Below are 72,089 nucleotides of genomic sequence, written 5' to 3' on the forward strand. Positions count from 1 at the left end.
AATTAACTTATTTCAAAGCTTCATTCCCACATCAGTATCATTCATTGTTTTTCTTCAAAGGCTTTCAATCAAATCTTAAGAAAACATCATATTGTGATTGTGGTAGGTTGCTGCCATGTTTTAAAACCATGAGCATTTGTGATTTTCTTTATTTTTAAGAAAATAGATAAAACAGAGTAAAACTTAAAAAAAAGAAAAGGGAAAAGTTTTGAAAGCATGCAAAGGTGATAAATAAATAATGCAGCAAAAGACATGAACAAATGTAAATTTTTCAGTTCTGTCTCTCAGATGAACACTAACTTTTAAATGACATCCAAAAACAAGGATATGCAGTTGTTAACAAAGGCAAAAATTCTTCACACTTACCAAAGCATTGCCAAAAGCTACAACCTTTGTAGCACCTTTGTTGATAACTGTTTTGATATTCATATGACCATGTTAGATCCGGGGTTCATAACAGTGGATGAACCTAGCATTTCAGCAGTATTTAAAGTTAGGTCAACAAAGGGTACATCTAATTTGTTTCCTACCTTGTTGCAACTTTATTATAGGTTCATTGGTTCATTGTTTGGTACTAGGCTAACGGCCCTAGGGCCTATACAAGCCTAGCCATAACAATTCCCTGGCTATTTCTTCCCACAGTATTTACTTCCCTGGACCCCTGTCTAGCAGGGCACTGATGTGATCTCTGGGGTAAATTTTCTATCTTCCATCCAGTCATCAAGGCTCCTTTTGAAGACGGCCAAGGAGGCGCTCTGCTTGACATGTATGGGCAGTCTATTCCAGAGTACGGGGAATCTCTGGGTCAGGAACCTAGCCCTCCAGCATGTTTTGTTCATTGTGATGACAAGGTTTAGGTCCCTGGAGTGTGTGGCTCTGATGGATTGGGATTTATTTAAGTGTAGCATGTCCAACAGCTCTGGGTTTGACATGCCTTGTATGTTAAGCAGAGATTGCCTCTGAGTAGACGACAGAATATAGTTGGAGTTTTGTTAGTCGGTCAGCATAGGGCATCTGCTTTAGGCTTGTGATTTTTTAGTGAGGTGTTTCTGCGGCCTTTCCAGTTGCTCCAGATGTCTTGTGAGGTACATACCAAGTGGGGAGCTGTACTCTATGATGGATCTAATGAGGGATGAATACAGTGGGACGACCTCCTTTTTTCTGGATGAAAAGTCCTTAGTGATGAGGTGTGCCACACAGAAGGATTTCCTGACTATTGTGGTGATGTGGTTATCGAAGGTGAGACCACTGTCCACCTGTGTCCCTAAGTCTCTTATCAATACAGTAAAGTATGCTTTCCCACCATTTTCTCTGATTTTCTTTTAAAAGAACTGACATGACTGCATAATATTGGAATGAGCTGGAAATAACTGGAAGAAACTGGAATAAGACGGCAATGAATGTCTTTATCTGTTAATTACCCAAACTTGTGCTGAACAGGTGCCAATCTCTCCCTTATTGGCTAAATCTTCTTGTACCTTTTATAATAAAGTCTACACACACACTGTAGTTCAGTTAAGAATGCTTTATTAGGCACAGATGTCAATGATATCTGAATCAAGTCTTAATGTCCATAGCTTCTGCACTCATTATACTGTCCATAAATTCTGTACTCACAATGTAACAGTGCTGATAATTATGTCCATAGTCTCTGCACTCAGATTCTGATAGTTATATCCATAGCTTCAGAACTATCCTGCTGAATAATATCATTAATATTCTAGAATGCTGGATATTTGACTTGACTTCTGCACTTATACCAGAGTGTCTGTATAAAACTTCTGAGAACTGCTGCAAAATGACATTCTGCATATCAGTCCAAACAAACTAAGTTAACTAACTGGGTCTGAAGTATTTTCTAATAATCTACATGCCTCTTTAACCCTCGTACCCAAGCCTTATACCATCCAAAGAAGATAGGTTCATAGGTTGGTACTAGACTATTGGCCCTAGGGCCTATACAAGCTTAGCCATAACATTTCCCCGGCTGATCTGTTTGTTCTCAATGAGTACATTCTGTTCTTATCATTTTTCTTGACTGAAGGTTATTTTCACTAATTGAAAGTGCATTCACTGAAACTGTATGCAAACTGTTAAGACCTGCTTTAATATGGCTGTATTTCTAGATTTATGCAAAGAGAAGTCTGTATTTTTATCTGACAAATACATTTAAATGAAACCTGACCTTAAAGCTCCTCCTGAACACACACAGGTTTCTCATTCTGTAGTTACTTTAAAATATAAACTATAAAATGAAGACACAGGTCTAACCTTACATTTTTATGCCTATGCAAGGTCTGTTTTACTAACTATATTTACTTAGGATTTGTTCCATAACAATTGTCTCTGGAATTACTGAAATGGGATTTACTTCTCTGATAACTTTATAAATTTATTAATATAGTCTGCGAAGGATACTATAAACTTGTGGTTTTAATTTTGACCACTAGGTGCTATGTGAGTATTTATGTACTGTTTGGACTGAAATCTCTTAACTTTATGATTTAATTATAACTGGACAATTCTTTAATGTGCTATAACTGGTAAACTCTCACTTTTACACCTATAATATACTTATTTGAAGCAAAATTATCATATACTGTATTAACTTGTGCCTGTAAATCTTTAGCTAAAATTGTTACTAATATTCCTGTTTATTTTCCTTTTTAATTTCTATGTGCTATAATAGATGTCTGCCTTTTAAATGTGTCCTAAATATTCTGTAAATATCTATGTGCTGTTATTTTACTAAAACTTATGTTTTCTGTATTTTGGATCTATACCTTTGCATACCATGCCAGTGTCTTTTTAGCTTTCTGTCTAATGTACAATAATTATTATGTAAGATGCACTGTGTTCTGTAAATTAATTAACAAATTAAGCCTGACCTGTTGTGTCTTGACTATATTAAATAACTATTACTACTTATTCTTTAGATAACTTATTTTAATAAGCCTATTACAAATAATTCTGTTACTGTACCCAAAATTAACGACTAAGTGAAGTGTGATGTAATTACACATTGTAAACTGTCTAGTAATGCTGTTAAAATGTATTACTGAGTATGAATGTTATATTCTGAAATCTATGTACTATACTGAACCCATAACTGAGTATAAATGTCATATTCTGAAACTTGACTGAAATGTACACTAAAGTAATACATATTTATACTAAACATTTAAAAATAACTGTGTATAAATGTTATATTCTGGAAACTAGCTAAACTAATACTAAAGCAATACATTTTCTGTCATTGTTAGCTGAACACAGATAAAAGCATAAACTAAAATCTGATAAATATTATATTCAGAATGCTAAACTATTAGTAAAGGAATACTTTTTTTCTGCAGTATTATCTGAACACAGATAAAAACAAAAACTGAAACCTGGTAAATGTTCTATTCTGGAAGCTAAACTATTGCTAGAAGAATACTTTTTTCTGTCAGTATCATTTAAATACAGATAAAAGCATAAACTGAAAACTAGTACTGTTATACAATTGTCTGAAAACATAAAAAAATGTGCATACTTGCTTTAACTCTAATTTGCATGAACGCACAGCTGTTGTATATACATTTTAACTTTAAAGATTTTAGACAACTGAAACACATTTAAATTGAAAACTAGTCCTGTTATACAATTGTCTGAAAACATAAAACATTTGCAGATTTGTTTAACTCTAATCTGCATAAATGCACATCAGTTGTATATACATTTAACTTTAAATAATTTAGATAACTGAAACACATTTAAACAAACATTGAAAGAAAAAAAACAATAATACTTACTTTTGGCTTTTTTTGTCTTGTCTTTCTGTACCTATTTGAGATGTGCACCTCAGCTCCTGACAAGTTTAGCCTTTACTCTACATTGTCCCAGTCACTGATGAAGTATTGGAAGGGCTGCCTTAAAGCCTTAAAGTCCCAAGTTTTTTTTTTCTTTTACACTTAGGCTGTCCAACCCCCCCCCCCCCCATCTCCTGTGCAAGGCTGGTTAGCTGATATAATATTTTTTCTTGATTGCATTTAAATATGCATTCTGGAAAATTAAACTGGAAATTATTTAAATATCCAAAACTGATAGTGTGTCTTTTTGTAGCAATATCAGCAAAGCACAAAAAGCAGTATCGGATCCTTAAAATAACATTTGCAGCTTTAACAATTATAAACTACAAAAACAAATGAAAGGCAAACCAGTAAAAATAAACTGCAGCAGGACAGAAGATCCACTTTCCAAGTGGGGCCCATGCTTGTTTCCTGTGGACACTGTTGTGTCAGTCAGAAGATATTTTGATGAAGTTTTGTATTATACCAAACGAAAGTGCTCAATAAACATCTTTTGTGGATCTTCTGTCCTGCTGCGGTTTATTTTAACAATTATAAACTGATAGCATTGCTTTTTGCCCTGACTTTATTTACATTTTTCTGCATGAAATACACATATGCTGCTAATAAACTCTTCTAAGTCTATAAGCAACTGAAAATGTACTATAGTGAAATAGACCTATGCTAGTAATAAATATATTCTTGCAAGTCTGTAACTGAACTGATAATTTACTTCAGTGAAATAGAAAGACTGCAACTTTATTATTAAATAAAATAGAAATCTCAGTGATATTGTTTTCCCTGTCATAACCTCAAATGAAGCTAAAGTGGTAATCTGACACTGTATTAATATTTCAACATGTTTTGCATTTCTGCACCTTTATAAAATTATCTTACTGTTACATTTTCAATGTTTACTCTGTGACTCTCAGGTCATAGTTTACAAAAGAATTTCTTCAGTGTGTAGGTCTCTGCCACTGCTTTACATGTAGCCATTTTTTTTAGCTGACATCATTTAACTATTTCAGTACTACTGAATACTGTAAGGATTTATCATTGCTGTCTAAAATTTTCTTGGATAACTAGAAAGAACTGTTACTGCATAAAACCGTCACTAAGTATATTAAACTGATCTTTACATTCTTTTATAGCACACACTACTGTCTTTAATTCAGCTCACTGAGCTGACCTGCAATCTGATAACTCAGTTACGTAAGTCTGTGCCTCTGATGTGTTTGGTAAACTGCATTTTTTGCATGAAATATATACAATCTTGAACTATTTACATATACACATTTATTACTAGAGGTGAACTGATCTGATTCTGTAACTTTACTTGTCTGTCATTTATACAAGTATGAGAAGTTTCTTCATATTGTAAAATTACATTGCATTATTTTTCTAAATATGAGATTTAAATCTGTGGAGTTAGTGACAATATTTATGCTGCACTCTTTTCTTGCATGGAAATCTGAACTTTTGACTGTACTTTCACTTTTAAAACGTAGTACTGACTTTAAATTATACATTCTTCATAAACTAGCAAACATCATTTAATATATGTAAATGCTTTTCTGTCTGTATCAATATTGTTTATACATTGCAACACTTTACTAACATAATTCAAAGGTTGTAACAATGTCTCCTAATCAAAACAATAACACAAAAAATTAATTTGCCAGATCTGTAACTGTAAACTCTTTATTCGGTGAATTAACATGACTGTCATGTCTAATATACGATACACTACATGTGCTTACAGAATGGCAAATGCATGCTAGCCTGAAACTGTTACCTTTTTTTTTTATTCCTGGCCATTCCCAATCTGGTCTTAGCTTTTCTGAGAAGAAGATATTGTTTCTGAAAATTTGGTAACTTGACTGCCACACTTCAGCTGTGGGAGCTAAAATGGAATGTATGTTATCTTTAACCATAAATCTGAGTGTTCTTGTAATCAGTTCTACAAATTCTGTACATTTGCAATCTACTGCACACAAATTCTTACTCTTACAAGTGTCATCTGTGTCCACTACTGTGCATTCTGTAGCATTTTTATTTTTCCATAAGATCTTGTCACTGAGGTCTAACACAACATGCAGCTGTGATGACATGTCCATACCTAGCATGGAACTGTTAAGAACTGCTCACTGTTGTAACCTTTGACCCTTTAAATCCTGACATAACTGAATGTCTGTCCTCTAGTAGAGGTCTATTTGTAACTTAAATTGATGTGTCTGTATTAATCAGTACATTATTCCATAATTTCCTTTCTGTAAACAATGAAATATTGTCATTTTTATCAACCTAAAACAATGACAGATAATCTGGTTTGGTGCTGGACTGCCACATCCTTTATAAATAGCTGAAAATCCTTTTTTATATTACTAGCAACAACACTGACTTGAGCTAAGGTATGCATTTATTCTTTATTTTGCCCAGAAGTCTGTATCTCATGTATGTTTGTGTTTATTTGATCAAACTGATCAAAATTCTGCATTCTGATCCCGCTTATCCTCCCTCGGTGCAATATTTGTACTGGCCTCTAAAAACAATAAGCTAGAATTTATTACATTTTGTACATCTGTATTTGAAATAACATGAACTTGAGACATTACAAATGTTTGCGTGTTTTCCCTGGAAATCTACATGTTATGTACAATGACTGTTTACATCTGTATCTGTAATACTGCAACTTATCTAAACTTTTCTGAGGTTTACTGTCTGATTTAGCTAGAAAATGCATTGTAATAAAAATGAATGCTCGCATAAGGAAAGTTGAAGTTGCTTTAAGGAGGTGACCTGGTGTCTGCCAGGTTTTCAAACTCTGTCTTATAAGGATTTTCTTGGATCTGTGACATCACACTGGAAACTTGAAAGGCTGTCATCCGCTTTAGAAATGGTGAAGTTTTCTGTTACGTTGCTGTTAATTGGATAATGTCCTTTACACTGGTATCTTGGACAGTCTGAAGTTGTTTGAGACTTTACTGTAGATTTTCTGAAGTAATGTTCTGAAGGAACACTGCTACATTGTTGACGTTTTTTGAGACTTTACTATAGATTTTCTGAAGTAAAGTTCTGAATTGCCAACAGATATATGGACAACTACAAATGCTCTGCAGTTAAAAAAAAAAGACTCAAATCCCATTTATTGAATACAAAGCTATGTTTATGCACCAACCCTGAATAACTTATGAGTGCCTTCTTGCAATCCTCCCCTGCTATCCAACTCCTCTAACCTTCTTCCTTATTCTTCTTATCTTCTCCACACCATCCATTCCTTCACAATAATTAGTCTGACTTAGTCTCTGCCCCCAAAACTTCCACCAACTTTTCTCAATTGTAATTGGTCTATTTTCTCTTTATTATTATCTCTCTCTGACAATATAGTATTATTTGCCTGTGCTATCCCTCCATAGTTATGCACATAAATAAAGTATTTGGTAGATAGACATATTGGTATTCTCCATTATTAGAAATGTGTATAAACCTTAGTATATATATATATATATATATATATATATATATATATATATATATATATATATATATATAATTGATGTATTAAGAGCTCTGTATGTATTACACTGTATCTATGTGTCACTTCTCTGCTGTAATGTTTTGATATTTTCTACAACTATTCTGTTATAAATGTGGAGCTTTTCTCCCCGGACCTCCACTGAAAAAGGAACTTATCTAGTTGGACTGTCCCAGAAAACAAATGTAAAATAAATAAATAAATGCATTAATTAACACTGCAGCTCTGGCACATGCACATAGTCTAACTGCTGATAAGGTTGCTATGGGGTTTTGGGACTTACTTTAACTGTAAATATTGTCCCCCATTGATGGTGGCTCACCATTGTAAGAATTGATATGACTGTATAATATGGGAATTAGCTGGAAATAACTGGAAGAAAGTGAAATTAGACTGGAATGAATATCTTTACCTGTTAATTACCCAAACTTGTGCTGAACAGGTACCAGTCTCTCCCTTATTGGCTAAATCTTCTTGTACCTTTTATAATAAAGTCTACACACACACTGTAGTTCAGTTAAGAATGCTTTATTATGCACAGATGTAAATGATATCTGAATCAAGTCTTAATGTCCATATCTTCTGCACTCATTATACTGTCCATAAATTCTGTACTCACAATGTAACAGTGCTGATAATTATGCCTGTAGTTTCTGCACTCATATTCTGATATTATATCAGTAGCTTCAGCACTATTCTGCTGAATAATATCATTAATATTCTGGAATGTTGGATATTTGACCTGACTTCTGCACTTATATCCAACTGTCTGTATAAAACTTCTGAGGACTGCACCACAATGACTGTCTGCATATCAGTCCATACAAACTAACTTAACTGTTAGGATCCTAGGCCCTAAACACTTGTCTTATATGGACAGACTCAAAAAACTCCAACTATTCTCTGTCTCATATCGCCTACTTAGAGGCAATCTCTGCTTGACTTACAAAGCCATGTCTGATCCAGCTCTGTTAGAAATGCTACATCTAAAGAAATCCCAATCCCTCTGCACCACACACTCCAGTGACCTCAACCTTATTACCACAATCAACAGAATGTGCTAGAGGGACAGGTTCATAACTCAGAGACTGCCCTTGCTATGGAATAGACTTCCCATACATGTCAAACAGAGCACCTCACTGGCCCTCTTCAAGAGAAACCTTGATGAGTGGATGGGAAATAGAAAATTAACCCCGGGGATCACTCCAGTGGCTCTACTCGACAGAGGCACTGAGAACTAAGGTTGGGTGGCACGATGTCAGGGTAATCCTATGGGCTAGGTTTGTAAAGGCTCCAGGGCCACTAGCCTAGTACACACCTATGAACCTATGAAGTATTTTCTAATAATTTACATGCTTCTTTAACATCAGTTCCCCAAGCCTTATACCAGCCAAACCTGATGATTTGTTTATTCTCAATGTACTGCACATTCTGTTCTTATCAGTATTCTTGACTGAAGCTTATTTTCATTAACTGAAAGTGCATTCACTGAAACTGTATGCAAACTGTGAAGATGTACTTTAATATGGCTGTATTTTTAGACATACAAATGTAATACTGTATTTGTGTCTAACAAAATGCATTTAAATGAAACCTGACCTTACACAAGACAATGCCAGTCGATCTTAATTGTCATCTCTTGATAACCATGTTATTCTCTATTAGTTATCAGTCTTCCACTAGGCAGATTAACTTTTCACAAGTTCTTAAACAAAGCAAGGTGTTACATTTCAGTCTTTACTCAGATTATGTCAGCCTTGAGGACAGAATTGTGATGCCTAACATCAATTCCTTTTTTGTCCAAGACTTTAACATCTTAAAGGAAGCCAGAACACATAATACAAGAAAATCTGACCTACAGAAGTTCTGAAAAGTTATTTAAATTTCTTCACAATGTCTACAGCCTTTTAGACTATTCAAACCACTTATCTGATTCAAAGCCCGCTTATTTATCTATCACAGTTCATGAACACAGTCTCTGCTAGAGAGTCTGACTTTCCCCAAATTAAAAAATCCTCCTTTAATGCCTTTCTAAAATGACTTCTTACCATCAAAAAGATGTACCATTTCTCCTTGGGATTTCAATTTTATGTTGGAGAAGCTGACTTCTTTCTGAGTCAGTAAATAAACTGAATTTAAAATACCTCTTATGCAAAATCCTATGTGTGGTTGCTGTTACACCAGGCAGAAGGATTTCAGAATTACAATGTCACAAATCTAATCACCACTTACTAGATACAGACGGACTGCTGTTGAATACAAATTCATCATTTATGACAGAGTTACATCAGCACTCTTGCTGTGCCAGTTTATATACCTGACTTTTAGCCAAACTGCAGAATGAAGAAGAATATCACATGCCTAGTTTGCATATGTGGAGACTGATCAGATATTACATTATGATAATGAATGAATTTAGAAATGTTTATCAGATGTTTGTCTCATTCAAAGAAGGAAAAGGAGGCCTACCAGTCAATATGAAAAGTGCCTAAATGGCTGGTTAGGGGTACTGTCTTTCAGTACATCAAGTGTAATAAACCTTTACAAGACAAAATAAAAATACATTCTACTGGGGCTTCAGCTATATCACCAGCATTTCAAAAAATTTAGGGGCAGACACTTGGTCTATTGTTTCTACCTTCAAAAACACAATACAATGGAAAAATAGTCCTGGCATGGGACAGATTTTGACATGGCTGTGCTACAGGGGATCCTCCTTCTGTGGTTATTGAAATACTACCTTAGAGTCTAAAATGATACAGTTAACTAACAGGGAGCCTACAAAGAAGATATTACTGTAATGTACTTATCATAGCAGTAGATTTAAAAGGAGAAGTGACTGCAAATTACTGTCCCTTTATCTCTATAAACTATGTGCTCAACTGAATTATAACAGTTTAATTTGCACATTAAACAGTTACTTATATGAATAGTTATGACAATCTTTTAGTCCAAACAATAATGACTTACTGCAAACACATCTCCATAGGTGAGCCACAATGGGTTTGGAGAAAAGAAGAAAGTTTCAAGGAATGTTGGCAATATTGGAGTGCCTGGTACACTAACCAAGGTTCATTGAAATGTTAGCACAACACCAGTGTTCAATTTCAGGGATTTGGACACAGCTATGTAAATTCAGGCCAGGAAAAGAAGAGCACACATAAACTGGATAAACCCAAATGTTGTAATTTATTCTGCCATTGATCTGTCCATGGAAATATACTGTTCAGTATCTTATATGATTGTACACTCCAATGAAAATTTACCCAATTTTATTCCATATGAAATATACTAGGTATTTCTAAAAGTCAGTTTAGCAGGACATTTGAAATAGCCCAAAATCAATGCCTTGCTTTGCAGATGACAGAATTGTATAATAAACGTTCCTTTAGCTTGACATATCTGTCAGCATTTTTGGACAACCCATGAATTATGAAGGTCAATATATCAAAGACTTAAAGTTGTTTAAGCATCAGCTCATTGCTCCCCTCTCCAGGTTAGTTAAAAAATATTTGAACAGTGAAAGGAAGTTACAGTAAAGCCCTTATTATAAAAAAAATAAAATAACACAGAAATGCAGTAAAGGATTGCACATCCATCATCATTTGTCTACCATGTGTCCTTCATTAGTAAATAATGTAAAATCTGTACCAAACACCATGTAGTAATAATACAACATACTTATAATTCTGGTAGAGCCATACTTATGGGAAACCAGCTGTTCTATAACAACACTGTGCAAATCACAAATAAGGCTTTCAAGACAATGCTTTTTATTAATTTATCAAATTTATTTGGTACTGTGGTTCATAAGCTCCTACTTTAAAAAAAGTAAAAACTTTTTGATAATCATGTTAGCTGAACTGGGAACTGGTTGTCAGGCAGAGAGTATTGTTTCACAATGAAGGAATTCATCAAGAGATTATGCCATGTTTTTCAAGATGTACCACAGGCTCAGTCTTAGGACAATATCATTTTAATATCTATATATCAGACATATCAATTGAAGGTCAGTGTTTTATGTAATCTACATAGACATCCTAAAATGTGTAAAATAATCCTCAGCCTAAGTGACTGTCAGTTATTACATGATGAACTTAATACAGTTAACATCTGAACTGACTCCAGGCCATAGAGTCAAGTAGCTTTGATTGTGATCAATGTGAACTCAGCTTGATTGTTGGATCTATCCCCGAGGAGCCAGCTGGAGGGATAGTGACTGAATGGTACCTTTGCTGGTTTACTTATCCCTAAGAGAAGGGTGAGGTTTACTGCTCAGTGTTACAAGTTATTGGTAGAGATGGGAAACTCTAGCCTTGCTTGACTTTTGCACATTAGTACAAGGGAGTATTGGGTTGGGGCAGCGGGTAGAGAATAACAAAATATTCCCTACAGCCATCAGGATTGTGCCATAACAGGCGTGATGCCCCAACAGTGGCCCAGTAATCAAGGAGCATCAATCCTCACCACTGGCAACAGTGGGGAAAGTACACACTGGGAGGATGACAGGTACACACACAGCAAAGTGCAATTTCTCTTAAGAGCACACAGAGACCACAGTCAGTCTGGGTCTGTTTTCTCCCTCTTTCTCCACATGCAAATAAGACTCCCCACTGGCACAGCTATAGAGCTGAGTCCTTAGCCAGGGTTCCAAGCCAAGTCCTCCAACACTCTCTCTTTCCAACCAGTGATTCATCTCCCTGCACAAATAGCTGACACACACAGTCTTGGTGATTTGTTTTACGCACACACACGTACACACACACACACACACACACACACACACACACACACACACACACACACACACACACACACACACACACACACACACACACACACACACACACACACACACCAGCCACAAGGATAGGTTTAAATATATTTAATAATAAATAGTAAAAGAACAAGAAAATACTCAATAAATCATCACAGTAACTTGAGTTCAAAATTACAGGAAATACTTAAAACAACATTGCTAGTGGACCAGAGTTCCACTGTGGCGACCCCTAACCGGGAAAAGCTGAAAGACAAACAACAAAAACTTAAAAACAACATTGCAGGACAGTCTCAAATAAATAAAGAAAAGCATCTAAAATAATCTTTAATATATTCCTAACTATATCTAAAATAATTACTAAATAATAAATAAACTTACTATTACAGCAAGGCAAGTGTGGTGAATGGATCTTCTGTCTGATGTTGTCAGGTAAAGACAAATATAGAAATGCCCTGTCTCTCTCTCTCTCTCAGAGTGTTCTCAAGTGACCCTTGAGAAATGTTGCTTGAGAGGGTAAGCCTATCTGGGAATACACTACCCAATACTGTGTCGTGAGCTGCCTTGGCATTGCTACTCCAGTACAGTGATGCACTGTCCTATCAAATGCCTGCAACCCTAGGCTCCACCATAGTAATTTGGGATTTGGCTGGCTGGCTTCCTGCAGCAATAGATCCCCCTCAGACTTCTCCTGCTTTCTACTGCAAATACTTAGCACCAGGGCCTCCCTATCATGGCAAGGTTTCATCATGTTAACATGATACAGTTTGTGCCCCTGCCTCCTGCCTAGCAGTTCTACCATGTAGTTAACATCACTGACCTTCCTTACCACTTTGAAGGGTTCCTCCCAAGCTGTCTGCAGCTTGTTGTGTCTGACAGGAATGAGAACCATAACCTGCTGTCCTACAGCATACTCTCTAGCATTCCTGTCATACCAAATAATTTTCTGCTGTTGGGCTTCTGCCAGGTTCTCCTGGGCAAAGCCCATGAGCTCCCTGAGCCATGTCCTGAGGTTTAGGGCATATGCCACAATAGACTCCTTGTGGGATTCACACTCACCCTCTCACTCATCTCAAATCAAATCTAGAGGACCCTTCACCCTATGTCCATACAGCAACTCAAATGGTGAAAAACCTGTGGATTCCTGGGGCACCTCTCTGTAAGCAAACAACAGATGGGGCAAATATTTGTCCCACTCCCTCTTAAACTGGTCTTTAAATGCCTGTAGCATGGTTTTGAGTGTAGAGTTTAACCTCTCAACAAGACCATTAGTCTGGGGATGGTGGGGGCTTTAGGTGCTTCACCCCACAGTGCTTCCACAGACAAGGCAGCAGGTCTAACATAAAATTGGCACCTCTGTCAGTCAGTATTTCTTTTGGGAAAGCTACCCTGCTGAAAATCTCTAAGAAAGCATTTGCCACCTTTTCTGCCTCAATGGAGTACATAGCCACTGTCTCAGGGTATCTGATAGCATAATTTACTACCACTAGGATATACTTATTCCCTGTGAAACGTGGGGTACTCAGAGACCCACAGTATCCTTAGCTACACTCTGAAATGGCTCCTCATTAACAGGCAAATGCATCAAAGGAGCTTTCACCTTGTCTCCTGCCTTGCTTACCTTTTGGCACTTCTCACAGGTCCTGCAGTACCCTGTTACATTTCTGGAAACCTCAGGCCAATAAAAGTTCTGCATAATACGTCTCTTTGTATGATTTATGCCCATATGACCTGCAAAGGGAATTTCATGGGCTATGGCTAGAAGTGCCAGTTGGTAGGCTCTGGGCACTACCAACTGCTGTATTCTCTCACCCTCTAGCTCTCCCTCAGGGTCCACTCTCTATACAGTAACCCTTTGTCCCAGTATACAGATTCCCCTTTTCCTTGACAATCAGGTGCCTCACTGGCTACCTCCCTCAGGCCTTGTAATGTAGGGTCTGAGAGCTGAGCCTGTCTCAACTCTCTGTTTGTAACCCTTCATAGCTCCCCTTCCACAGGAAGTCTGGTATTCTCTGACAGTGGTGCCTCACTGTCAGCCTGGGTACTACTACTCACCTCTGCCCTTGCAGTCACTATGTCCAAAGGAACATCAGTACCCACAAGCAGCTGTGGCTCACCTTCAGTCTCACTGCTACAGGGCAGCTCCCTCTCTGAAGTAACCACCACACCAGTCCTGGCTTCAAGTCTATGGTCTGTCGGGGTCTCCACCAGGCTACCAGACCCACATGCTTGTCTCCAAGCCTGACTGTGTTACTGCATGCACACAAGGTACTGCACTATCAAAATCATTCCCTGTCAAGACATTGCAGGGATATCTTCAAACACACCTACTTGCTGGCTTCCTTTTCTACCCTCCCAGTCAAGGTGAACCCTAGACAAAGGTATTTGAAATGGGGTCCCTCCTAAAGCTCTGACTGGAGTAGACAGCCCTAGCAGTAGTGCTCCCCTTTAACCATTGCAGGCTTCACAATGGTTAGGTCAGAGGCTGTGTCTCTCTTAGCAGTGGCCTCTTTCCCATTTACTAAAATAGAATATAACCTCTGGTGGTAGTTTGGTACCCTTGTTGTCTCAAGACAACTTATTGCTGTCATTCTGTCATTCCCATTTACTGGCTCTCCCTACTTTTGTTCCCCACCTTGCCTCCATGGACATCTATATGCTATATTGTCCCACTGGTTACATTTGAAACATTTAACCTTTGGTCCTGGATGTTTACCCAGACTAGTGGCTTCCCTTGCTACTGGCAGACTCTGTTGGGGTGGTTTAGGCTGCCCACCATGGGTTCCTTAGACCCATGAGCAGCACTGGGTATCCCTTTCCTGTGCAGTGATGCCCTACTTAATAGGTATATGTCTCCCTTTTTCCCCAACTCATCTACAGTATTGCATTGCCTATCTGCTAACCAGATTCTCTTGTTCTCAGGCAAAGTGCTAAGGGCTTGTTCCCTCACCAAAAGTCTGCCAGATCTTCAAAAGTAGTGACCTGACACCCACTCACCCATCTGTGAAAATAAATGCTTAGTTCAGCAATATATTCACACACACTTTCATCTGCCTTGCATCTATGCTCATGAAACTTTTTCCTATATGCTTCAGGTGTTAACTTAAAACACTCTAAAAGACAATTTTTAACAGTATTATAATTTAAGCAATCGGTATCAGACAATTGAGAAATAGCAGTTACAGCTTTACCATGGAGTAATGGGGTCAAGAACTGTACCCAGAGCCCTTGGTCAACATTATCCTGTTTGCATACCCTTTCAAACATATGAATGAAACTATCAAAATTATCCCCATCTGTAAACTGTGGAAGAAATGTACTGACCTTTGTTGCTTCTTTGGTTCGGTTACTCCCTTCCCCATTACCTCCATGACTCTGGCAAAGAGTCAGCATTTCCTTCTCATGTTGCCTCTGCTTCTCATTCTTCTCAGCTTCCAAACATCACAGTTTCTCATTTTCCTCAGCCTCTAGACATCTAAGTTTCTTGTTTTCCTCAGCATCCAGATGTCTGAGTCTCTCTGCTGCTTCTGCTTCCAAATGTTTAGCCTCCAGTTCAAGTCTCTTTAACTCCAGATTTTAAATCCTCTGTGGAAGGGTTGAACTGTCTGTTTTTGAGAGTTGTACATCTCCAAGGTCAGTCTGATTGTCCTCCTGGTTGGTGGTCTGTGATGCAGCTGTGACTAGGGCTGCAATCATCACTGCATTAGTTAGGTTAGCATGCACCAGTCCTTTAGTTTGGCATATCTCAGCCAACTGGCTCCTTGTCAGCTTGCCATACTCTTCTCCTGACACCCTTGCCTGTTCTCCCTGACAAACTAAGCTAACAAAAACAAAACAAAAAAAAAACAATTGTGATATGAAACTCTGAATGTTCACTGTGTGGCTGATTGAGAGTACAAACACCTTCCTTAGTGACCACTGTTTACATGCTACAGGAATTCAATATCCACACCACTGAATCCTAATGTGAAGATATCCCACCAATTAATATCTAATGTGGATATCCCACCACTGCCACCAATTAATATGTGATGCCCCAACACTGGCCAAGTAATCAATGAGCCTCAATGCTCACCACTGGCAACAGTGGGGAATGTACACAGTGGGGGGTTGACAAGTACACACACAGTAAAGTACAATTTTTCTTAAGAGCACACAGAGACCACAGTCAGTCTGGGGCTGGTTTCTCCCTCTTTCTCCACATCCCCAATAAGACTCCCCACTGGCACAGCTATAGAGCTGAGTCCTTAGCCAGGGTTCCAAGCCAAGTTCTCTAACACTTTCTCTGTCCAACCAGTGCTTCATGGCCCTGCCCAAGTAGCTGACACACACACTTTTGGAGATTTGTTTTACACATACACATACCTGGGAAATGCTGGCACAGGTTTACCAGCTATGCCCCCTTCTGCCCAGACTATAAGTAGTTATCACTGCCACTGAACCCCTTATCAGCTACGTTAAGTCCTTTAACAAAGGGTGTCCAATCTTACTGTGTAATGTTACTATTAATCCAAATGGTAGTTTGACCAAGAGCAAGGCTATTAGGAGTGGCCTACACAATGTCATCAAATAAATATACAAGTGCTCTAAGAGATTAAATATGTCTCAGAAATATCAGCCACAAAGATAGGTTTAAATATATTTAACAATAAATAATAAAAAAACAAGAACATATGCAATAAATCATCACAGTAACTTCAGAGTTCAAAATCACAGGAAATACTTAAAACAACATTGCAGGATGGTCTCAGATAATAAATAAAGAAAAAACATCTAAAATAATCTTTACTATATTCCTAACTATATCTAAAATAATTACAATACCTTAGAAACGTTGTATTACAGCAAGGCAAGTGTGGTGAATGGATCTTCTAGCTGATGTTGTTGTTAGGTCCAAGACAAATACAGAAATGCCCTCTCTCTCTCTCTCTCTCTCTCTCTCTCTCAGAGATTTCTTAAATTAATTTCTCAGATATTGCTGCTGGGATACTTGCAACATGACATCACTTTTTGTCACCTGACTTTAGTTCCCAAGCTAAACCCCCATTGTCAGAAACTGCCAGCATTTAGCATCTCCCTGTGAAAAATACATAGCTCTCAGATCTTTGCAACTGCTAGAAGACATAAAACAATAAAACAGTTACAAAACAACGCAGAAGGCTCCCTTGTTTTAGATATCCTGTCTCCTTGCTGCACTGAAACTGAAATGCAACATCTCTTTAATGGCACAGTTATAAAACAATTTCATTTCAACAATTTTACTGAAGTTTTGCAAGTTAAGTTTATGTGCCAGTTCCCACTGTTAAAACATATACATTTACACAATTACAGTAGTTTATATACATTTCTGTTCTTTTCCAGTAGGGTACACTGTGGATACATCTTTAAGCTCAGTGCTGTACAAACCATTTTCACAAACACTTCTGTACCAGCAGTTTGATATATGCATATCATACCGTTCTAATACATTTGTAACACCAGCATATGAATCATGTTGATATTTACAACTGACATATAATTATTTACAAAATTCCAGATAGGTGGGCTGGCAGTATCTCCTTCTGTCACACTTCTATAGAAATCATATTAATATTCATAAATGCCATACAATTATTTACAAAAGTCCAGTAAGCTGGGCTGGCAATATTTCCTTTAGTGACAACAGGTATCCCTGATATTATCTCTGTCCACTTTCTCCCCACTCCCTAGAATCACACAAAGGATTTTAACGCCAGTCTGTGAGGGGTAAGCTAGACAGGTGGGAATGTCAGAGTAGAATTTCAAGGAGGGGATTTAAATCATGGCTGATAACAGACAACTCAACAGGGAACTAAATAATAATAGATGGGCATGAATCATCTGTATATGAATCTTAGCAAAACAAAGGGAATGTCCTTTGGTTGTAAGAATATACAAAAGTCTTACACTGTTGTAAAACATGAAATAGTAAAAACCTGTAAAATATGGGATATATTGTCATACCCACAATGTGTGCAGGGATTGTTATAATATCATAGGGTACCCATGGGTGGTATTATACATTAAATAAGGCCAAAGGTGAAGTTTGGCAATCTGATGTAGGTTGCCATCACAAGAAAAAAGAAACTAATGACTGAAAGACTGCAAAGACTGATGTGGAGGAAAGTAAAGGGTGTGGCTGGGTTCATTTAGTAAAATGGGTTTGCTAAATTGGCCTCTTCCAACTGAACTACAGAAAAATAAGGTGGAATCCCAAAATATTTATGATGCCTCTCCAAATAATCCCTCTGTTCATAACACACACACACACACACACACACACACACACACACACACACACACACACACACACACACACACATGCATCCACTATTTGCCATGAATTTTCAATGCTTTAGCTAGGCATCACTTACATCACTTGATCAAATGTGATCTTAGAAATGATGGGTAACAGACAGATGCATGGCCATGTTGCTGAAATATATTTCTGAAATACTTAAAGGAACATTATCCTATTTCTAAAATCAGTTGCTAGCTAGAGTAGTTTATACATTTTAGTGCTAAGTCGCATCTTCAGACAGAGGCAGGGTTTTCAGAGAAGCTTGTTAGCATACTGCAGGTCAGATTTCACAAACTTCAGTGGGAGAGGGTCATTACAGGAAGTGCTAAGAGTTTACAGTTTGTCCTTTTGTATTTTTCTTCCCCCACCCATAGGCTATTAGATTAGTTGAATGACTGGTTTAGCCTCGGCCAGAATGCTATCTACTCACACTCAGATCTGTAGCCTTTGCAGCAGTGAAATTGCATTGTCTTTAGTATGTGCTTGTTTTTTGTAAAACTTAATGGAATGAATATCCTAGCCTAGGCAATTGTATTTTCTTTTGTTTGCTTTTGCTTCATGCCTGTTGCTGCATGCTTTTTCCCTTCACTGGTAATTATTTTCATATGGTCAGCATCAGTGTTGCTTATTAGTGCATGTACTTATGCAGGCATACCTTTATAATTAGACAGTTTCCCACATATCACAGGACAGCATTGCTTTGGACAGTTGCATACTGGAAACAAACCCACTGAGTTGCAAATGTCCTAATATTCTAGAAGAATAAAATCTTATAATGTTTCAATAGTGTTGCCAGGCAGCTCTGAAACTGAATTGTGTTACTGTACTAAAAGTATTTTCCCATTAGCTGACACCCTTCAGGAATCACACAGTAACTGTTTGTATAACACTGATTCTACCCAACTAAATTTTTCTTTTTTCTTCCCTACATTGTGGTAAAATGTTTGGAGTCTTCACTCCTTTCATGAATATTTGACTGCGGTAGAGTTACACTGGCTACCATTTGAAACTTAAAGCAAATATAGTGTCTACATTTCCCCATATTTTCTTATGCATGTTCATAAGTATGCATGCAATATGTAATCTAAGTTTATATTCATGGGGTTGTAAAAAAAAGCCTTACTACATCTTATTGACAGGGTTGCAATTCAAGGCATTCTTGAATGTCTGTCAAATTTGTATATGCTGGAGATGTGATAATACATATATTTTATTAAAACTATGTATGCAGTGCACATAACTGTTTTAGTGGTATACTTCACTGTTAATATTGAAATTCTCATAATCTTTCTCAGATTTACCTCTTTTGTGACTGAGATGGCTGTGTTGACTAGACCACTTATCCCCTTATCTAGATGGACATATATAATACTTTAAATAAATAAGTGCATGTGTCATTATGTGTTTATCATATATATTGCTTTGGTTGTCTAAAATGTATTTGCTGTATAACCTTTATGTTTTTATAGATCCACACATATTTGTATGTCTATACACACACACACACACACACACACACACACACACACACACACACGCACACAAACGTGTGTGTGTGTGTGTGTGTGTGTATAAATATATATATATATATATATATATATATATATATATATATATATATATATATATATATATATATATATATGGGTCTACTTTGGATAACCGAAACGCCAGTTCGCCGACACGCAAAACACCGAGACCAGTCTTGCTTTTTTTAAAGCTGTCTCACTATGTTAAACCCATTTAAAATAGCGAGACAGTTTTGAAAAAAGCAACGGAGAAAGCAAGATCTCCGTTGCTTTTTACAAACTGTTTTGCTATGTTAAATGGGTTTAACATAGCAAGACAGCGTTAAAAGAAGCAACAGAGAATCTCCGTTGCTTTTTTTAAAGCTGCCTCGCTATGTTAAACCCGTTTAACATAGCGAGACAGTGTTGCTGTAAGAGTTATAGTAATGGAAAAAGTCTGGGCGACAGGACCTTTTTCTATTACTATAACTCGGATTTACAACGTGCACGCTGACCAGTCAGCGTGCACGTTTTTGAATATTAATGGGGGGTCGTTGTATAATACAGGTTATGTCACAGCATGATGAAACAATTAGTCCCCAAAGTAAGGAGAAACAGGAAGATTGGGAGACATCTGAAGAAGAAATATGAACATGGAAAAAAAAGAAATTGAATATGGTGCAATATCTATGCAAAGAAGAAAGCAAAACAAATCAATACAAAAAGCAGCACCAAAGATATTTGCAGAGAAATACAGTTAAAGGCATCTGGGTACAGAAAATTTCACAATACAGAAAATAAGAAAACAAAGGGGGAAAGTAGAAAAGAGGATTAGCAATGGGTTAGTTAAAGAAACAGAAACTGAAGTTATGGCTTACCTGCAAAGTAAAGGATTTAGTGCAGAAGATCCCACAGTGATAATGTCACAGCATGATGGAATAATGAGTCCAACAAATTAAGGAGAAACAGGTGGAGCAAGAAGCATCTGATCCCTTGCCACATGAAGATTCTCTGGAGCCTTCAGTAGGAAATGAGTGCAAAGTTCAGCAGGAGTTGCACAGCAAGGGAAGGAGCAAGAAACATTGTCAACTCTGTTGTGTAATCATAGACAAGTAAATTCCCATATGAAAGAACAACAGATAACTCAAGATGCAGCTGAAGAGAATATGTCATGGGAAAATGTTCAGGAACTTTCTGTAGAATTTCATCCAGAAAACAGATAATAAAGAATGTGCTCTCAGTTTTGAATAAAATGATCTATGGCAAGAGTTGCTTGATTTAATTTGAGATGGATAGATATATTAAGATCAATGAAAAAAAGATTACAAAAAGTCAATAAGACCCAAAATGTTAGAAGTCTGATTAAACTAATGAACACAGAAAATACATCTTTCAACAGAAATGTGTGTAATATAGCAGAAGTAAATAGGCTATATTAATGTGCAGCTAAATTAATAACATCTAAAGTCTTACCACAAAAATACAGGGCGATAAGGGAAAGGAACAGAAGAAAGCAAATGCCATCATGAAAGCACTGAATAAACTATAAGGCAGTTAAGAAGTGTCACTGTTAGAAGAGTACAGAAGAGAGTACAGATCAACAAAAATACTTATAAAGGTAGATGTGATAAAAGCAGTGTGCAGAATCAGAACAGATCAGGATCTATCCTACAGTATTGCAAATAATAAACATCAGCAGTAGAAGAAAACTTAGAAGATATGCTGATAAATATAAAGGAAAGTATAAAATTAGCAATTCACTGATGGCCCAGATAGTTTTACAGAGAACTGGGAAACAAGCCAAAAGGAATAGTGACACCATCAAAAAAATAAAGAAGAAATAAACACATATTGGAAAAATATCTATGAAGACCCTGTGGAACGTAGCAAAGATGCTGAATGGACAGAAGAAGTAAAATAAATAGTAATAAGTTAAAATGTACAGGATATGAAATGGAACGAAGTAATGGTCAAAGAAACTGAAACAAAATTATGACTACAAGAATACAAGGTGTAAAAAACCTGCCTTATGCGCAGTGTCTTAAAGCTCTTTCCCTCTACTCAGTCTCCTATAGATTGCTGAGGGGTGATTTATGCCTGGCTTATGAGGCATCCACAAACCCCACACTTATGAATCTCCTACATATTCGTAAGTCAAAGAGTACCAGAAATACAAGATTTAGGGACCTGAATATTGTCTTTGACATAAACAGAACATGCTGGAGAAACAGATATGTGTCCAAGAGATTGCCTCTCCTATGGAACAGGCTTCCCTTCAGTGTGAAGCTGAGTTCATATATTACCCAGTCTAAGCACAACCTAGACAAGTGGATGGGGAATAAGAAATTTACACCGGGCCTGGAACCCATGTCCCTTATGGACAGAGGTATCTTATAAATGCCTGACCATTAATGGTCTATTTAGATGCAGGATATCATTGTTCTTTCAGGGAAAACTTGGCTAGGCTTAAAAAGGCCCCTTGGCCTAGTAAAAGTCTATGAATCTATAAGAAGAGTTCCTAACTGGAAAATTCCAGGCACAGATGCAGTACCTAACTTCTGGATAAAAGTATTAACATCTTTAAACAAATATTTATCCCTGAGTAAGAACTATTTATATGCTTATCCTGAACAGACACCAACCTGGTTAACAGGAAAAATGATACTCCTCCTTCAGAGTTAACTGGAAGTTATCCTAAAAACTATAGACCAATAACTTGCCTTCCGACAATGTACAAATTATGTGCTAGAATTGATGCCAACAGTGTTTAAAGTCATAAAGAAAAAAATTTGATCATGGCACTAGAACAAAAAGGTAATACAAGAAAGTCATAAAGGACAAATGATCATTTGTTTTCAAATAAAGTCGTAATGGAGAACTGTAAAAAGGGAAAGAACCTAAACATGGCATGGATATATTACAAAAAAGCATCTGACAGCATCCCACAGTCTTGGATAAAGTAGTGCTTACAGATGTATAAGATACACTACATTGATCAGTTACATTACAGTGGCTATGAAACAGTGGCAAACCACTTTGCAGCTAAGTCGTGATAAAGGACAAATTATTACTCCAAGGATAAAAATTCAAAGGGGGATATTCAATGGCGACTCTTTGTCATTGCTGCTGTTTTGTCTTGCCCTTAACCCATTAAGCTATCTACTTAACAGATTAGGTCATGGTTACAATTTGGCCCAGAAGACAACAGTGTAAAGACTTCTCATCTTTTTGTAGATGATTTAAAATTGTATAGTTCATCAGATGAGGAACAGAAAGCACAACTGCAAGTTGCCAAAACTTTCTCAGATAATATAAGAATGTCATTTGGTCTTCATAAATGTGGAAAAGCAACATTTAAAGTAGGAAAGCTGTAGCAGCAAGAAAATATAGGAATGTGATATACAGGAACTTGAGCAGCAGGGCCTGCATAAATATTCGGGAGTTGATGAAGGATTGACAATAAAACATGAACAAATGCAAACAAAACTCAGTAAAGAATGTTTTAAAAGACTAAAATTAATATTGAAATCAGCCCTGACATCTAGGAACAAAGTTCAAGCTATTAACCAATTTGTCCTTACTGTTATTACAGTTTTAGGTGGTTGACTGGTCCCAAAAGTTATTGAAGTAGTTAGACAGAAAAATAAGAAAAATGTGTCACACTTATCAAATGATATATAAGAATCAGTGTATACCAAGAATACATATTCCTCATTCTAAAGGAGGTATGGGTCTCCACAAAATTGATTACATGTATTACTCTGTAATCCTAGGACTCCACACATATCTGCTAACCTCACAAGATCCAAGCATAGTGAATGTTTTAAAACATGAGGAGAACAAATCTAAGATGACTTCCCTGCTTAGTTTATCAGAAGCATATCAGTGTCAAGCAGGAATGTAAATCAAACCAGAAGTAGACAAAATCCAGGCGTAAATTGAATGCGCCATAAAACAAAAGAAAGAATATAAGGAGAAGGATCAGATGAAAAGGCAAGAAATGTAGAAAATACACACACACACATATATATATATATATATATATATATATATATATATATATATATATATATATATAGTTACAAGTACAGAAAACTCCTGGAGCAACCTGTTGATCAGGATCTGATGCAGGAATGGTTAAGGAAAGGTGAGTTTAAACCAAAAGATGAAAAGTTAATATTGGCGGCCCAGGACAGCGGACTACATACACATTGGTTTACAACATCTATGGAAAAAATGGGCAAATACCAATTTCGTAAAACATAACTGAAAACAGTCACACATCTTGTTGCTGGGTGTGTTACACTAACAGCAGAGGGCCTGTATACTGAAAGACATAATCATGTGGCAAGACTGTTGCACTGCGGATTGTGCAAACATTACAATACTGAAGTAGCTGAGAAGCATTGGAAAAGTCAGCTAAGCCACAAAGTATTACAGAAAATTATGACGTTTATATATACACATGGGATCAACCCATTACCAACAGTTCAAAAATAAATGTGAGAAAAACAGCTGTAGTAGTCCAGGAAAAGAAGATACAGGTAGCATTGATCACTGACATTGCTACACCCAGTGATTACAGTGTCTTATGTACAGAGAGACACAAAGTCATAAAATACCAGGATTTGCAGTAAGAAATAAGGGCAATGTGAAATAAGGATACCCTGATAATTCCAATAGTAGTAGGAGCAATGGGTTTCATAAAAAAAAAAAAAGAATTTACAGTTGTATTCAGATATGCTACTAATATATGTAACTGATGTAACTGTGTATGAATTGTAGAAAGAGTCAATTCTGGGCACATTATGGATGCTGTGAAGTGCCCTTTTGGCTAACATCAAAAAATTGAAACAATCCTAATTTCATAAATTTACTTTGACTTATAACTGGGGTCCATTCCCGTCATGGTACTAGAAACCCAAAAGACATGAAGAAATTAAACCAGCAGACTAGTTGGGCTAAGCCATGTTTGTGTGAACAAATTCTAGTCAGCTGTATGGCATGTGCATCCACAGTAAATTTATGCAATGTCATGTAATTTAATTTTGAAGTCAAGGGCATTTTCCTTATGTGATTTTGCCAGTCTAAGTATCGATCCTGTATAATGCTGTTGCATAATTCTTTTAACTAGATTTCAACTACATTGCCCCTCAAAACTCAGCAATGGTGTGAGCTTTAGGCAGTCTTGGAGCACAAGAACCTATATGACAAGCTTGTGGATACAAAATTAAAAGTGACAATAACTGGGAGTAGATTAAGCTGATCGAATGCAACTGCAACAAGGCAAAATTAAATTGTTTTCTGTGGCAAGATTGCTAGACATTGTGCATCCTGCATAGGGGTAATAATCATGGATTAGCCATTACAATCATATATATACCCATCTATGAATATAACATCATTAGAATTTAAATTCAGAAGTATACTTTTGGTATATTGCCGGTCAATCAAGGACTCCTATTAGCTGAAATGGGAAATGGATACTCTATAAGTAGGAAAGGAAGCTTGGAGGTAAAACTCATCCCTGCAGTCTTATAGGAATTAGTAGTGCACTAAATTCCAAGTCAGATCACATAAATTACCTACAAGGACAATCAGCTTTAGATTTGAAACCCCAGCAGGTAAAGACACTACTACACTAGGCTTTGAGAACAACCACCATTATATCACATCCTCATGAAGAAATAGTTAAGCACGATGAAAAACAGTAGTTCCATGAAAACCCAAATAACATCATAGGATGGTTCACTAGTGCTGTACAATATTCTCTTCTACTTCAGGGTTTGTACATAAACTATGGCAAAGATCTAAAGTGGTTCCTATCTACAATGGAGAATCTGCTGCTTCCTTGGGACAAATAGAACCATTATTGTCACCAGTAAAATCTGCTTGGCAAAAGAGGATTATTGTACTTGTTCAGGCAGACATGGGTGGCCTTCTGTATCCAGATAATAATCATACTGTCATTATGAGATAATATGTTATTGGGTAGGATGGTTCATTGGAATATCAATAAAGACACATAAAGGGCAATAAAAAAGTCCATAAACTCAGATGATAAAAAAGTGATGAGATTTCGACTTATCAATATGGTGCAGCTTTGCTCCCCATTGACTGTAACTTCCTCTACTGTCAAATCAGACCACAAATCATAACTCTCAAATTTTAACATAAGAAATCTGGACAAAGCCTAAAAATAATTGGGGGACAAGTACACAAAAATAGGGGATAAATGTTAAACATTGCTCTTATAAATTTAGAAAGTTGCAACAGTAACAAATATTTGCAGTAGCATACATTTTCCGAAGGGTCTATGACAACAGATTGAATACACTAAATATCGAACGGCCAGAAAATCAAAAACGCAGGTAATAGAAACCCGCTTTGTGGGGGGCTGTGCCCCCACACCCCCGCTAATATATATATATATATATATATATATATATATATATGTATATATATATGTATATATATACACACACACACATATATATATATATATATATATATATATATATATATATATATATATATATATATACTAACTCTGAGATTGCACTACAATGAGGAAAGGGCAAATATCCCAATTTTCACTGTACCATGATCTCATAAAACGAGTTTCTATTACCTGCATTTTCAGTCTTCCGACCGTTTGATATTTAGTATATTCGATCTGTTGTCATAGACCCTTTTCTGAAGGGTATGAAGTCAAAAACTCAAATGTATATCATTAATTAATTATTTCAATCCTCAGTGATTTGCAGAAAACCACACATTTTATGAGGAAAAGACCAAAAATATGAGTCAAAGATCTGGACATTCTGCAAAAATTCGGACAGTTCAGAGTTATGCCACAAGTCATTCACATTCCCCATAAGACTGAAGCCTGAAGCAACTTCTCATACATCAGTATTCAGAAATTACACGAAGGCTTATTTGATAAAACTGAATAATGACCTATATATATATATATATATATATATATATATATATATATATATATATATATATATATATATATATATTTTTTTTTAATTATTTATTTATTTATCCAGGCAAACCTACTACACATAGTCCCTATCCAAATAGCTCTGACCTCGATACTGCCACTCTTCTAAATTTTTTCTTCATAAATTCTATCAAAAATCTTACTAAAAATAACAATACTAATCCTTCCCCTAAAGAGCCCATTATCTCCTCCTCTACCTCCACCTTCACTCTGAAACCCTGTCCCACTGCTTATATTAAATCACTTTTATCTAAACTTAAACCATGCTCGCCTTCTGCTGACAACTTACCTCCACAAAATTGCTGCTAACACAATTGCCTACCACATCTCCATACTTATCAATTGATCCATTCTTGAAAACACTGTATCCAAAATTTGGAAGAAATTTTATGTTATTCCTCTTCATAAAGGTAGAAACACCACAGACCCCTCAAACCATCACCCCATTGCTATCTTATACCCCGTCTCCAAAATAATGGAAAAATTTATACATAAACAAATCCTTGAATATCTTACTCAGGAAAACCTCTTTACCCCACACAACATGGCATTCATCCCCATCATAGCACTGACACTGATCTCATATCTTTCACTCAGACCATTGCCAGAGCTCTTGATGAAAACAAACTGGTTTCTTGTTTCTTTCTGGATTTATCCAAAGCTTTCAACACTGTCTCCCACAATCTGCTGCTATCTAAACTTAAAAACCTATCTCTCACAATCTACTACACCCTGGTTCACCAGCTACCTCTCTGATCAACTCCAGTCTGTCAGATGGCTATCAGTCTTCTCTCCTTTCCTTCCTCTTCATACTGGCATACCCCAAGGTTCCATTCTAGAGCCTCTCCTCTTTAACATTTTTGCAAATAATCTTCACACAGCTCTCCCTTATTCCTCTCTTATCTAGTATGCAGATGATTCCACCATCATATCTTGCTCTAGTAATCGCCCCCACCTTTTCTCCCTTACCCAAGACTCAATCCTGTCTGCAGAAAACTGTCTAACCAGCAATGAACTCCTACTTAATCCTAAAAAAGCTAAACTTCTTCTCTTCTTCCCTAAATCTCTACAACATTGCAAAAACGCCCTCTCAGTCACATCTCTCAACAATACCACTATCTCTATCAAAACTCATACTAAACTACTCGGTGTTACTATCGACAACCAACTTAAGTTTGACATCCATATTCTACAGGCTGTCAAAAAAACACACCAAAAACTAGGCCTATTATACAGGAATAAAAAATACCTGACCAATGACACAAAATGTTCTCTGGTACAAGTTTTACTATTGCCTACTCTATTTTACACTACACCCATACTCATTAATCTTCAATCCAACCTCATGGCCAAACTTGAATCCAACTACAATAAAATTTCCAGATTTGCTTCTAATCTACTTCACCGTACCCATCACTGCATTGCTCTAAAAAATCTTCTGTAGCCTGAAGTTCAAAACCAACTCTTACTTCCACAACTCCACATCACACATTTTATACTACCTAACCCCTCACGCTGTCCTGCTCTCCCTACCCTAATCTCTCCCTATACCCACAAATGTTGTCTCTGCAGTGCAGACCAACATCTCTTGGAAGTCTATAAGCCCATGAAGCAAATTGGTAAACTTCTGTATAGTCATTCTGTTGCCAGCACCTGGAATAAACTTCTCCCAGACCTTAAAGTTATCACTAATAGTCTCAGTTTCAAAAAAGCATTAAAAGATTACTTGCTCAAAATGTGGAATTGCCTCTGCCCTACTACAACCTGACCTATTCTCTCCTCATTACACTGTTACAGTAACTCTACCTCTATTTCTTTTCTTTCCTCATGCTGAGAGTCTACATAAATACCAAAGACTGTCTAAGGCTATACATAATCCTGTTCACTCTCTCAGATAAATATTATAGCAAAATTACTCTCTCTACATTTCTTAACTTCTTGACTACATGGCAAGTGTTAATTGTGCTCAGTCTCTGTGAGAATGCTACTGTTTTTATTATTATTATGTTAATCTGACTGGTTTGCTGTTGGTAAACCACATAAATTCCTATTATCATTATTAGTTTTAAGCTTTGCATTCTGTTTTTGTAATTGTTTATGATTTATATATTTTCTACCACTGAAGTTCCTTTTTATCATTAATAGTTTAGCTCTGTATTTCTATTTGTATGTTAAAGTTTTATATGTTTTTATAGGTTTGGAGCTTTTCTTCTCAGGCCTCTGCTGAAAAAGGGTTCTTGCCCAGTCAGACTAATGTCAAAATAAATAATACTCTCTCTCTCTCTCTCTTTATATATATATATATATATATATATATATATATATATATATATATATATATATATATATAAATATATATATATATATATATATATATATGGATACCATTCAGAATCTTGAGTTTTCAGAAAGTCAAAATTCATACGGTCAATGTGATCGACTTTTCGAAAACTTGAACTTTAGAAAAAAAAGTCTACCTTTTTTCAACGTTTTTGCATTGGGTGAAGCCCCCTGCACCTCCTGCATATTATATATGCCAACTCCAGGAATGCACTACAGTGGGGAAAAGGCTAAATTCCACAATCCTCACTGTACCGCAATCTCCATTCAAACATTCAAAAACTGAGGGTTTTCAGAAAGTCGATCATATGGTTTCGACCATATGAATTTCAACTTTCTGAAAAATAATACATATATATGTGTGTGTGTGTGTGTATATATATATATATATATATATATATATATATATATATATATATATATATATATATATACATACATACACACAAACATACACACATTCACGTGTGTGTGTGTGTGGGGGGGGGTACTGCGTGTGCATAATGTGGTTAGTTGAATTCTCTCATATTCACTCAATACTTAATGAACGATTTCTTAAAACTAAAATAAAACGGTCCTCTCCCAACCTCATCCATCAGCTTAAACAAGTCCAACAGTCCTCTAAAACAAACTGTCCAGTGGTTTGAAAACCTTAGTTTACAGTGTTACTGATAATCAAGCATGCATATTTGTTTCTCATGTTCTTTACAGCAGTCATAGTACTCCCTCCTCACTCTTCCACAAGACAAAAGAGAATGCAAAAAAATGGAATGTACATTTTAACTTATCAAATAGATTATAAGTCACAGATACTAAATAAAATCAAAAAATGAAGAAGAGTTGTTATACACACCATTATGTTTTATATTTCTTGCACCAACGCAGCCTTACCCGTTAATTTTATATTGCTTATGTGAATCATAACGCACATCTGTAAATGGGTCTGAACATCTGTTATATTAGTCAGAAGGAATGGGTAGTCTTTGCTACTGCTTATCCTGGCTAGCGAGCGGTAGTCCCCTTCTTAACAATTGCTCCAGATGCTTCCTTAGAGAAGTAATTAGTCGAGTCCATCAGGTATCCATGTCAGGATCTCTGCTGTTTAGCATATACTTCTCTAATTTCCAAATCATATAAGGGGCTCTCTAGTTAACCATATCTGAGGATGATTATAAACGGTATGTCACCCTAAGGTCTCTATTCGATATGCAAACATGTAACTTGAACTTACATGTGTTAATAGCTGGTATTCAGAAAGGCTAAAACTAAATGATAAAAAAATAAAATAGTGTCTCATATGGAAAGCAATCCCTCAATAGAAAACACCCCTTTCCAAAATGAACATATTGTGAGAGACCTTAGAACATGGTTAGATAATTCCCTCTCCTTTCATCATTATGTCACAACAGTGGCTAGCACATTTAAGCTACCTGGCATAGTTGACTATAAAGGATATCTCCTCAAGATCCAAATAAGTCCTTACCTCTCTATATTCTGGAGTGTTCAAACCTATCATAGAATGCAATGCCCCCTATGGGATATATTTTAGTAGACATATCAGGCGGTTGGAGAGATGTCAAAGGTTCTTAACAACAAAACTCCACTCCCTAGATGCTCTCTTTACCCTACGGAATGCTGATGTCTGTGTGATCACTGAGACATAGTTTAAAGCTGTGGAGAGCACACCAACAGTGCTAGGTTATAATGCCTTCCACACATTTAGACCAACTACTTCACAGGCAGGGACTAAAGGTGGAGGTTTCTTTATTTACATCAAAGATAAATATACTTGGGTTGGGAGGGTGGCCTAACGGTTAAGGTGTTTGCCTTACAAACACAAGGTACAGGGTTTGAGTCTTACAAGGGATAATTGGCTAAGCTTAAAATGGCTCACAAGGGCAGCTAGCTTAGTATGAACCTATGAACTTCATGGCTGGTCAAACAGGACAATGCCCTTGAGCTGCTCCATGTTCAAATCACCATAGGCAAAATCCAGTACCACTTCCCTTCCAAGCTATTGGTCCCCTTATATGACCCAGGAAATCCATACCATGTATTTAAACTTATTAGAAACACTAACCATCCAACCCAAAACCATATTCATGGGTGACTTTAATTACACCACTATTAACTGGGAATCTTATACAACACCAAACATACATGCACAGAGATTCCTGGATTTTGTAAACATAAACTCCATGGACCAGATAGTAAATACACCAACCAGGGGTGCAACCATACTGGATCTGGTCCTCACTAATATGGGAGAGTGCTGAACACCCCCTACTGTAATGTCTTCCCTGGTAAGGTCAGACCACAAAATAGTCTCCTTTGAAGTAAAAATAAAACCAGGACCCCAGCTAAATCTGGAATATTCAGGAACTATTTTAAGGCTAACCTCCTGCTATTAAGTGAAAATTTGACAAATTTTCAAGCCCCCATAAACCCTGAGAACACTGCTGCCTTTGCAGAACTGTTCACAGAAACCCTGTACAAGCATATTAATAGCTGCATAGAGGCAGTTGTACCCACAAGGAAGATGTACACAACTAACTAAAAAACAAGCACCCTGGAGGAATCACAAAATCAATAGGCTGTATAACAGGAGGATGAAATTCATGGAAAAAAGTAGGAGGTGCAGCACTCAGCAGGATAAAAGCACTCTCATCAAACTAAACATACAACTCAAAGGACAAATAAAGTCTACCAAAGCCAAATTTGAGGTAGGTTTGGCTTCCCAGGCCAAGGACAACCACAAAGCATTCTTTAGCTATGTCCACAACCTCAAAGGCAATACACAATTGTGTGCAGAGCTCATTGTAAACAAAGCCTCTTATACTGAGCAGAAGACATAGCAAACCTCCTGGCTGATAAATTCAGCTCCAATGTTACCCCTCTCTCCCACTCAACCTTCCTTCAGGAAATATCATCAAATATAACTCCCCCTGCTATCACTAGGGAACAAGTCCTTAATTCTCTCTCTAAAACCAAGAACTCTGCATCAGTGGGCCCAGAGAATATCCCAGGATGCCTTCTAAACAGCATGAAACATGACCTATCAGGGCCTCTGGAATTACTATTTAACTGTAGCCTCCAAACAGGCTTCATGCCTCATGAATGGAGAAAGGCAACAGTCATCCCTCTGCACAAAGGTGGGCCATCTATAGACCCTGGAAACTACAGACCCATAAGTCTCACTAGTATTATATTTAAAGTCATGGAAAGAATTATCACGGAGATGATTAATAGAGATAGAGTAAACCCCCAGACAGTGGACCCAGCCTAGTATGGTTCCATCAAGAGCAGATCATGCCTACTCAACCTGTTGAATTTCTTTGAGAAGGTCACCAAAGCAATGGATGAGGGTAAAATTGTTCACACTGCCTGCCTTGACCTGGCCAAGGCATTTGACAGAATACCCCACTCAGGCATTGTTGACAAACTCAAGAGGTTAGGTACAAACCCATATGTCACCCGGTGGATAGCCAACTAGCTCACAGACAGGATCCAGGAAGTTAGAATTGGAGGTCCAACTCTACAAGGAAGCCAGTCACAAGTGGAGTCCCTCAGGGATCAGTCCTCGAACCGCTCCTTTTTGGCATTTACTTCTCAAAAGTCAAGGCCAATGTCAGTGGTCTCTGGCTGACTAAATTTGCAGCTGATTGCAAATTAGGAGCTGTTATTGAATCTCACACTGACACAAATTTTCTCCAGGAGTTGCTAACACAGACAAACAACTGGTGTCAAAGCCAGAGACTAAAACTAAATGCCAAGAAATGCATAATAGTATCCTTTGAAAAATCATCCATCCCTGGTAACTATCATATTGACAAAATACCCCTTAGAGCTGACCCAGTAGTCAGAGACTTAGTGACACACATAGATAGTAATCTAGCCTTTGACCATCATGTGTCTACAGTAGTGAGCTAATCATTCTGTTTTGAGTAGAGACCTTAGGGTGACATACTTATAAACAAAGGTATGGCATCTAAGTCCAAGGAAGACATTGTTCCACTATATTCGGCATTCATCAGACCTATCATTAAGTACAATGCCCCCTTTGGTATGTATCTAACCAGGCATATCCAACAGTTGGAATGTCCACAGAGGTTCCTCACTAAAATAATACATGGTGTAAGTAAAATGTCCTATGCAGACTGCCTCAAGGCCTTATCCCTATATTCTGTTTCCTACAGGTTTTTGAGGGGAGATCTATGCCTGGCATACAGAACATTGTCAGACCCAACTCAGATGGACCCCCTGCATATCCACATAACAAACAGCACCAGAATGTCCCATTCTAAAGATGTAAACCTTGCCTGTGATACAAATAGGTCCTGCTGGAGAGATAGGTATGTATCCCAGAGACTACCATGTCTATGGAACAGGCTCATCATCTATGTGAAGCAGAGTTCCTCCCTAACCCAATTCAAGTGCAACTTGGACAATTGGATGGGAAACTGGAAATTCATCGCTGGTTTTGGCACCTATGTTCATAGGTTCATAGGTATTTACTAGGCTAACGACCACAAGGGCCTTTTTAAGCCTAGCCATGCATCCCAAATCTCTGACAAGTTCTGATACCCTTGATAAGTGTAAGCATGGGCCTGGGAGATGAATCATTTACAGGCTGCCTGTGTCCATTAGAGCTACAAAGCATGGGAGATTGACAACGCTTATTTAAGACACTGTTTAGAATTAAAAATTGTTCCTAAGGGTTAGAGGGTTAGTAAATACCCTAATAATGTCAGAGAAGATTCTCAGTTTCACCACAATCTCATCATGGCATTCGATAGATGTGGTGTAGACATTATGAAAGCTATAATTAAGAATAATCAGTTTGAAATGGAAAATTTGTATAAAGAAATTGATGTTTTGAATAATAACATTATTAACGATTTATTATTTAGTGTAGATACTGAGAAGGCGAAGTACAATGATATGTTGAACAACATTGAATCAAGGTGCAAAAAAACACAGGATAGAAAGTTCATTAAAAGCGAGAGGGATATTAATGAATACACTAATAAGATACATTATCCCAAACCAAAACCTTTCAATGGTAACAGTACCTTCCATGGGGGGGGGGGAGTTACATGACAAAATGGACACACAGGGACAACATGGAATACAACGACAACGAAAATTAAAACTTTCAGGACCCTTCCCAGTACCCACCCCTGAGGAGGCCAGAGAGTTTGAGAGAGAAGGGGGTGGTGAATTACACTTATGGAAATCAAGCACAGAAAGGGTGGGGAGCCCAGCGGAGAACCCACTGGAGGTAGATCATGATGATGAAATCCAACAGGATGGAGTTATTTGTACCTATAAAAGTTTTAATATTTTTAATTATACTAACATTGCCCTCTCTAAAGAACATTTTTCTTTATTTTTTAAGGGTTTTACTTTTATACCAAGGGTAAAGAGTAATTTGGTGAATTTGTTAATCGAATTTAAATTATTTATTAGACAAAAAAATCTTGAGTTATTTTTTAATGGACAGAAAAAGAATAGTGACACTGTTCTACACAAGAAAAGTTTATTCAGTCCTCCCTTGCATCTACAGCTAAAAAAATTTGAGCAAATGGTTGAGAAGGAGTTGAGGGAAATACTAAAACATAACAAAGTTATTCTAAATATAACTAAAATCGAGGATATACTGTATGATTTTAGGGACACACGGAATCTTAGAACTATGAAACCTGATAAGGGTGGGGGGACTGTTCTGATGGGCCAGATCTGTTATGAGAGTAAAATGTTTGAATTGTTAAATGATGATGAGACGTATACTTGTGTTTCCTTGAACGAAGTTAATTTAGCTTATAAAAAGATTTACATATGTTTAAATGACTTGGTGATGGAGGGGCTCATAGATTTTTGAGACTTATAATTTTTTACATGTAGATAAGCCTAGGGTGCCCTCCATCTTTGGCATTCCCAAGGTACACAAAAACCTTGATGACCCCCCCACTTAGACCTATTGTTTCGGCTGAGGGGTCAGTGACAGCTCCCCTGGCAAAATATTTTTTTTTTTTAAATCAGAATATCCTTAGAGATTCTTGGGATTTCTTAAGACGTATTCAAAATGATTATGTTTTTAATACAAAAACTTTTATCACTTTAGATGTGGTCGACCTGTTCACTTGTATTCCTCATGATTTAGGACTTAGTTGGTTTGAGGAATTTTTAGCTGATTGTACAGATTTATCTACAAATGTATTCCGTACTTGTTTAATATTAATGGATTTAGTTTTAAAAACAATTTTATTTTCTTTCAAGGAGAGTATTACAAACAACTTAAAGGCGTAGCAATGGGGGCTCATTGTGCCCCCACCTACACCAATATTATACTCCTATACTGGGAAAATAAATATGTTTTAGAATCAGATTTTAGGCAATATTGGAACCTTTATGTGCGGTTTTTGGATGACATTTGTTTGTTCTGGAATGGTACTGACGATGAATTTTCAAAATTTATTGATCATATTTCCTCCACCACAAATTTTCTTAGATTTACACATCAAGTTAATCGTGAAGAGTTAGTTTATCTTGATGTTAATATTCAAAAGACCAATAATGGTTACAAATCTAGAATACACAGAAAACAGACTTTCTCCAATTTGTACCTTCACTACACTAGTGCACATCCACTACATCAGAAAAGAGGTGTAGTGAAGGGCCAACTGGTTTGGGCCAGTCGAATTACCTCAGAAAGTTCTGATTTTAAGGCAGAATGTGATTTCATACTGGCAATGTTCCAGGATAGACGTTATCCTAGTGTACTTTTGTTGGATGTTTTGAAAGAAGTATGTGAAGGCAGAGAAGGTTCGTTTGCCCCAATTTTAGGTAAATTGGATGTAGTCAACACTAATAACAATAACATGACTACTGGAGAGAGATTATTTAAATCAGTTTTGACTATTACCGATAGTGGTGAATCATACTTGATCAAACAATTTATTGATAAAGATTGGAAGAAATTTTCTGCATTATCAGATTTAGGTATTATATTTGATAAACCTTCACAATGTGTATATTAAAAAAGGTCGGAACATCAAGAATATTTTAGAGGGTGGTGCACACAATAATAACTTGCCTTTTCCAAACATCAAAAATGGTACTGACAAGTGTGGGCACTGTAGCCAATTTTTACAGGGGAAACTCTATACTTGAAGGTTAGAAGTAGAGATATATCAACCAGGGGCTATGCAAATTGTGATACAACTGGGGTAATATATATTGTTACTTGTGGGACCTGTGGTTCATTTTATGTAGGCAAGACGGAAAGAAATTTTAAACAGAGGATATATGATCATTTATATGAGATAAGGAAAAAGAATGAAAGTAATGCTCTATATAGACATCTTCTATCTTGCCCACAAGCAAGTTATCAGTTTTTTTGTTATTGAAGTGGTCCCCATTGACCCCAGATGTGGCCCCTGGGAAAATATGACTGAATATAGAAAACTGCACTGGCAAATAACTTTGGATGCATGCACCAGTCCAGGTTTGAATGATATGTTATCCATCAAACCAGTCTTTAAATTGAGGGCTGCAAAACTATAGTAACCTCAACAACAATCAATTCAAGTTGTTTAAATTGGTATATACCCATTGTTATCCACTAGAGGGTGTAGGATGGTTCATTCAATTTTAAATACATTTTAAATATATATATTTATACTTATTTTTATAATTCTTATTTAATGAAAACTGTTTTTAAAGAATTTTAAAGTTTCTGACGTTTTTATTTATGTATTTTGTGATTTAAGATATTCAGTATTTTTTCACTATTTAAAATGATTGCACCTTTATTCACTACATGATTGGTTCATTTTAATTAGGATAGCTATTTATTAATGCCTAATGTGTTCTCAGTATCTCATCTGATGAAGTTATTTGGTGATGAAAACGTATAAGGAATTGTGGAGCATTAATGTGTTTTGGTGTTATGTCCGTGGTGTGGATTTGCTAATAAACTGTTGGTGCTTGAACTACGTAGTCTCCGGTGCTCCATTTACTTGGTTTACAGTACAGTCTGGACTTATCTAGCTAGAATTACTGTTGCAGGGCTCTATTTAGGGTGTTTTGATTGGATAAATTGAACTTTGACTTTTTCCTGGTTTTCTGCTTTAAAAAGCCTGTGTTTGTACTTATTTGCTCAAAGCTGCAGTGGGTTAGTCCTTCTGCCCTTGCTCTACTGTTTTCCAAATACCTGCTGAGAGACTACAAATGACAAGTGTTTATTTTCAACTGCCTTCTGTTGGAGGGAAGCCTTCTAGCTTATCAGTGAGAATGGTAAGCACTCGGTAACCTATCAACCACATAGGGAGTGGTTCTGGCTCAGTAATTGTAGTTATTGGCCGTTTGGGCAGTTTTTCCATCTCTCTCAACTTTGATTCAAAAGCCTGCATTTGCATTTGTTTCCACCCTTTTCTGTAGCTAGTCAAGTCCAGATACAGATTTGCTGTATCCAGGACTGTTTGTAAGCTCCTGAGCCCCCCAAGCCTTTCTGTGTTGGAGGGAAGCCTTCTAGCTTATCAGTGGGAGTGGTAAGCACTAGGTAACCTATCTACCACATAAGGAGTGATTTCTGGCCCAGAAATTATAGTTATTGGCCGTTTGGGCAATTTTTCCATCTCTCTCAACTTTCTGATTTAAAAGCCGTATTTGCACTTGTTTCTTTCCTGTAACTAGTCTACATCACATACAGATTCTTGGTTGTAGCACTTGAATTTGCTTATTCATGTTCAGCAATTTTTCAGAACTTGTTGTAAGCACTAAATAAGCTACAAAATACTACAGTACTTAACCTTCCTCATTACCTAGAGGAAACAGTTTTTGTACTTAATTTCCTCACTTGCTTAGAGAAAAACAGCTCTTGTGCTCACTTTCCTCACTTGTCTAGAGGAAAATAGTTTTTATTCAGGCATATTCAAGGGTCAGCTCCCAGTGTTCTCTCCTGTCTATCTGATGAATCTAGGCATCCTGAGGCAATGTAGCAATTGCCTCATGTACACAGACAACCCTCTCCTCCTACCACCCAACACTACAACTTGTGAGAGATGCACTTATCTAGCCAAACTGGAGGTAAAGCTCTCTCCATCCAAGACTGAACTTGACAGTCAAGAGGAGAAGGTAAACTTGCACCACACCACACTCATCACATAGTCCCACTAAACCTACACCACCAAAATCCACACATAGAAACACAAAAACATTTGCGAAGGCTCTCAATAAAAATCTGCTCAAGCAGCAGAGACCTCCAAAGCAGAAACGCAATCAACCTCCACTCCCCCAACACTACCCAAACGACACATAGCCCGCAGACTCTGTGCCACTCAGCCATAGCCCATAAGGCAAAACAACATACCCAACACACTAGTCATAGGTTACTGTATAGTCAGGCACTCTGATGTCCCACTCACCAGGCTAAATAAGGAGAAGGTTACTGTCAGCTGCCTGTCGGGTGCCAGAATCTGCCACATAACCCATGCACTCAGGTCACTCCACAGCAAGTACAAATATGACACTAACATTGTCCATGTTAGTGTGAACGACCTGAGATGTACCTCCCTGGACTACATGAAAAGAGACATGGAAGAGCTCTCTGATCTTGTAGCCCAGGCAGGTATGACCCTAGCCCTGAGTAGTATCCTGCCATTGCCCAGAATGATACCGCAGTACAAGGACAAAATGAGTGACTTCAGAATTGGTTAAGCTTCTGGTGTCATTCTAAGGGGATCCAGTACCTGCCTGCCTGGGGCAACATAGTTGACAGACCATGATGTTTTGCCAGAGATGGCCTGCACCTGTCACCCCTGGGATTCCGGATACTGGCTAAGACTCTTGCAACCCCTATAGTGCCTTTTTTAGGCAAGGTTCAAATGACAAATTCACCACTGTAACAGGAACAGGCAAGCAAAAACTGAGGGTAATGCTACTCAATGCTAGAAGTCTAAATCTCAAAATGGACTCCCTCGAGGCATTCCTTAAAATGGAGAACATTGATATATGTGCAGTGACTGAGACCTGGTTTAAGGCTCCAGAATGCACCCCTGCATTACCAGGCTATAACCCATACCACACTTTTCGGCCATCTAACCTGGACTGGAACACCAAAGGCGGAGGTGTGTCCATATTCATTAAGGATATCCACACCTCCAGGCTAGTTGCTCAGCATAATGCATCCACAGTTATCCAAGTGCAACAAACTCTGGGCAAAACTGCAATCCAAATTGTAGCTTGCTACAGATCCCCCATCATGCCCCAGGATTCCCACTCCTCTTTTCATGATTTCAACTACCCCACCATTAACTGGGAAAACTACTCATGCATCAACTCATACGCTCAACGCTTTCTGGAATTCATAAATTCCAATGCCCTGGATCAACTTATCCACACCCCTACCAGGGGTAACAATATCCTAGTCATTACCAACATGAGTGACCGGTGTTCCACATCTGAAGTCAACTCCTCATTGGTCAGATCTGACCATAAGCTAATCACCTTAGATATCCACATTCCACCCCCACCCCTCATTAAGGAACCCCCGGTAAAAAATTTCTCCAAAGCCAACTTCATGCTTCTTAAGACAGACATGGTGAACTTCATGGCACCCATGCAGATGGGCAATACAGTTACAACTGCTGAATCCTACACAAATGCACTCAATAAGCATTTACACAAGTGCATGGATCGTGCTACCCCGAACAGAACCAATATGTTATCCTCCAAAAAAAGGAAGCCAATCTGGTGGTCCCCTGCCATAAACAAACTCTACAACAGAAGGAAGAAATTGTTGCAAAAGAGAGTAAAATCCCATGAGTGGAGGAGCTCCCTGGTCAGCCTCAGTAAGAAGATAAGATCCCTTATAAGATCCTCAAAAGCTAGCTACAAAAACAAAATCGCCACTGATTCTAAGGACAACCACAAAGCATTCTATAGCTATGTCAGGAATCTCAATGTCAACACCCAGATCTGCTCTGAGTTACAGCACAATGGCACGAAAATTACAGAACCAACTGATATTGCCAACATCCTGGCAGATAGGTTCTGTGCTAACTTTACCCCCCTCTCACCCCCTAAAGGGCCCATATCTATACAGGAAGAATGCAGATTCCCTATAATCACAATTATGCAGGTAAAAGCTGCACTCTCTAAAGCCAAAAACACAGCATCCATGGGACCAGACAACATCCCAGGCTGCATTTAACACGAACTTCAGAATGAACTGGCTCCCCACCTAAGCACCATGTTCAATCATAGTCTCACATCAGCCTTTTTGTGCCCACTGAATGGTGCACAGCAATAATTATCCCACTCCACAAAGGGGGAGCCACCACTGATCCTGGGAACTATCGCCCTATTAGCCTGATGATCCTGGTCTGTAAGGCCATGGAATGTATCATCATGGAACTCCTAAACAAAGACAGTGGTAACCTCCAAACTCTGGACACCACCCAGTTCAGGTTTGTGAAAGGCAGATCATGCCTCCTGAACCTGATCGACTTCTCTGAGGCAGTCACCAAAGCTGTCAACGAGGGTAAGGTGGTTTACATAGCTTATCTTGACCTCGCCAAGGTTTTCAACACCATCCCCCATTCTGGAATTATAGATAAACTCACTAAACTAGGTATGAATCCTTACATCACAAGATGGGTTGCCAACTGGCTCACTGACAGAACCCACACTGTAAAAGTTGCAGACTCCAAATCTGATTTCAAACCAGTGACAAGTGGAGTACCACAGGGTTCAGTTCTCGGACCCCTCCTGTTTGGTATCTACTTCTCTGAAGTACAGGCTAACACAGAAGGCCTTTGGCTAATGAAGTTCGCAGATGACTGCAAACTAGGAGCCATAGTTGAGTCCCCAAATGATGTGGACATCCTACAGAAGGGCCTCACTGAGACAGATACCTGGTGTCAGAGCCATGGCCTCAAGCTCAATGCCAAAAAGTGCATTGTCATCCACTTTGGTAAAAACTCTGTAACCATGAACTACTACATAGGCGGCAGTCTACATAATGCCAAATGTGTGATAAGAGACCTTGGGACCCAGGTGGACAGTAGTCTCTCCTTTGATAATCACATTGCCACAGTAGTCAGGAAATCCTTCTATGTGGCACACCTCATCACAAAAGGGTTCTCATCCAGGAAAAAAGAGGTCATTGTTCCCCTCTACTTGACATTCTTTAGACCCATTATAGAGTATAACGGCCCTTTTGGAATGTACCTCACAAGAAATCTCCAGCAGCTGGAAAGGCCACAGAAGTACCTCACAAAGAGGATTACTGGCCTCAAACATATGCCCTACACTGACTGTCTCAAAAAACTCCAGCTTTACTCCATAGCATATCACCTACTCCAATGTGATCTCTGCCTAACATATAAAGCTATGTCAAACCCAGAGCTGTTAGACATGCTGCACCTAAAGAAATCCCAATCCTACTGAGCTACATGCTCTAGGGACCTAAACCTTGTCACCACACTAAACATGACATGCTGGAGGGATAGATTCCTGTCCCAGAGACTTCCCATACTCTGGAACAAGCTACCCATCTATATCAAGCAAAGTTCCTCATTAGCACTCTTCAAGAAAAATCTTGATGAGTGGTTGGGAAATAGGAAATATACCCTGGGGATCACTTCTGTGGCTCTGCTTGACAGAGGCACAGGAAAATAACTTTCTTGGGTGGTGTATGCCAGGGAACCTTGTTGGCTAGGCTTACTTAGGCCCTTGGGCCAATAGCCTAGTACCTACCTATGAACCTATGAACTTTCTGATTAACTAAAACAATATTTGCTGCATATCTGTTTGTTTAAACTGTACATCTATATTTTTAGATTGCCTGCTAATTGAATTCCTCTTTCAACTGTAATTACTATTCATCTGCTTGTTTTGTTCATTTTACTTGTTTCCTGCACTTAAAAAACACTAGCTTAGACTAGATTCAGGATTTTGCTGACTCTAGTACTGTTTGTGACCTTTGGAGCTTGTCAAACCATTAATCTTTTGTCTGGAAAGGTCCCCCGTGCCCCCATGGCAGGAAGGTACAGTTTGGACTGATCTAGTTAGAGCTACTGTTGCAGGGCTCTGTTTAGGGAATTTTGATTGGATAATTTGAACTTTGGCTGTTTCCTGTTTTTCTGCTTTAAAAAGCAAGTGTTTGAACTGGTTTGTGCTTGTTTGCCCCTGTTTGACCATCGCACACTACTGCACAGAGGGATTGCCGGTTATAGACACCTGCTCTCTAGCCTCGCAAATATTACCTAAACCAGAGCTCTTCGCACCTAAACCTACTAATACCTTCTCCTGCTCTATTCTCTCTTCAACTGTTATAGCCAGACCAAAATTATTCCTAGGACCATGAACTGTCAGTTTCTTTCCTTTTCTCCTGCCCACCTGATTGACTTGGGTCTACTGAGGCAGTGTAGCAACTGCCTCGTGCACACTGATAACCCCCTACTTCTAAATCATTCCTCTACCATTTGTGGGAGATACACCTACATTATGAATTTGGAATCACAGCTTTCTCACATAATAGATAACAATACAGAGCGGGTTGTCAGCCCACCTACCATAACTCCTACTCATGACATACAGCATACACATAGACCAACATACAAGGAGATACTCACAAAGAATCTACCTAAACACAAGAGACCTCCAAAACACACACATACTAAACCAAATGTAGCACCCAAAACACACAATACACATAATAACACAAGCACAAGTGTCTCACCATCAAAGCCCATAAGGCAGTGCACATCCACTCCAAATATCTTATTCATAAGAGACTATACAGTGAGAAACACAGATGTCCCCCTGGGCAAGCTGAACAAGGAAAAAGTCATAGTCAGCTGTCTTTCTAGTGCCAGGATTTGTCAGATCATGCAGGCACTCAAGTCTCTCAATAACAAGTACTGTTATGATTCAGCCATAGTGCATGTTGGTGTGAATGACTTGGGACGTACCTCCCTGGTCTACATGCAGAGAGACATGACTGTACTCTCTGATTTTGTGTCACAGGCAGGTATGTCCCTAGCCTTGAGCAGCATATTACCCTTGTCTAGGATGATACAATACAAACAGAAAATCATTGACTTCAATAATTGGCTTAGTTTCTGGTGTCATTCTAAGGGGATCCAGTTTCTGTCAGCCTGTAATGACATGATCGATAGACCTTGTTGCTTTGCAAGAGATGGTCTTCATCTGTTATCCATGGCTACTGACAAAGGCTCTTGCCACCCCTATAATGCCTTTTTTAGGCAATGTCACAAGAACAAAATTCCGACATAAAAATTTCATCAAAAAACAACCTCAAGGTTTTGCTGCTAAACACTAGGGAGCTTAGCATGAAAGTGCACTCACTGGAAGCAGTCCTCACCTTGAAGATGCTGACATCTGTACAGTCACAGAGACCTGGTTCAAGACTGTGGAGAGTACCTCAGCCATACTGGGTTACACCTCCTACCACACATTCAATCCATGAACAGAAGTCATAAAAACTAAAGGAGGCAGTGTATCAATAGTCATTAAAGATAAATACACCTCCAGATTGGTTAAACAGTATGATTTCCTTGAAACACTTCAGGTGCAACTAACTGTTGGTGGGACACCTATTCAACTCATTGCCAGCAATAGGACACCCTCCATGAATCAAGACACCCACTTTGTCTACATGGATCTACTGGTATCTATCAAGATACATCCAAACACCATGGTTCTGAGTGATTTTAATTACCCATCCATTGACTGGGTAAATTACTCGTGCACAAACTCACTTGCCCAAAGGTTCCTTGAGTTCATTAACTACAATGCCCTGGGCCAGCTGCTGGACACCCCAACTAGGGGCACCAGTATCTTGGATCTGGTGCTTAACAATATGAGGGACTGCTGTAGCACTACACTGTGAGGTCTTCCCCTGTCAGATCCGACCACAGATCAGTCTCATTTGAAGTAACTATCACACTGGACACTCCCCCCAGCAACAACTAAACTTGAAAAAACTTCTCCAAAGCAGATTATATCCTTCTAAGGGATGGTATAAATAGCTTCACTGATCTGTCCCCTCAGATGGAACTGGCAACTATGCCGAGTCCTACACCAGTGCTTTTTACAAACACCTGTATAACTGCATTGACATGGCCATACCTGATAGGACCAAAACAAGCTCTTCAAAGAAGAGCAAACCTACCTGGTGGATAACTGCCATTAACAGGCTTTACAATACAGGAAGATATTGTTGTCCAAAAGTAAGAGGGAGCATGCGCTAAACTGGAAACACTCCCTCCTCGGCTTAAACAAGCAAATAAGACTTCTTGTGAAGTCCTCCAAAGCAAACTATGAATCCAAATTAGCACCCTCAACTAAGGACAGCCATAAGGCATTCATTAGTTACATCCATGGCCTGAAAGGCAGGATCCAGATTTGTGGCAAACTGGTGGTTAATGATACCACATACACTGAGACTGTGGACATAGCAAACCTGTTAGCCGACAGGTTCTGTGAAAACTTCAGTCCCCTGTCTACACCACACATACCCCATGAATTCCTTCCACCTGTCCCCTCTAGAGAGCAGGCTGCAAATGCCCTCTCTAAGGGCAAAAGGCCTGATGACATCCCAGGCTGTGCCTACATGGGCTCCAACAAGAATTAGCAACACCATTGGATACTCTTTTCAATCATAGTCTAAGCACCGGCGTCATCCCAGCTGAATGGAAAACGGCCACCGTTATCCCCTTGCACAAAGGTGGTGCTTCCACTTCACTGGGAACTATAGACTTATTAGCCTGGCTAGCCATATCTGCAAGGCCATGGAGTGAATCATCATGGACCTTATCAACAAAGATATAGATAATCTTCGAACACTTGACCCTACTTAGTTTGGATTTGTCAAAGGGAGATCACACCTGTTAAACCTGGTGGACTTCTTCAAGACTGTCACCAGAGCCCTGGATGAGGGAAAAACTGTGTATTCAGCCTGCCTGGACTGGGCCAAGGCTTTTGACACTATTCCCCACTCAGGCATTATTGACAAACTCACCCAGCTAGATATCAACCCTTATATCATTAGGTGGTCACTAACCGGCTCACTGATAGAACCCATACAGTCAAAATAGGGGAATCCACCTCCAACAGCAGACCTATAACCAGTGGTGTTTCACAAGGATCAGTCCTGGGGCCTCTACTATTTGGAATCTATTTCTCTGAAGTACAAGCAAAAACTAAAGGTCTGTGGCTGACACAAAGTTTGCTGATGACTGCAAACTGGGAGCCGTCATAGAATCTCCAAATGATGTCAACATCCTACAAGAGGGTCTTATGCAAACAAATGATTGGTGCAAAAATTATGGCCTTAAACTCGATGGAAAAAATGTATTATCATCCCTTTCAGTAAGAGCAATGTTCTGGCTAAAAAACACATGAGCAGAAATGCCCTAAGCACACACTCAGTGGTGAGAGACCTGGGCACACAGGTTGACAGCAACCTTACCTTTGATTACCATGTTTCCACAGTGATAAGAAAGGCATTCTATATTGCTCATCTCATAAGTAGGGGCATTGCTTCCAGAAAAAAAAGAAGTTATAACCTCCCTGTACTCTTCCCTCATCAAGCCAATAATTGATTACAATGACCCTTTTGGCATGTACTTTTCCAAGCACCTGAAGCTATTGGAGACCACAAAAGTTTCTCACAAGGAGAATTCAAGGTCTTCAGCATCTGTCCTATGTGGATCAGCTGTAATTACTGTCACTTTACTCCATTTCATACAGACTACTGAGATGTGATCTCTACCTTGCATATAAAACAATCTCTGACTCTGATTTACTGGAAATGCTGTATATCTGTAAGTCCAATGGCTCACAGGTTATTCACTCTAAAGCCCTAAACCTCATATGTGACATTAATAGAATCTGCTGAAGGGACAAATTTGTTTCCTAGAGGTTACCACAGCTGTAGAACAGACTCCCAATTCATGTCAAACAGAGCACTTCTTTTGCCCTCTTCAAGCGCAATGTGGACGATTGGATGGATAACCATAAATTTCACCCAGGAGTTCCACCTGTGTCTCTCTTGAACAGGAACAATAGGTGCTGATTGTGGAAATAAGGGCAGAACTTGGCTAGGCTTGTAAGGGCCCTAGGGCTGTTAGCCTAGTAATTTCCTATGCTCCTACGATCCTATGAATCATTAAAGGAAGCTGCAACTAGTAGCACACATGTTCCTGTCCACAAACAAGATAGGACTTACCTCAAACCACACACATGCAGACTTACTCAAATAAGCAAATACTCAACTAATCTGTACAAACTAGTCAAAAAGTTGAAAAATCTTACCTATTCATAGAAATAACTTCCCCTCCCAAACCATTTTTACAGTAGGAAACTTGGAAAGTACACAAATAAATTCCAATACTGTACAACATTTCATCAGTTAAGGAAAAATGCAACAAAAGCGCACTAAACATGTCCTTCGTACTGCTTCCTCAATGTGCATGCAGAATACAACATCTGAAAATGAGTAATTCATCATAGTTCAAGGAAAAATCTCTCAGAAGTAATAAAAGTTGCACTTACTTGTAATATTCCGCATCTGCCTGGTGCAATTATATTACATTGGATGCTACAGCAGTCTTCTACCATGATGCTCATCTATTTTTGAAATGATCCCTCAAAGACCTACCAAATCACCCATGCTTTTTTTTTTCCTTTGGGGAGGTCACCTTTTTCCCCTTTTCCAGGATGTATGGTCTCTCAAGCACAGTTTGTGATTCGATCCAACAACCTCTGCCTCCCAAGATGATAGGATTATAGGTGTACGCCACACACCCAGCCACAATACGGTCATTATTATTAATACATTCTTCAAAAGGGTCTCAATTCATAATTCTTCCTTTCATGAAATTCAACCAGTTTTATTCTAAATATAGGACAAAAAAAAATTAAGAAATATAAAGAGATCACACTAAAGTCTCTTCTAACTTTTTCCTCTTACTGTAAGTTCTCAAATGAGAACAAAATCCTTTAGGAAGTTGGAAGTTGGAATTGGGCCCCACCAATAAAGTCTTCTGTACAACTACTCATACACTGAAACTGTAATCCTTTAGGGAGAAACACTTGATAGTAAGGAAATCTCTCAGTCATAAAAAGAGGACTCTGTCTCCACTGCCTCATCAATGGACACATTTTTACTTCATTTCACACCTTTTGTGGAATTCTCTTTGCTACAGAAATTCTTTCAAGTAACTATTGAACTCTGACTTGTAGCCAGCAATGATGAAACTTAGTTTGTAGTAAAACACGTCTTACTTAAGACTTTCTATACCACATATTATAACATTTTGTAATAATGCTGCCATTATTTGGGGTCTATATTAGATAAACAAAAGTTTATCTTACCGAACGTTGACATTATCGAAAATCCCGGAACTCGAAACTGCAATTGTGGGGGGGCTGCACCCCCCACTAAATATATATTCCAACTCCGAGATCACACTACGGTGAGGAAAGGGCAAATATTTCCATCTTCACTGTACTGCAATCTCACAATCCCGGTTTCGAGTTCCGGAATTTTCCCTCATGTTAGCGTTCGGTAAGATAAACTTTCATTTATCTACTATAGACCCCATTATTTGTATAGACTTTACTTAGCATGTACATACAAAATGTTAGTTAAAATGTAGTTAATGGTATACATTGCAAAAACTATATGTTTTTATGAAGAATGATATGAAAAAATTACAACAAAATTTTTAAATGGTACTGGACGTTAGCACTAGATGCATAAGGTAAATGGCAGCTTTAACAGATAATATGCAAACAGTCATATTTCTCTATGTTCCATATAGGTGACTGTGTGGTCACCATACCTCTCAACCTCTTAGTACTAGAAATCTGGACAAAGCTTAAAATAGTTGGGGAACAAAGCCACAAAAATAGGGACAGATTTTAAATATTGCTCTTATAAACTTAGAAAGTTGCTAGAATAACAGGACCTGTGTTAGCATGCATTTTCTGAAGACTCTGAATTCTCAAAATGTCTGTCATTGTTTAGTTACTTCAGTCCTCAATGATTTGCCGGAAAATAAATTTTATGAAAAAAAAATGAGAATATAAGGAAAAAATCTGAACAGTCTGTGAAAATCTGGACAATTGAGAGATATAGTGGTCACTGAACATCAGTGGCAGATGGCAAGTAATGAAAAGAGGAGGACAGCCATTCATCTTTACTGAGATGTTGTGAATCGTAGTTGAAGCATGCAGAGTGATTAGTCAGTATTGGTTTGCATTCCAAAGTCACTTCCGTTTGAGGGTCTCTGCTAGCAAATGTATATATTTAAGTTAGCAGAAAGTAAACATTGCAAACAGATAAACAGCAAAATATTAATATTCAGTGTGACAAATTATAAAACAATATGTCAGTGGTTGAGCCTGGCTCCATGTCTTGATTACAATGTAACCTATAACAAAACAATGTGTTAGTGGTGCAGCCTGACTCCATGTCTTGATCACAACATAACCTATTACAAAACAATATGTTAGTGGTGGAGTCTGGCTCCATGTGTTGATTACAATGTAGCTAATTACAAAACAATATGTTAGTGATGGAGCCTGGCTCCATGTCTTGATTACAATGTAACCTATTATAAAACAATATGTTAGTGGTAGAGCCTGGCTCCATGTCTTGATTACAATGTAACCTATTACAAAACAATATTTTAGTGGTAGAGCTTGGCTGCATCTCTTGTTGAGTCCCATTGACTTCCTGTTAGGTGACTTTATGTTCCACAACCTGTAAGCTGCACTATAATCGGTATGGTGAAAACAATTGTTAACTGATTTAGTATCTCACTCCCTGGCAGAATGAAGATTATAGTTGGATCACCACAATAGAATGTGAAGTTGTACAAGGGAAAACTCTTGTCTGTTGGCGCACTTGCACATAAAAGCAATTTAGAGCACTTTATCTTCAAAAATGTAACATCTACTGGTTCTATACTTCTAGAATAAGACTTCAAGGATCACATGAAGAGATAGATATACCTAGTAGAGTATGATTGGTGCAAACAGCTTGTCTGCTGTTTCTAAGACAAAAAATATGTTAAATCATAAGGGTGCTCATAAGTGTAGTCGGTGGCAGAGCACCTTGGTCCAGAGGTCGATGACTGGCTTTTTAGACATCTCATCAGAAGTGAAGCCACATGCTGTCAGCAGTCAGCTCAGGAGAGGTACACAGCTGTCAAGTAATCTCCATTTAGTGCTGTCTTTGGTCACATGACAGGAGTGATTGCTGGACAGATCCAGGAAACCACAATATGCAGAGAAGGTATACTGGCAATGTTTAGCTGATGCAGCTGTATGAGATGAGCTCAGCTTCAAGCTTTAGAAGACCTCCCATTTACCTGGAGAGGCTGGGAATGGGAATTCAGAATGGATCCTGTTCATGATTTCAGTAGCTTAGGTGGTAGAAGCATCAGTGGCCTAAAGTGTTCAGTGCTTCTCATGGCAGTAACGTAAATTTGGCTGCTGGCCATCTGAGGAGAGATATGCTCTCTGGTTAAAAAGAAAAGAAAAAAAGAAAGCAGAGCAGGAGGCTGAGGCTACAATGTTTAATTTTCTGCCTCTTCTTCTCCATCAAAAAGGAAGTAAAGTTGACATCATACCATGATATTTCATTTTCAAATAAATGCATCTCATTAATGAGGCAATATAGTGGCTGTTAGCTGAAAGACACATACTGCACCTTCCAACAATACAGTTTGCTGTTCTGTGGCTTTCTGCATGTTTGACTGCTTTGTAATGTGCCGGTGATGTTCCGCATGCATAGAAGTACCTGTCTTATAAAGCACTTTCTGGAACAAGCTGACATTATGTAGGATGTATTGTGGTACAAAAGGTGTACTGTGTGAGAATTGTGTCCAAGCTTTCATGATATTTTCTTACAGGCCACAAATGCTGATGAGATCTACACCCTTCCATAAGCCTTACTGTTACCTACAGTTCATGGTGATACTTATATCAAGGGTTCAAAGGCATTTTTGATAAGTGCAGTTCTTGTTCTGTATGCCATTCTTTGGCACAAAAAGTGTCCATCACTCGAAAATATGGTCCATCCCACCTGCTTGACCACAATAATGAACTGTCACATCAAAGATGGTACTCTTTACAGACACTGAAATAGAATGTGCTGGAACAATAGATTGCTATCCCAAGGAATCCTATACTTATAGAATAAACTTTCACTATATTTCAAGCAGTGCAGCATATTGGTTGCATTCAAACATATTCTGGATGACTAGCTGGGAGTCATAAATCCATCATGAGGTATATAGCAAGGTTCTCCAGGATCATGGAGCTTAACTAATTTGACTTTTCTCAGGCTTAGCAGGTGACATTTCTCAGTGGTCTTGTTGACCGTGCCTGCTATATATCGATGAACTTTTCAAGTTGACACATAATAAATGTCCTGCAAATGTCAATGATGCACATAAACAGAGCATACATATGGACAAGAGTAGCAGTTTATGGATAACTGAATTTCCATATGGCTATCTAGTGGGTGAGTACTTTGCCAGGAAAATAAAGTAAGTACATAAATAAACAAAGAAACAAAGCAAAACAAACAAATAAATAAATAAACTAAAATTACAAGTAGGAAAAGTAATTGCAATAACAGTATGCCTATGTCTAACAAAAAAGCTTATGTAGTACTGCAGGTAATACAGATTTCCTCTTCAGCCAACGCTGATGACACACATCTGAAATTCCCATTCTCCAGCAGAAAAAATGTTTCTCAACAGATAATACACATTTTAAGTCCCATCTCACAAACCCCTCATTCAGGTATTCGATCTGTGTCTCTCTCTGAGTTATTCCCAAGGTACGGAGAACAGCTGTTGTGATGCCCTTCATAAAGGATGTCCTCTACTGACTCTCAGAATCACAGGTCTATACATCTTACTAGAAATATTGGCAAGACTAATGGGTACATTTTAGTTGAAGTAATTCACAATGAAATAGGTTACTTGATATCCCTGGCTACTAAACAGTTTACAACAGGTAAATCATGTCTGCTTGCCCGGATTTAGTTCTTAGAAAGGGCTAAACAGGCTGCAGACAGTTGATGTATAGCCCATGATGCCTACATGGATCCTGCCTATGCCATTGACATTACTTCCCATTCTGGAATTATTAACAAACTCTCTCAATTCAGCATTAACTCATGTACCTTGCTGGATAGGTAATTAGCTTTGACAGAAATGCTACCATTAAAGTCAGGGTTGTTTGTTCTAGAAAGAAAGAGTGTCAACAGCGGTGTCCCACAGGGTTCTAAATTGGACACCCTTGCCTTTGATATACATATATGTACATACACAGAGAGAGTGACATATACTTGAGTGAACCTGTAAGCTACCCTAAAAATTATAGACCAGCATCTTGCCTTCTGACAACATATAAACTATACACTGGAATTCATGCCGATAGAGTTTATAGTCATTTAGAAGAAAACTCAATCATGGCAATAGAACAAAAGTGCAATAAAAGAAAGTCATATGGAACAAAGGATCATTTGTTTTTAAATAAAGACATAGTGGAGAACTGTAAAAAGGGGAAAAATTAAGTATGGCATGGATTGACTAGAAAAAAGCATTTGATAGTATCCCACATTCATAGATAAAAGAGTGCTTAAAATATATAAGATACATCCTACACTGATCAACTACATTACAGTGACCATGAAACAGTGACAGGCCACTTTGCAATTAAGCCATGATAAAGGGCAAATTATTATTCCAGGGATAAAAATCCAAAGGGGGATGTTCCAGGGTGACTCCCTGTCACCACTGCTATTCTGCCTTGCTCTTAACCCATTAAACTGTCTACTTAACAGCTTAAGCCATGGCTATAATTTGACTCCTAAAAAACAACAAAGTATAAAGATTTCTCATCTTCTCTTTGTCAATGATTTAATACTCTATAGCTCATCAGATGAGAAACTGAAAGCACAACTGCAAGTTGTCAAAACATTTTCAGATGATATAAGAATGTCGTTTGGTCTTGATAAATGTGGAAAAGCAACCTTTAAGGCAGGAAAACTGCAGCACCAGGAAAACATCAGTTTGGGACAAGAATGTGATATAAAAGAACTTGAGCAAGAGGGAGTGTATACATATTTGGGAACTGATGAAGGATCAATAACACATGAACGAATGCCAATAAAACTTAGTAAGGAATACTTTAGAAGACTTAAATTAATGCTAAATACAGCACTGATGTCTAGAAACAAAATCCAAGCTATAAACCAATTTACTCTTCCTGTCCTAACTTACAGTTTTGGAGTGATTGCCTGGCCCCAAAATGTGTTGGATAGATTAGATAGGAAAAACAAGAAGGATCCTTCATGCTCACCAAATGATTTATAAAAATCAGTGCATACAAAGATTATATATTCCCCATTCCGAAGAAGGGATGGGCCTCCTTGAAACTGATTACATGTACAGATCTGCAGTTGTGGGACTCCATACATATCTGCTGACCTCACAAGACCTAAAAATAGTGAAAGTTTTGAAACATGAGGAGAATAAATCTAAGATGACTTCTCTGCTTAATCTAGCAGAAGCATATCTGCATCAAGCAGGAATGGAAATCAAACCAGAAGTAGATAAAAATCAGGCAGCAACTGAATGTGCTAAAAAACAAAAGAAAGAATATAAAGTGAAGGACCAGATGAGAAGGCAAGAAATGTGGAAAATGCATAAATATAGTTGCAAGTACAGAAAACTTCTGGAAGAACCTCATATTGATTAGGACCGAATGCAGGAATGGTTAAGGAGAGGTGATTTCAAACCAAGTAATGAAAGGTTAATATTGGTGGCCCAAGATAGTGGGCTATGTACACATTGGATGAAAATATGGGAGAAGCAGACAAATGCAGGTTTTATAAAACAGAATTGAAAACAGTTGCACACCTCTTTGCTGGCTATGACATACTAATGGCAGAAGGACTGTATACTGAAAGGCATAACAATGTGGTAAGCCTGTTGTACTGAGGATTGTGCAAACATTATGGTACTGAAGTAGCTGAAAAACAATGAAAACATGAGCCACACAGCATTATAGAAAATGATGAAGTTTATATCACATGGGATCACCCATTACCAACAGTTCAAAAGACAGATGCGAGAAAACCAGATATAGTGGTCCTTGAAATGTAGACAAAAGTAGCATTGATCACTCTACTCTTCCCTCATCAGACCCATTATTGAGTACAATGCACTAATTGGAATGTACCTGGCTAGACATCTCCAGCAGCTGGAGAGACCACAGAGGTACCTAACCAAGAGGATTACTGGCCTCAAACAGTTGCCCTATGCAGCACGATTGAAAAAGCTAAGACTGTTCTCTGTTGCATACCGCTTTCTCAGAGGCGATCTCTGTCTAATGTATAAAGCCATGTCCAACCCAGAATTGTTGAACATGCTCCATCTTAGCAAAACCAAATCTACTCGAGCTACACGCTCTAGGGATATAAACCTCAACACAACAATGAATAGAACATGCTGGAGAGATAGATTCCCTTTGCAGAGACTTCCCTTACTATAGAACAGGGTCCCGATCTACATAAGACAGAGCCCCTCACTATCACTCTTCAATAGGAACCTTGATGAGTGGATGGGTAACAGAAAGTTCACACCGGGGATCACACCAACAGCGCTGCTAGATAGGGGCCAAGGGTACTAGCTGCTAGTACAAGGGTCTAGGTAACTACTAAAGGGGCGGGGAGTACTGCACAGCGTGGCTTGGCTAATATATGCCTTCGGGCAGATAGCCCAGTACCAACCTATGAGCCTATGAACCTATAAATTGCTATACCCAATGACTACAGTGTTTTGCATACAGACACACAAAGTCATAAAATATCAGGATTTGCAGGCAGAAATGAGAGCAATGTGGAAGGAAGACACCCAGACAGTTCCAATAGTAGTAGGAGCAATAAGTCTTATTAAAAACCATCTACAGTTGTATTTATCTATGTTACGAATACATGTAACACCATACAAATTGCAGAAGGAGTCATTAATGGGCACATTATGGGTGCTGCGAAGAGCACTTCTGGCTGACATCAAAGATTTAAACAATACTCATTTCATGAACTTTAATCGTACTTTGACTTAGGAATGAGCTCCATTCCCGTCATAGTATTAGAAACTCAAAAGACTTGGAGAAATTAAAAAAGAGAGAAATATAAATAGATTTAATATGGTGCAATATTTATGCAAAGGAGTAAGCAAAACTAATCAATACAAGAAGAGCAAAACCAAAACTATTTGAAGATAAATATAGGCAAAGGCATGCGAATATCTTATAATGCCTTCTGTGTTCAGTGGACTGCGATCAATGTGGTAATTCATGGGAACCGGATTTTTCCCAAAGGGGATGACGACACATTTTTAATTATAAAAGGCTACACACCCAAGTGTGATAGCCTTTTTTCTGCTTTAAAAGTGTTTTTATTCTTGTATCTGCTTTAACTTTTGAAAAAAAAAAACTATCTCTGCACTTCTTTCCCGCCTTTCTAGAGCTAGTAGAGTCCGGTTTTCCAATTTTGCTGAATTCTGGGCTGTTTGTAAGTTCTGTGTTGCCCAGACCTTTCTAAGATAGAGGGAAGCTTCTCTGTTCATCAGTGAGAGTAGTGAGCTTTGAAACAGCCTATCTGTTGCCTGGAGGAGTGGTTTCAGCTCAGAATCTGTAGTTTTATTGGCCATTTTGGGCTATATCTATTCCTTTCATCTTTCTGTTTAAAAACCTGTGTTTGCGCTGTTTTGCGCATTGCGCAGTGGTGTTTAACTGTGGTTAAACTATTCCCGGTGCCAGGAAGTCTGCTCTTCATATTTTCCCTTAGAAATAGCCAGTCTCCTAGCTTTAGCACTCAAAACTGTTTCTGTTCTCTTGAACAAGCCAGTCTTCTAGCTTTAGCATTCAAAACTGTTTCTGTTCCCTTGAACTAGCCAGTCTTTTAGTTTTAGCACTCAAAACTGTTTCTGTTCCCTTGAAATAGCCAGTCTTCTAGTTTTAGCACTCAAACTGTTCCTTGTGCTCAGCACTTGTCCAAAGCTCGCTGCAAGCACTAAATAATCTACAAATTACTGCAACACTCAGCTTTTCTCACTAATCAAGAGGAAATCAGCTCCCAGTACTTAAATAAATGAACACTGACCAGGCATGTCCAAGGATCAGCTCCCGGTGTTTTCTCCTGTCCACTTGATGAATCTGGGCATTTTGGGGCAATGTAGCAATTGCTTCATGTACACTGACAACCCTCTCCTCCTACCACCCAACTCTACAACCTGTGAGAGATGCACTTATATAGCCAAACTGGAAGCCAAGCTTTCTCCAGCCAAGACTGGACTAGATAGTCAAGAGGAGAAGGTTAACACCACACTGCACTCAACACACAGTCCAAAAAAACCTGCACCACACAAACCCACACATAGTAACACAAAACACACACCTATATTTGTGTAGGTGCTCAATAAAAATCTGCCCAAACAACAGAGACCTCCAAAGCTGAAACTCAAGCAATCACCACTCCCCCAATGACACATAGCCCACAAAATCAGTGTGTCACTCAACCTCAGCCCATAAGGCAAAACAACATACCCAACACACTAATCATTGGTGACTCTATAGTCAGCCACACTGACGTCCATCTCACCAGGCTAAACAAGGAGAAAGTTACTGTCAGCTGCCTGCAGGGTGCAAGGATCCGCCATATAACACATGCACTCAGGTCACTCCACAACAAGTATGACTCTGTCATTGTCCATGTTGGAGTGAATGACCTGAGACATTCCTCCCTGGACTACATGAAAAGAGACATAGAGGAGCTCTCTGACCATGTGCCCCAGGCAGGTATGACACTACCCCTGAGTATCATCCTGCCATCGCACAGAATGATACCACAGTACAAGAACAAAATGATTGACTTCAACAATTAGCTAAGCTTCTGGTGTCATTCAAAGGGGATCCATTATCTGTCTGCCTGGGATGACATGGTTGACAGACCATGATGCTTTGCCAGAGATGGCCTGCACCTGCCGCTGCTGAGATTCCGGATACTGGCTAAGGCTCTTGCCGCCCCTATAGTGCATTTTTTAGGCAAGGCTCAAAACATCAAATACACCACCATAGTAGACATAAACAAGCAAAATCTAAGGGTAATGCTACTCAATGCTAGAAGTCTAAACCTCAAAATGCACACACTCAAGGCTCTCCTTAAGATGGAGAACATCGACATCTGTGCAGTGACAGAGACCTGGTTTAAGGCTCCAGAGAGCACTCCTGCATTACCAGGCTACAATTCTTACCACACATTTCGGCCTAACCTGGACCAAAATACTAAAGGAGGAGGCGTGTCCATATTCATAAAGGATTTCCACACCTCCAGGCTATTAGCTCAACATAATGCCTCCGAAATTATCCAAGTACAATTAACACTAGGCAAGACTGTAATTCAGGTTGTAGTGTGTTACAGATCCCCCGCCATGCCCTAGGACCCCCACTCCATGTTTCTCGATATACTGAATAATATCAAGGTACAGCCCAATACCCTAATTTTGGGAGATTTCAATTACCTCTCCATCAATTGGGAAAACTACTGATGTACTAACTCATTTGCCCAATGTTTTCTGGAAATCGTCAATTCCAACACCCTGGACAACCTTGTCCATACCCCTACCAGGGGTAGCAACATCCTGGACCTGGTCATTACCAATATGGGTAACAGATGCTCCATGCCAGTAGTCAAATCCTCGCTGGTCAAGTCCAGCCACAAGCTAATCACTCTAGACATCCATATCAACCCCCCCCCCCCCCATCAAGGAAACCACTGTAAAAAACTTCTCCAAAGCCAACTTCATGCTTCTTAAGTCAGAAGTGGCAAACTTCAGTATACCCACACAGATGGAAAATAATGTCATGACTGCTGAATCATATGCAAATGCACTGTATAGGCACATACACGAGTGCACGGACTGTGCCATCCTCAACAGAACCAAGACACTATCCTCCAGAAAAAGGATGCCAATCTGATGGTCCCCTGCCATAAACAAGGTCTACAACAGAAGGAAGAAACTATTCCAAAAAAGAGTAAAATCCCAGGACTGCAGGAACTCCCTGATCAGCATCAGCAAGAAGCTGAGATCCCTCATAAAATCCTTCAAAGCTAGTTACAAAAATAAAATCGCCATGGATTCTAAAGACAACCACAAAGCCTTCTACAACTATGTCAAGAATCTCAATGGCAACACTCAGATTTGCTCTGAACTACAGCACAATGGCACTACATTTACCAAATTAACTGATATTGCCAACATCCTGGCAGACAAGTTCAGTGCTAACTTCACCCCCCATGCCCTAAAGGCCTCATCCCTATACCAGATGATTGCAAAGCCCCTGAAATCATGGCCGCACAGGTAAAGACCGCACTCTCTAAAGCCAAGAACACACCATCCATGGGACCGGACACATCCCAGGCTGTGTCCTGCATGAACTACAGAAAGAAATGGCACCCCACCTAAGTACCATGTTCAACCATAGCCTCACTTCAGGCTTTGTGCCTATGAAATGGTGCACAGTGACCGTTATCCCACTCCACAAAGGGGGTGCCACCAGAAACACCAGGGACTACCACCCCATTAGCCTGACGGGCCTGGTCTGCAAGGCCATGGAACGCATCATCCTAGAGCTTATAAACAAAGACATAGGCAACCTCCAAACTCTGGACCCCACTCAGTTTGGCTTTGTAAAAGGTAGATCATACCTCCTAAACTTGATTGACTTCTTTGAAGCAGTCACCAGAGCCGTAGACAAGGATAAGGTGGTGCAAACAGCCTATCTTGACGTCGCCAAGGCTTTAGACACCATCCCCCAATCTGGCATTATAGATAAACTCAGTGGACTAGGCATAAATCCCTATGTCACAAGATAAGTGGCTAACTGGCTCACTGACAGAACCACCACAGTAAAAGTAGCCAACTCCAAATCCGACTTCAGACCAGTGACAAGCGGAGTACTACAGGGTTGGGTCCTGGGTCCTCTCCTTCTCTGAAGTCCAGGCTAATACAGCTGGTCTCTGGCTAATGAAATTCACAAATGACTGCAAACTAGGAGCCATAATCGATTCACCTAAGGATGTGGACATTCTACAAGAAGGCCTCACTGAAACTGATGCTTGGTGCCAAAGTCATGGCTTAAAGCTCAATGCCAAGAAGTGCATTGTCATCCCCTTTGGGAAAAATACCGTACCCATGAACTACTACATAGGTGGTAGCCTGCTAAACACTGAACATGTAATAAGAGACCTTGGGACACAGGTGGATAGTAGTCTCTCCTTTGATAATCACGTCATCACAGTAGACAGGAAATCCTTCTATGTGGCACACCTCATCACAAAGGGCTTCTCCTCCAGAAAAAGAGAGGTCATCATTCCTCTCTACTCATCCCTTATTAGACCCAACATAGAGTACAATGCCCCATTTGGCATGTACCTTGCAAGACATCTGCAACAGCTGGAAAGGCCACAGAAGTACCTCATTAAGAGGATTACCAGCCTCAAACAAATGCCATATGCCGACGCTCTCAAAAAACTCCAGCTCTACTCCATCGCATATCGCCTACTCCGAGGTGACCTCTGCCTAATGTACAAAGCCATGTCTAACCCAGACCTGATGGACATGCTACACTTAAAGAAATCCCAATCTCTCTGAGCTACATGCTCCAGGGACCTAAATCTTGTCACCACAATAAACAGAACATGCTGGAGGGATAGATTCCTGTCCCAGAGACTTCCCTTTCTCTGGAATAGGCTGCCCATACATGTCAAGCAAAGCTCCTCATTAGCCCTCTTTAAGAGAAATCTTGACAATTGGATGGGAAACAGGAAATTCACCCCGGGATTACTGCTGTGGTTCTGCTTGACAAGGGCACAGGGAAAAAAAGTTCTTGGGTAGCAAAAGCCAGGGAACATTGCTTGACTAGACTTATATAGGCTCTAGGGCCGATAGCCTAATACTTATCTATGAACCTATGATCTACCCTTCACAAAACCAAACTGTGTGGGATCCAGAGTTTTGAGATTCCCTATATCCTTGTTTATTAGATCCATGATGATGCGTTACATAGCTTTGCATATCAGACTCGTCAGGCTAATGGTGTGATAGTTCCCAGGGTCTGTAGTTGCTCCTCCTTTGTGGAGAGGGATGACTGTAGCAGTGCGCCATTCAGTAGGGACAAAGCCTGAGGTGAGGCTGTGATTGAACAGGGCACACAGGTGAGGTGCCAGTTCACTCTGTAGTTCATGGAGAACACAGCCAGGGATATTGTCAGGTCCCATAGAAACTGTATTATTGGCCTTAGATACTGCTGTTTTAACCTGTGCAGCAGTAATACTGGGTGTCTGGCAATCTACTGGTATTGTTATTGGTCCTTTGGGGGGAGGGTGAAGTGGGCACTGAATCTGTCGGCCAGTATAGTGGCAATATCTGGTGGCTCGGTATAGGAGGTACCATTGTGCAGGAACTCAGAGCAAATCTGGGTATTGCCATGGAGATTCTTTACATAACTATAGAAGGCCTTGTGGTTGTCTTTACTATCTGCTGCAATTCTGTGTTCACAGCTAGCTTTAGAGGATCTGATGAGGGATCTCAACTTTTTGTTGAGGCTGATAAGGGAGTTTTTCCAGTCTTGGGACTTCACCTTATTCCACATCAGTTTCCTCCTTCTGTTGTAGAGTTTGTTTATGGCAGGGGACCACCAGATTGGTTTCCTTTTTTTGGAGGAGAGTGTCTTGGTTCTATTGGGTATGGCAAGATCCATGCATTTGTGTACATGTTCATACAGTGCATTTGGTGGTCATGCAACTATTTTCCATTTGCATGGGTCCTGTGAAGTTAGCCACCTCTGTTTTTAGGAGCTCAAAGTTAGCTTTGGAGATGTTTTTCATGGTGGCTACCTTTGTGGGGGGGGGGGGTGGATTTCCAAGGTGATTAGTTTGTGGTCGGATCTAACCAGGGAGGAGTTGACTACTGGTGTAGAGCAATGGTTGCCCATGTTAGTAATGGCCATGTCAAGGATGTTGTTACCTCTAGTTGGGGTAAGAACGAGCTGGTCCAGGGCATTGAAATTAATGAATTCCAGGAAATGTTGGGCAAGTGTATTGGTACATGAGTAGTTTTCCCAGTTAATGGAAGGGTAGTTGAAGTCACCAGGTATAAGAGTGTTAGGTTGGACCCTAATATTTTCCAGGGTGCTTAGGAACGTGGAGTGTGAGTCTTGGGACATGGTTGGGGACCTATAGCAGGCTACAACCTGAATCTCTGTCTTACCCAATGTTAGCTGCACCTGAAGTATCTCTGATGCATTATGTTGGGATACCACTCTGGAGGTGTGTGCATCCTTTATGAATATGGAAACACCACCACCTTTGGAGCTTCGGTCCAAGTTCTGGGGCCAAAAGGTGTGGAATGAGTTATAGCCTGGTAGTGCAGGGGTGCTTTCTGCTGCCTTGAACCAGGTCTCTGTTACAGCACAAATGTCGATGTTCTCCATTTTAAGGAGTGCTTCAAATGAGTGCATTTTGAGATTTAGACTTCTAGTGATGAGCAGGATGATCCTCAGACTACATTTGTTTGTAGCTGTTATGGTGGTAATTTGGTCTTAGGAACACTGCCTAAAAAAGGCACTATAGGGGTGGCAAGAGCCTTGGCCAGTATCCAGAAGCCCAGGGGTGACAGATGCAGGCCATCTCTGGCAAAGCATCGAGGTCTATCAATCATGTCATTCCAAGCAGACAGCTACTGGATCCCCTTAGGATGACACCAGAAACTTAGCCAATTGTTGAAATCAATCATATTCTGCTTGTACTGTGGTATCATTCTGGGTGATGGTAGGATACTGCTCAGGGCTAGGGTCATACCCACCTGGGCTACATAATCCAAGGGTTCCTCCATGTCTCTTTTCATGTAGTCCAGGGAGGTACGTCTCAGGTCATTCACACCCACATGTACAATGACAGAGTCATATTTGTACCTGTTGTTGAGGGACCTGAGTGCGTGCGTTATGTGGTGGATCCTGGCACCTGGCAGGCAGAGACTGTTATTTTCTCCTTATTCAACCTAGTGAGTGGGACATCAGTGTGCCTCACTATCGAGTCACCTACGACTAGTGTGTTGGGCATGCTGTTTTGCCTTAGGAGTTTTGGTTGAGTGGCACACTGTTTAGGAGAGTTATGTGTTTCATGTTTAGTGTTGTGTTGTGGTGGTCAAATGTGTTTCTGCCTTGGATGTCTCTGCTGTTTGGGTAGATTTTTATTGAGAGCCTCCATGAAGGTGGGTATGTGATTTATGTTTTTATGTAAAGGCAGTGCTGGTGTGTGTTCTGGAGGGGTATGTGTTCCATGTGGTTTGGTGCAAGTGCTGACCTTCTCCTCTTTACCAGCTATTCCAGTCTTGGCTGGAGTGTGCATGGCTTCCAATTTGGATATATAAGTGCATCTCTCGCAAGTCTGAGTATTGGGAGGTAAGAGGAGAGGGTTGTCGATGTACATGAGGCAGTTGCTACATTGCCACAGGATGCCCAAGTTCACCAGGTTAATAGGAGAAAGCACAGAGAACTGTCCTTTAGACATGCCTGGAAGGGTGGGCATTAATAATAAGTGCTGGAGCTGTTTCCTTGTAGAACATTTAGTGCTGGTAGCACTTTTGTGTGCTACAATAATTGCTACAAGAAGTCTGGTAAAGCGGTAGACTAATAAGCTAGTAAATGTGCAGGAGAGGAGAGAACTAGCAGATCTAAGGGAGAAATTGAAGAGCAGACTTTTGCACTGCTCAGAAGCTTACAAACAGTCCCGGATACAGCAACACTGTATCTGGACTAGTCTAGTTACAGGAAAGGTGGGAAACAAGTGCAAACATAGGCTTTTAAACCAGAAAGTTGAAAGAGATGGAAAAACTGCTCAAACGGCCAGTAAAGTACAACTTCTGGGCCAGAAATCACTCCTCTTGTGATAGATAGGCTACCTAGTGCTTACCACTCCCACTGATAAGCTAGAAGGCTTCTCTCTAACACAGAAAGGCTTGAGGGGCTTAGAAGCTTATATACAGTCCTGAATACAGCAAATCTGTATCTGGACTAAACTAGTTACAGGAAAGGTGGGAAAAGCGCAAATGCGGGCTCTTAGACCAAAAAGTTTAAAGATATGGAAAAATTGCCCAAACCACCAATAAACTACAATTTCTGGGCCAGAAACCAGTCCTCTTGTGGTAGATAGGCTACCTAGTGCTTACCATTCTCACTGACAAGCTAGAAGGCTTCCCTCCAACACAGAAATGCTTGGAGGTCTCAGAAGCTTACAAACAGTCCTGGATACAGCAAATCTGTATCTGGACTAGACTAGTTACAGGAAAGGTGGGAAACAAGTGCAAATGCAGGCTTTTAAACAAGAAAATTATCAACACTAAACTTATCATAGGTTCATAGGTTCATAGGTTCGTACTAGGCTATCTGCCCTAAGGCATTTATAAGCCTAGCCAGAGTGTATGTGGCTTACACCAGCCCTTAGGATGAGAATACTACGCCCTTTTAGGGTTTAGTTTACTATGCCTCTGTCTAGTAGTGACACAGAGATGACCCCCGGGGTAAACCTACGATCTCCCATCCATTCGTCGAGATTTCTCTTGAATAGAGTCAGTGAGGGGCTCTGCCTAACATGGACTGGGATTCTGTTCCAGAGTGTAGGGAGCCTCTGGGTTATGAATCTGTCCCTCCAGCACGTCCTATTTATTTCTGTGTTGAGGTTTAAGTCACTTGTTCACGTGGCTCTGATGGATTTAGATTTTCTGAGGTGGAGCATGTCCATTAATTCAGGATTGGACATGGCCTTGTACGTCAGGCACAGATCACCTCTGAGTAGGCGGTATGTGACTGAATAGAGCTGGAGTTTTTTCAGTCGGGCGGCATATGGCATATGTTTAAGACCCTTTATCCTCTTGGTGAGGAACTTTTGGGGTCTTTCCAACTGCTGCAGGTGACGGGTGAGATACATCCCAAATGGGGCATTGTACTCAATCATTGGCCTGATAAGAGAGGAGTACAGGGGCACAATGACCTCTCTTGATCTAGATGTGAAACCCTTCATGATAAGGTGGGCAATATAGAAGGTCTTCCTAACCACTTTGGCAATGTGAGTGTCAAATGAGAGGTTACTGTCAACCTGGGTCCCTAGGTCCCTGATTACCTCTTCCGTACTTAATGGATTACTGCCTATGTGGTAATTTGTCGGTACCTTGTTTTTCCCAAAGGGTATGACTATACATTTTTTGGCGTTCAGCTTAAGGCCATGGCTCTGGCACCAATTATCCATTTCTATGAGGCCTCTCTGAAGGATGTTTGTGTCCGCTGGAGTATCAATTATGGCACCCAGTTTGCAGTCATCTGCGAACTTTGTCAGCCACAATCCTCCTATGTTTGCCTGTACCTCGGAAAAATAAATGCCGAACAAGAGGGGTCCCAGGACTGAGCCCTGTGGGACACCGCTTGTGACTGGCTTAGAGTCTGACATAGCTCCAGCAACTCTGACCCTGTGGGTTCTGTCCTTGAGCCAGTTTGCAACCCATCTTGTGACATATGGGTTTACATTTAAGCTGGTGAGTTTGTCTATGATGCCCGAGTGGGGTATTGTGTCAAAGGCTTTTGCAAGGTCAAGGTAGGCTGTGTGAACTGCCTTACCCTCATCAATGGCCTTAGTGACTGTTTCAAAAAAGTCGACCAAGTTCAAAAGGTAGGATCTGCCCTTGACAAAGCCAAATTGGGTAGGATCCAATGTCTGTAGGTCCCCAATGTCTTTGTTTATGAGTTCCATAATGATCCTCTCCATAGCTTTGCAGACCAGGCTCGTCAAGCTTATGGGGCGGTAATTTCCAGGGTCCGTAGAAGCACCGCCTTTGTGAAGTGGGACCACTGTTGCCGTATGCCACTCTTTGGGTACGTATCCTGTAGTAAGGCTAAGATTAAACAGCAGCCTTATGTGTGGGTTTAGTTCCTCTTGGAGTTCATGTAGCACACAGCCTGGGACACCATCCGGTCCCATTGATGCTGTGTTTTTAGCTTTAGAGAGGGCGGCTCTCACCTGGGCATCTGAGATGTTAGGGAGGCTACACTCTGCTGGGATAGTTTTTCTCTCCTTTTCGGGGGGAGGGGGAGGAGAAATTTGCACTGAACCTGTCTGCCAGAATGTTGGCAATGTCAGCGGGTTCGGTGTATTTTGTGTCATTTTGGACTAACTCTGAGCATATCTGGGAGTTTCCACCCAGGTTTCTAACATAGCTAAAGAAGGCCTTGTGATTGTCTTTTGTGTCTTTTGCGATTTTTCTCTCAAAGTTGGCCTTGGATGATTTTATGAGTGATCGTAGCTTTTTGCTAGTACTGATCAGAGACGCCTTCCCTTTTAGGGATTTTGCTCTGTCATGTAGTAGCTTCCTCCTCCTGTTGTAAAGTTTGTTTATGGCTGGGGTCCACCAGACCGGGTGCCTGCCTTTGGGGGAATGGGTCTTGGTTTTATTTGGGATTGCATGATCCATGCATTCTTGAAGATGCCCATAGAAGGCATTTGCAAAGGATTCAGCAGTGTGGGTTGTGGTTTCCACTGGCCCAGGGGCCTTGAAGGATACCACTTCAGTCTTAAGAAGTGTGAAGTTTGCTTTTGAGAAGTTCTTCACTGTGGTCTTTTGTGCAGGGGGTGGGGGCAGGATGTGGATTTCCAGTGAGATTAATTTATGGTCTAATCTTACCAAAGAGGGATATACTTCCGGTGTGGAGCATTTTGTCCCCATGTTTGTGATGATCAGGTCTAGTATATTGTCTCCTCTTGTGGGAATGGTGACTAGTTGTTCCATTGCATTTGAGTTTATGAATTCTAGGAACCTTTGGGCTAGGGTGTTGGGGCTTGAGTAATGTTCCCAGTCTATGTTTGGGTAGTTGAAGTCTCCCAAAATGATGGTATTTGGAGAGACATTCATACTCTCTAGTGTCTTCAGGAAGGCTGTGTGGGGTTCCTGAGTTTGAGAGGGTGGTCTGTAGCATGCTACAAACTGTAAGGCAGTTTTGCCTATGGTTAGTTGCACCTGGATAGTCTCCGATGCTTCATGCGTTGCCACTAACCTGGAGGTGTGGGTATCTTTGATGAAAATGGATACTCCCCTCCTTTTGTGGTTCGGTCCAAGTTTTGGGGCCGGAAAGCATGATATGAGGTAAAACCTGATAGTGCTGGGGTGCTCTCAGGAGCCTTGAACCAGGTTTCAGTCACCGCACAGACATCGATGTTCTCCATACTGAGGAGGGCTTGAGGGCGCATCTTGAGGTTTAGACTTCTGGCATTGAGGAGCATTACCCTTAGTTTTTTTCCACTTGTGTTTTCTAGGGAGGTAGGTTTGTCATTTGAGCCTTGCCTAAAAAGGCACTATGGGGTGGCAAGAGCCTTGGCCAATATCCGGAAGCCCAGGGTGACAGGTGCAAGCCATCCCTTGTGAAGCAGCGTGGCTTGTCAAGCATGTCATCCCAAGCAGACAGACATTGGATCCCCTAAGAATGACACCAGTAATTAAGACAATTGTTAAAACTGATCATTTTGTCTTTGTACTGTGGCATCATTCTTGGTGAGGGTAAGATGCTGCTCAGGGTCAGGGTCATACCGGCCTGGGCTACATAATCAGAGAGCTCCTCTATGTCTCTTTTCATGTAGTCCAGGGAGGTGCGTCTCAGGTCGTTCACACCGGCATGTACAATGACTGAGTCATATTTGTACTTGCTGTGGAGTGACCTGAGTGCTTGTGTTATGTGGCGGATTCTAGCTCCCGACAGGCAGCTTACTGTGACCTTTTCCTTGTTTAGTCTGGTGAGCGGGACGTCAGTGTGTCTGACTATGGAGTCACCTATTACAAGTGTGTCTGGCATGTTGTTTGGCCTTAAGGGCTGTGACTGTTTAGCACACCGACTTTGTGAACTATGTGTTGCATGTGCTATGTCTTGAGGTGGTGGTTGCTTGGGTGTCTGCTTTGGAGGCCTCTGTTGTTTTGGTAGATTTTAATCAGCCTCAGTATGTTTTTGTGTGTTTATGTGTTTGGTTTGCTGTTGTGATAGTTCTATGTGAGACTGGGTTTGTGGTGTGCGTGGTTACCTTCTCCTCCTGACTGGTCTTGCCAGTACTGAATTGAGAGAGCTCAGCCTCCAGTTTGGCTATATAGTTGCATCTCTCGCATATATTTGTATTTGTTGGGAGGAGGAGAGGGTTGTCTGTGTACATGAGGCAATTGTAACATTGCCTCAAGATTCCCAGATTCACCAGCTGAACAGGAGAGGACGCCAGCAACTGACCCTTCGACATGCTAGAAATAGTGAAAAAGATTGCTGTGTAACTGAGTCAGAAAGGACCTATAGGGAGATGTGTACTCAACAGAATTTAGGTGAATGAAGCACTTTCTTTTGTTTAAGAGTGCTTTACCTGTATAAAAATGCTTTAGGAGCAAGTGCTGAGCTTTTCAGATAGAGTATAGGCTGTTTAGATTGCAAGTAGAACAGTTCTAAGGGAAAAATTGAAGAGCAGACTTGGCGGAGCCAGAAAAAGTTTAACCTTGTTTAACTAAGTTTAACCTTGTATAACCGGTGCTGCGCTATGCGCAAATCACAAGAAAGCCGATGCAAAGGTGGATTTTAAGCAGTGAACTACAAAAGAGCTAGGAATGGTCCCAAACAACCAATTACTACAGCTTCTTGTGCTGAGGTCACTTCCCCCAAGGACAGGTAGGCTGCTCAAGGCTCCCCACTCCCACTGGTGAGCAAAGAAACTTCCTTCTATCCAAGTAAGGTAATGGACAACACAGGAACTACACCACAGCCCAGAATACAGCAATGCCTGTATACTGGTCTAAACTAAAAACAAGGATTATTTTTTTGTTTTTTTGTTTTTTTTGTAGAAATACACAGAAAATGCAGAGACAGTGATAATTTAGTTACACAGGCTAGCACACTTTAGTGGGCAGCCTCCACAGTTAAATTAAACAAACAAACAAGCAAACTTTCGATTAAATTCGACTAAATGTAACTTTAAGTGCAGATTTAAAAATAAATGCAGTAATCAGAAAAAAAAAACAGTTCAGGCTAGTTTAAAGTAAGCAACAGAAGCTATTTCCAGTGAAAAAAAAGCAAATATACTTAAATACAGAAGGTAGTCACCTTTTCGAGTTCCTTGCTGCTAGGACCACTCTGTAAACCCATGTGGAGCTTGTCTGAGCAGTACAGCCAGAAAAAAACGCCCAGAGGTGGATTTTAAGCAGTGAACTACAAAAGAGCTAGGAATGGTCCCAAACAACCAATTACTACAGCTTCTTGTGCTGAGGTCACTTCCCCCAAGGACAGGTAGGCTGCTCAAGGCTCCCCACTCCCACTGGTGAGCAAAGAAACTTCCTTCTATCCAAGTAAGGTAATGGACAACACAGGAACTACACCACAGCCCAGAATACAGCAATGCCTGTATACTGGTCTAAACTAGTTGAGAAAGGCGGGAAAACAAGGATTATTTTTTTGTTTTTTTTTGTAGAAATACACAGAAAATGCAGAGACAGTGATAAATTAGTTACACAGGCTAGCACACTTTAGTGGGCAGCCTCCACAGTTAAATTAAACAAACAAGCAAACTTTCGATTAAATTCGACTAAATGTAACTTTAAGTGCAGATTTAAAAATAAATGCAGTAATCAGAAAAAAAAACAGTTCAGGCTAGTTTAAAGTAAGCAACAGAAGCTATTTCCAGTGAAAAAAAAGCAAATATACTTAAATCCAGAAGGTAGTCGCTTTTTCGAGTTCCTTGCTGCTAGGACCACTCTGTAAACCCACGTGGAGCTTGTCTGAGCAGTATCAGGCCTGCCAGGTCTTAAACCCAGGGCCCTGTACACCATAGTCAGAGCAATGTACCACTGCACCATTTGAGCTGTAGTCTCTCTTCATATAGTCCTGGGAGGTACATCTCAGGTCATTTACATTCACATGGACTGTGACTGAGTCATACTGGTACTTGAGGTTTAGTGACCTAACTGCTTACATGATGTGATGAATCTCAGTCCCTGATAGGCAACTAACTGTAAACTTCTTCTTATCTAGCCTGGTGAGAGGGACATAAGTATGTCTCACAATGGAGTCTCCTATGACCAAAATATTGGGTTGGTGATGTTACGCCTCATGAGCTTGGCAGTTGAGGCACAATGAATTAGGGTTCTATGTGTTGTTGTGGGAGTTGTCTTGTTTGTGTGCATGCAGTGTGAGCACATCCTTATATGTGGGTCTATGTGTCTGGTCCTTTGTATGTGCTGTGTGTGTGTCGCTCATGTGCACAGGCTGTGAAATGGGTGTAGTTATCAAATCCCATTCTGATATGCAGAATCTACAGCAGGACAACATCAAACAAATGTTTTGTGTGTTAATCATGGGCTTACCTTCAGTGCCTTGAAATGCAGCATTGTTTATGTTGGTAAAGCTTGTATCTGTATCACTTATCATACAGATATCTCATTCTAGCACTGTCACCAGGTAGTAGGGTCTCTATGTTGCTGCCAGATTCTCCTTTGACCACTATGTCTCTGTGGTTGTTGTAAAATCTTTCTACTTTACATAACGTATCCTTTGTGGTATCTCTTCAAGTTCCAGATAAGTTATATCCTTACTGTTTTCATCCTTTATTAGGACCATCATTGAAAACAATGCCCCCATTGGTACATCTCACAATGTACTGAAAGTGACTGAAAATACTTCAGTGTTTCCTCAACAAAATATCTCAGGTCTCAGTAACCCTATCTACTCTGAAAGGCTGAAAGAGCTGTCTCTCTACAGTGTCCTACAAATTCCTGAGTGGATCGTGTCCACTAAAGTTCCCATGCTATGAATGACCCAGCACTCTAAGATCACCATCACCACAATAAAACTAGTTGTAAACTTATGCTATCACATCAACAGTACCAGGCAACATGACAAGTACCTTACCCAGTGCATTCCACATTTGTGAAATAGGTTTACTTTACATGTCAAACACAGTACTTCTCTTGTAATATTTATAACCAGTTTGGGTAACCGTTAGAATTCAGGACAAAACCAATAAAAACAGCAAATCCATTTTTACAAAAATGTGTTGTTTTCACCTCCCAAAAGAAAAGTAAATATTATTTTCTTTCAGTCTTTTGTGAATAAAATCAGAGTTTCATTTTTCTGACCTTGTTATGTCTACCAGAAGGGAAAACTACTAATGGGAGTCTAGATGTGTTATGCCCTACCTGATATAATAATAATAATAATAATAAAAGAAGAAGAAGAAGAAGAAGTATGACTTAGGTCAGTTGTAGTTCATAATACATTTTTTCAGCCAGTTTAGGTCTAAGTCATTTACTCACAAAACATATTCATACCTAAATTTGTCTCAGCATAGGCCTCGGCTTCAGTAAGCAATCTCATTAAATGACAAAGAACATTCACAAGTGGTGATCTTTAAATATGTGCAAACTGGTCCCTGTGTAATACAAACACAAACTATTAGCACATCATTTTGGCTTTTATATACTATCACCACTAGTTCCAACACAAAAAGACAGCCAGCAGGGGGATTCACTGCTGGGTTTCTGTGAAGATACCAAATAACATTAGTAACCCTCCTCCATCTTGTTATGGAAACCTTGCTACTAAATATTTAATTTATTTATTTGTGTGTGTGTGTGTGTGTGTGTATGCATTTATTTAAATTTACTGAAACCAAAAGTAATCAATTTTCAGTCATAAACCATAAAGGTCCAATATACATGCACACACGTACCCCTCAGCTCTCCCAGATTTCAAGAAACACATCTAATTTGTTCTCATACTTTTGTTCCATCCCTCCTAAATTTGGAAATTATTTTGAGTTCACTGCACCCACTGAGTACCTTTTCTCTAATTATTTTCAATTTGTCCATAATTCCAAGGTAAAAGTTGAAAGACGTGATGCATACAGTCACACACACATTGTGCTAACACATATGCAACTATTTACCACATTAGAGGTGTGGGCCACATTTTCCCTTTGGTCAGGCTCCAGTTTGTTACAGAACAAAAAAAATCATGTTTATTATAGTCCTTTCCAAAAACTGTTTACAGTTAAAGAATGAGAACACTCAACAAAACAAATAAAATGTCCCCAACTGTGTAATTAATAAAAGGGTCTATTGCCATGGATATGAACTTTCCCACTACCTCTTTTACCAGCTTGGTGAATATATGGGCATCCGGAGGCAATGTAAAAATTGCCTCATGTTTACTGACAACCAGTCAATTCTCAAACAAACCAATATGGTATGTAAGAGATGTATTTACACAGTGTCACTGGAGGCAAAGCTCTTACATAAAAGCAGTCCTAATACCAGTAAGGTTGTCAGCAGTTCACATGCTGCACTGATCACACACAATTCAAAGCAGACACATAGACCCACATATACTGAAGCATTTAAATATAATCTACCTAAACCCCAAAGACCTCCTTAGATGAAATAAACATAACAAACTCCCTCAGCAACCCTGAATGCACACTTTCAAAACAACACCCACATCCACCCATACAGCCACATCTCATGGAGCCTTTACTTTTAAGCCCATAAAGCAAGCCACCACAGAATCCAAAATTCTACTCATTGGAGACCCCATTGTGAGATACACTGATATCCCTCTCACCAGGCTGAGTAAGGAGAAAGTCAGTCAGCTGCTTATCAGAGGCCAGGATCCGCCACATTATGCATGCACTCAGGTCATTGGACTACAAGCACCAGTATGACTCAGTCATAGTCCATATGAGTATAAATGACCTGAGATATACCTCCCTAGGCTATATGAAGAGGGACATCATGGAGCTCTCAGAATAGGTGTCCCAGGTTGGTATGAGCCTAGCATTAAGCAGCATTTTACCTTCTCCTAGAATGATGCCACAATATGAAGAAAAGATGACTGACTTTAATAATTGACTTAGTTTTTGGTGTCATTCTAAGGGGTTGCAATATTTGTCAGCATGGAAGGAGATGGTTAACAGATCATGCTGCATTGTCAGGGATGGTTTGCACCTCTCCCTTCTCAGCTTTCGAATATTAACTAAAACATTGTCCTCCCCACATAATGTTTTTTTTTAGGTACTTCCAAACTGAAAGTACTCCCAAAATAGCAAATCAACTGAAAGTACTCCCAAAATAGCAAATCAAAACCAAGAAAGTTTAAAGGTGTTACTGCTCAATGCTAGTTAGTCTAAATAAAAACCTCACTCCCTAGAAGCTCTCTTTACCTAGAGAATGTTGACATCTGCATGGTCACTGAGATATAGTTTAAAGCTGTGTGGAGCACACTGACAGTGCAAGGTTATAATGCCTTCCACACATTTAGACCAGCTACTACACAGACAGAGACTAAAGATGGAGGTCTCTCAATTTTCATCAAAAATAAATATACATCAAGGCTTTGAGATTCTCCACATTCAAATCACCATAGGCAAAATCCAATACCATTTCCTTGCAAGCTCTAGGTCACCCTCTAATACCAAGGAAACCCATACCATATATTTAAACTGACTGGGCACACCACTCACCATCCACACCAATACAATATTAAGGGGTGACTTTAATTACCCCACTATTAACTGGGAATCATGCACAA

This window comes from Protopterus annectens, chromosome 1.part0 (genome assembly GCF_019279795.1).
Source record: "Protopterus annectens isolate FY-2018-M chromosome 1.part0, PAN1.0, whole genome shotgun sequence".
NCBI classification, from domain to species: domain Eukaryota; kingdom Metazoa; phylum Chordata; order Ceratodontiformes; family Protopteridae; genus Protopterus; species Protopterus annectens.